Genomic DNA, 65012 nt, shown 5'->3' with positions numbered 1-65012 from the left:
GATACAGTGGCCCCGCCGGGTTTTAAGTGCCATGGGAATGTGCATTTGCCTGCCCCACAGGTGCACTGTGCGTGCATTTCTTCATCTTGTGTGATTGTGTTTTGTCATGACGTGCAGCCTGTGCAGCGTAACTGATACATGCACGCACGCAGGCACGTTTGCGTTGTCTGGGTCACTTTAGTCTACGCTCCACTGCAACTGCCTCGCACTTTCCGAAAAAGAGAACAGAAATGGATGAGGGTGAGGGCTCCTCGAAACATAGCAGCTCGGAAGGTATCGTAAAGAAGAAAAAATACTATTGTTGTTACAATGACAACTGGTGTAAAGACCCAGACTATAAAAACTGGCTTCGCAAAGTCGATGAATTTACAGCAGAATGCATTTTGTGTCGTCAAACATTTTCCATTAAATATGAAGGGAGACGAGCTGTTAACATCCATGCAGAATGTACAAAACACAAGGAAGCTGTGAAAAATCAGAAACGAACTCCTCAGATTGCATCTTTTTTTACAAAAAAGGACGCACCTCAAGTAAATCTAGTGACGGCAGCAGAAATTGGAGAAATTTACCATGGTGTGGTTCATCATTTAAGTTATGCTAGTCAATGTGGTAACAATATGCTTCCACGGTTTCTACCGGATTCAGAAATTGCAAGAAAAATGTCTTGTGGACGGACAAAAGCAACTAGCATTACTGAGAATGTTTTGGCACCAAAATCGCAAGAACTTTTGCTAAATGATCTTGAATTAGCAGGGTTTTTTTCAGTTGGATCAGACGCCTCTAATAAGGGAAGTAGGAAGTTTTTCCCAATAACTGTTCGTTATTTTTCCAAGACAGAAGGGATTAAACATGGCTTGCTTGATTTTTACCACGATAATGATGAGACAAGTGAGGCCATTGCTGCACGCATTTCAAATATTATAGAAGAAAACGGGCTCAGTATAAACTGCGTATCATCTTATGTGGCTGATAATGCATCTGTTAATTTTCAGAAACACAGGTCAGTTTGTCAGAAGCTTAAACAATTGAATGATAGAATTATTGAGGTTGGATGCAAATGCCATGTAATTCATAACTGTATTAAAAATGGCATGAAAGCTTTGAGTTTTGACGTTGAAAGTCTTGTCCTGAAAGTATATAGTGAGTTCTCTTCCTCTGCTAAAAAGGCAGAATCTCTCAGTTCATTTTTTGAATTTGTAGAAATTGAGTACAAGGAACTTCTGCATCATGTACCAACTAGGTGGCTGTCCCTTCTGCCTGCGATAGAACAAGTCCTACAGTGCTGGCCTGCATTAAAGGCATATTTCATATCAGAGGGGGAAGAAGAATGTGTCAAGATTATATGGGAAGCATTCAGTGAGAATGAGCAGGAGTCTCTCCCTCTTTGTTATGTTTACTTTCTGCATAACTTGATGGGAGTATTTTATGAAGCACTCAAAAAGCTAGAATGCAATAATGCCAGCTGTACAGAATTAGATTGTGTCATGGAAAGTCTTCACTCTAAACTAAAGAGAAGGAAAGAGGATAACTTTTATGGAAGATCAGTTCAAGCTATTTTGTGCAATGTCTCTCCATCTAATAAGAGGAAATTTAAGGAGGAAGCAGATAAGGCATTTTCAAGATGCATTACATACCTTGAGAAATGGTATGATTTCAAGACATCTGTTTTCAAACAAATGTCAATCCTCTCACTGGACAGTGAAGTAAAATGGTCTGATCTTGAGAAGTTGGCTGAAGTTCTTCGCATTGAGATTGATTTTGACAAGCTGTTTGATGATTACTGCGTTTTACAGCAAATAAGAAGAGAAATAATTTCAAAGGAGCAAAAAGTAGATCAAAGATGGGTAGAAGTTTTCAAACAAATTCCAGAAAGTGGAAACAGCCAAATGTTTAAACTTGTATCTTTCACACTTTCAATTCCAGTCTCAAATGCATACTGTGAAAGGGTCTTCAGCTTAATGACTCAGCTTTGGAGCAAAGAAAGAAACAGACTGAGTGAAAGTGTTGTGAAAGCAGAGTTACAGGTGCAACTGAATTATAGTATGTCATGTGCGGACTTTTATGAATATGTCAAAAAGTCCCCAGAGTTGCTCAAAGCAGCAAGAAGCCAGCTGAAGTACAGATTTAAGAAGAAAAACTCTGAGCAAAGGCACTCTGCTACAGAAGACCCAACTTCTATAACGTAAATACAGTAATACTTGATTTTAAGTCTAATCAATGAGTTTTTGCTGTACCTGTCATTTTCTAATGGTTTGGTATTTTATTTTCTGTATTTTTAAATAATGGAATTAACTAACGCACATATACACACAAACATTTAAGCATGCGTTAACAAGCAAAGTAACCTAAACCCAATCTTGCTATTTAAAAATAAGATTTACATTACAACTGGAGATTTTGTAATATTGTTTTTTTATACACTATGCTTAAAATGTGAAATTGATTCATATGATGCTCCTTATTTCCACCGAGGGCAAAAGGATGGCTCTGCAGTGAATGAGTTTGAGTACAGAAGGTCAGCCATTACTGCTATTACATCATATGATGAAACCTTCCGGAATAGAGTCAAACAGAGCTGGCAACTCTATATCCACCCCGGGCCACACGTATCCTGAGCTGGGTGTTCCTTCTCACCTCGACTTGCATCTCAGCAACTCAGGCTTTTCACTGATGGAAAACATAAGCCTGAGCCACAATAAATGCATTTTGTGCCCACAAAAATGTTTAGTTATGCCAGCTGCTGGCTATATTTCAGCCTGGCTTGTTACTAATAAACAGCCTGATAACTTCCAACCTTTCCTGTAGAAAATAACCCCATTTAAACACCACTCACTCACTGTGTAAAAAAACTTGAGACAATCTTTTGAAACTCCTCCCTAGGTGAAAGACAAACCTTCCTCTCCAAAGGCTGTCAATTTTATAGCCTTGTTTTCTCTTTCAGTCAGATTTCACACAACTTTCTTAACAATCATTTGGAACAATGCATTGTCTGTGATCCACTTGGAAAAGCTTTGAGTTTGAAGGCCAACAATAGTAAAATTCATATCTCTTTTAGAGGTTTTGTTATGAATAAATGGATTACACCCAAATTACAGGAATTTAAAAATCTCAAATACTAAAGCGTTTTTTGTATATGCAGCTGTAATCAACATTGTACAACATTAAGATTATCAAGTAAAAAGTGCTAACGAAAACTAGGCCTTATATCCCAGTAATTAATCAAATGCAGGCACATGGATGATGAATTAGAGGGGAATTATAAATGCAGATACTGCATTGGGAAGTTTCTGTGAGATTTACAATACATATTTTAATATTTCACATAAGTCAGAGTAGGAGTGGAGCATGGTCAGCAAAATATTCAAGGACAAAGGATTGGGTTAGGATAAGATTTAGGCTGCACTGCTAATCTGGTCGGCTTCAACTGAACTTTATTGAATGTTTATAGGTGCCTTTTTTTAGCTTGCATCTACTACATGGAAGCAACTTCAGCTGACAGCTCACCACACGTCTGTTCCAAGGGTCAGACTGAATATACTAACACATGAAAGTATCAAGGCTTCTTGTATAGTTAATTCAGATTTTTGACGTGTAAGAGCAATTGAGACAGCTGTTAACAGATACAAGCGGTAAAATAAATATGAAATTTTAAAAATTAGTTATTTTACGTTAAGGAATATGTGTTGTAAAGAAACGCCCCAACTAGCAATTAAAAAGAAGGCCTTGAAAATAACAAGTTTTAAGTCCAGATGGAATGGAGATGGGAGGATGGCTGATTCAAAAAAATAAGATAAAGAAAAGTTTCTTAAAAAAAAAAAAAAGGCTTCTAAGCAATAAGGGGTGACTGCAAATGGTTTTAAGTAAGTCAAAAAAATCTGTCTTAAAAGGAGCCAGCATGAATCTTCTCACCCTGCATACCAGTTATCTTAACAATAAACCTATGTGAAGCCATGTGCAACAGAAAAACTGTTGGTCAGCAAGGAGGAGGAAAAGAAAGGTCTTGGGGAGAAAGGAGGTTGTAAATTTTAACTGGATTAAGATGGTCTTAGATTGGTTTTTAGCTGAAGTCAGTAATTAGCAATGACATGTTTGTTAAAGGGTATATTGCTAATACCTGCCTGACCAAGTTAGAGCTGACTAATATGGGTCTAAGCACTCCCAAGATACTTACAAATGGGCTAAACCCAGATCAAATGCTTCTAAATGTTTTCTTACTGTTTGGATGTAGTAAATTTCTTATTAGTTAGGCTTTGGGGGCATGTTTAGAGCAATTGTATAAATACCAGTTGGCCTTTGGATTTAATAAAGGAATTTCTGGTTAAATTAGCATTATAGTAATACACTGCACACAATCATTTCAACACAAGCCTTTGAAATTTAGGTTATGTTACAGGTACAAGGATTGCAGGTTTATTGACAGTGCCACAGTTTAAGGCACCTGCACCTGTATTTTTCCAGTGTTCCAGCAAGGACACCTTTGCTCAGGCTTCCAGCTCCCCAGCTGTTGCCTTTCTGGTTGGAATTCTCTCTGGCATTCACTCCTTTCGGACTGGAATATTCCCAGGCTGCACAGTTCCCAGTCTTCATTGTGTACTTTCCAGCAAAGACAGTCTACCTAGGGTGACCTGCTTGCTTTCTCTTCAGAGACTAATAACAGAGTGATTTCTACTGATACACAATTCTAAGCATGCCTACTTTGTTCTTAAGGTAAAGAGCCTTATAGAGAAAATGTATTAAAAGCAATAAAAGAACTTCCATTCATCATCCCACGTAGGTGTTTTTGTTTGTTTTTTTTGTGGTAACAAGTTCATCAAAGCTTCAGCTCAGAATAAGCAGTCTTGTGGGGCCTCAGTAGGCCAGGTCCTTCCACTCCTCCTCAAAGGATTGGGGCCTTCTGTGGATAAGGGGCCTATCTGTTAGATGGATCAGGAAGGAGTCAGTTTAAACCCCAGGCTTTTATCCAAAAGGCTTTTTTGTCGGTTGGTCTCTGGAGAATCCACTTTAAACTAGCATATGCATAGCTCTGCAGGGAGCGTGGCTTCAAAGGCCAATAATGAAGGAAAATCATTAGCACCACCCCTCCCTATTAGGTATTAGGTATCCCTATTAGGTATCCCTATTAAGTTGACATGTGAGGAACCATCCCAGATGGTGATGTCAGTAGAGGAGGTTGGGGATAAATTAAACAGTAATAAGTCACCAGGACCAGATGGTATTCATCCAGGAGTTCTAAGGAACTCCTATATGAAACTGCAGTATGTAACCTATCACTTAAATCAGCTTTTGTACCAGATGACTGGAGAATAGCTACTGTGATGACAATTTTTTTTAAAAGGCTTCAGAGGCAATCCTGGCAATTACAGGCCAGTAAGCCTAACTTCAGTTCCAGGCAAATTTCAACTACAATAGAACCTCAGAGTTACAAACCGACCAGTCAACCACACACCTCATTTGGAACCAGACGTACACAATCAGGCAGCAGCAGAGACGGGGGGGTGAGGGGAGCAAATATAGTACAGTATTGTGTTAAATGTTAATTACTAAAAAAAAGGAAAAAGCATTTTTCTTCTGCATAAAGTTTCAAAGCTGTATTATGTCAATGTTCAGTTATAAACTTTTGAAAGAACATTCTCTTCTGAGTTACAAACATTTCAGTTACGAACTTCCTTTCCCAAGACGTTCATAACTCTGAGGTTCTACTGTATAGTAAAGAACAAAATTACAGATACATATATGAACATGATTTGTTGGGGAAGAGTCAACATGGCTTCTGTAAAGGGAAATCACGCCTCACTGATCAATTAGTATTCTTTGAGGGGATCAACAAACGTGGACAAGGTGATCCAGTAAGATATATTTCAGAGTAACAGCCGTGTTAGTCTGTATTCGAAAAAAGAAAAGGAGTACTTGTGGCACCTTAGAGACTAACCAATTTATTTGAGCATAAGCTTATAAGTAAGATATAGTGTACTTGGACTTTCAGAAAGCCTTTGACAAGTCTCCCTCACCTAAGGCTCTTAAATAAAGTAAGGAATCATGGAACATGATGGTAGGGGAACTCATGGATCAATAACTGGTTAAAAAAACAGGAAACAAAGGGTAGGAAAAAATGGTCAGTTTTCAGAAGGGAGAGAGGTAAATGTGGTGTGTCCCCCATAGATTTGTTTTGGGACCAGTGCTGTTCAACATATTCATAAATTATCTGGGAAAAGGGGTAAACAGCGAGGTGGCAAAGTTTGCAGATGATACAAAATTACTTAAGATAGTTGAGTCCAAAGCAGACTGTGAAGAATTAAAAAAGGATTTCACAAAACTGGTTGCACTGGACAACAAAATGGCAGAGGAAATTAAATATTGATAAAGGAAAAGTAATGCATTTTGGAAAACAGTCCCAACTATACATACAAGATGATGGCATCTAAATTAGCTCTTACCATTTAAGAAAGATCTTGAAGTCACTGTGGATTGTTCTCTGAAAACATCCACTCAATGTGCAATGGTAGTCAAAAAATAGCTAACAATGTTAGGAATCATTAGGAAAGGGATAGATGCTAGGACAGTAAATATAATACCACTATATAAATCTATAGTATACCCACACCTTGAATATTGCTTGCAGTTCTAGTCATCCCATCTCAATAAAAGATATATTAGAAAAGGAGGACAACAAAAATGACTAAGGGTATGGAACAGCTTCCATATGAGGAAAGATTAAAAAGACTAGGACTGTTCACCCTGGAAAAGAGACAATTAAGGAAGAAATGATAAAGATCTATAAAATCATGAATAAGGCTACATTTTACATTTAGACGAACAGATGGAAGCAGGACTGGGGAATTCTGAGGGGAGACTGGGTGAGGAAAGTGGTCAGTGGAAGCATGTGACTAAAATAACTAGGCAGAGGAAAAGACGGGCTAGTGAAGGAGAAATAGAGCTTAAGAATAGGTTTGCAGAGTTGGAAAATGAAGAAGGGGCTCAGCAGGTAGTCACTGAAGGTGGAGGGGCAAGGAAGAAGAGAAGAGTGGCTAGTCCTACAGGAAAAGGGGAAGAGTTAATGGAGATTACACCAAATATGAGCCCCAGGAGGATACAGGATGGGTTAAAAAGGATTACAAGGGAGAATGGGAATGGAAAGAACTTGCAGTCAGAGGGAACAGGGGATAGACTGGAGAATAGCACCGTCACTAGGAAAAGGCAGGTCTATGTGATTGGGGACTCTTTACTGAGAAGAATAGATAGGCCTGTAACTAGAGCTGATCCGGAAAATAGGAGGGTGTGCTGTCTTCCAGGTGCTAAGATACGGGATGTAGACCTGAGGTTGAAAAGGATTCTAAAGGGAGCGGGAAAAAATCCCCTAATTGTCCTTCATGTGGGAACAAATGATACGGCTAGATTCTCGCTGGAAAGTATTAAGGGAGACTATGCTAGGCTGGGGAAGACGCTTAAGGAAATTGAGGCTCAGGTAATCTTTAGTGGGATTCTGCCTGTTCCTAGAGAAGGGCAACAAAGGTGTGACAAGATTATGACTATCAACAGATGGCTTAGGCAGTGGTGCTATAAGGAGGGCTTTGGGATGTATGGCCACTGGGAGGCGTTCATGGATAGAGGCCAGTTCTCTTGGGATGGACTTCATCTGAGTAGGGAAGGAAATAGACTTCTAGGATGGAGGCTGGCACAACTGATTAAGAGAGCTTTAAACTAGGAATTTGGGGGAGATGGTTGGGAGATGTTCAGGTAATCTCCACGCCAGAATTTAGCATTGAGTGGAAAGAAAATTAAGTAAGAGTGGATACAGCCGTAGGTAGGAGGAAGGGCATTGTAGATACAAGTCTAATAGGTTATACTGGTAGTAAAATAACCGTGCCTACTGGGTACAGAATGTGAGTGAGGCCAAACAGCAAAAATTAAGATGTTTGTATACTAATGCGAGGAGCCTAGGTAACAAAATGGAGGAATTAGAGTTACTGGTGCAGGAAGTGAAACCAGATATTATAGGTATAACAGAAACCTGGTGGAATAGTAGTCATAACTGGGCTACAGGTATTGAAGGGTATGTGCTGTTTAGGAAAGACCGAAATAAAGGTAAAGGTGGTGGAGTAGCACTGTATATCAATGATGAGATAGAATGTAAAGAAATAAGAAGCGATGAAATGGATATGACTGAGTCCGTCTGGGCAAAAATTAAATTGGGGAAGAAAACTATTAGAGCCTCCCCTGGGATAGTGATTGGGGTTTGCTATAGATCACCAGGATCTGATATGGATAGAGCCCTTTTTCATATTTTTAATAAAGTAAATACTAATGGAAACTGTGTGATCATGGGAGACTTTAACTTTCCAGATATAGACTGGAGGACGAGTGCTAGTAATAATAATAGGGCTCAGATTTTCCTAGATGCGATAGCTGATGGATTCCTTCAGCAAGTAGTTGCTGAACTGACTAGAGGGGATGCCATTTTAGATTTGGTCTTGGTGAGTAATGAGGACCTCATAGAAGAAATGGTTGTAGGGGATAATCTTGGCTCAAGTGATCATGAGCTAATTCAGTTCAAACTGAACAGAAGGATTCATAAAAATAAATCTGCAGCTAGGGTTTTTGATTTTAAAAGGGCTGACTTTCAAAAATTAAGGAAATTAGTTAGGGAAGTGGATTGTACTGAAGAATTTATGGATCTAAAGGTAGAGGAGGCCTGGGATTATTTTAAATTAAAGCTGCAGAAGCTATCGGAAACCTGCATCCCAAGAAAGGGGAAAAAATTCATAGGCAGGAGTTGTAGACCAAGCTGGATGAGCAAGCATCTTAGAGAGGTAATTAAGAAAAAGCAGAAAGCATATAGGGAGTGGAAGAAGGGAGGGATTAGCAAGGAAAGCTACCTTATTGAGGTCAGAACATGTAGGGATAAAGTGAGACAGGCTAAAAGTCAAGTAGAGTTGGACCTTGCAAAGAGAATCAAAACCAATAGTAAAAGGTTCTATAGTCATATAAATAGGAAGAAAACAAAGAAAGAGGAAGTGGGACCACTAAAAACTGAGGATGGAGTGGAGGTCAAGGATAATCTAGGCATGGCCCAATATCTAAACAAATACTTTGCCTCAGTCTTTAATAAGACTAAAGAGGATCTTAGGGATAATGGTAGCATGACAAATGGGAATGAGGATATGGAGGTAGGCATTACCATATCTGAGGTAGAAGCGAAACTCGAACAGCTTAATGGGACTAAATCGGGGGGCCTAGATAATCTTCATCCAAGAATATTAAAAGAATTGGCACAAGAAATTGCAAGCCCATTAGCAAGAATTTTTAATGAATCTGTAAACTCAGGGGTTGTACCGTATGATTGGAGAATTGCTAACATAGTTCCTATTTTTAAGAAAGGGAAAAAAAGTGATCCGAGTAATTATAGGCCTGTTAGTTTGACATCTGTAGTATGCAAGGTCTTGGAAAAAATTTTGAAGGAGAAGGTAGTTAAGGACATTGAAGTCAATGGTAAATGGGACAAAATACAACATGGTTTTACAAAAGGCAGATCGTGCCAAACCAACCTGATCTCCTTTTTTGAGAAAGTAACAGATTTTTTAGACAAAGGAAACGCAGTGGATCTAATTTACCTAGATTTTAGTAAGGCATTTGATACCGTGCCACATGGGGAATTATTAGTTAAATTGGATAAGATGGGCATCAATAGGAAAATTGAAAGGTGGATAGGGAATTGGTTAAAGGGGAGACTACAACGGGTCCTACTGAAAGGTGAACTGTCAAGCTGGAGGGAGGTTACCAGTGGAGTTCCTCAAAGATCAGTTTTGGGACCAATCTTATTTAATCTTTTTATTACTGACCTGGGCACAAAAAGTGGGAGTGTGCTGATAAAGTTTGCAGATGATATAAAGCTAGGAGGTATTGTTAATTTAGAGAAGGACAGGCATACCCTACAGGAGGATCTGGATGACCTTGTAAACTGGAGTAATAGTAATAGGACAAAATTTAATAGTGAGAAGTGTAAGGTCATGCATTTAGGGATTAATAACAAGAATTTTAGTTATAAGCTAGGGACGCATCAATTAGAAGTAACGAAGGAGGAAAAGGACCTTGGAGTATTGGTTGATCATAGGATGACTATGAGCCGCCAATGTGATATGGCTGTGAAAAAAGCTAATGTGGTCTTGGGATGCATCAGGAGAGGTATTTCCAGTAGGGATAAGGATGTTTTAGTACCGTTATACAAGGCACTGGTGAGACCTCACCTGGAATACTGTGTGCAGTTCTGGTCTCCCATGTTTAAGAAGGATGAATTCAAACTGGAACAGGTACAGAGAAGAGCTACTAGGATGATCCGAGGAATGGAAAACTTGTCTTATGAAAGGAGACTCAGGGAGCTTGGCTTGTTTAGCCTAACTAAAAGAAGGTTGAGGGGAGATATGATTGCTCTCTATAAATATATCAGAGGTATAAATACCAGAGAGGGAGAGGAATTATTTAAACTCAGTACCAATATGGACACAAGAACAAATGGACATAAACTGGCCACCAGGAAGTTTAGACTTGAAATTAGACGAAGGTTTCTAACCATCAGAGAAGTGAAGTTTTGGAATTGTTGTACCAATAAAATAAAAACCAGCAGGATCTTATTAAAGGGAAAAAGGCAAAATACCACATTTATTGTGAATACAGAAAGAATCATAGTAAGCAGTTAGTTATAGCTATAACATTCCATTCAATCTCATATTTATTCTCACATTCATTCATACAAACACACACACACACACATACACACCCACACACACAGGTTCTGCAAGGTTGTTATCATAGTTACCAGCCTTAGAGTTGCTCATGCCAAGCCACTGGCCAGGTGGCCTGGACATGAGGAGGGAGCAGGGCCTTGTCAGATGCTCATCTGATGCTCCTGGAAGTTGGTTTTCAGAATCAGACCCCAAAGTTCTCACTTTTTAGAGTCTATTTTTATAGGAATTTCTTCCTATGCCAGTCTATGGGAATTGCTTCATCATGCTGTTGCTGAATCAATCAGCAGATAGCACATTCCTGACGGCTCCAAGATGTTATCTTGTTCTTTGGTTCTCCCATTCTTGAGGCTGTTGGGTGGATTCCAGTCTGCCCTCCGGGGTGGGGGGGTCCTCTGGTTATTTCCACTTGACGCCTTCTTCAGCCAATGGACACTGGATTCTTAGGCTGGCACCTCCCTGATCATTCAGTTATTATCCACACCAAGCATCCATCCACATACATCCTCTATCTCTATTTTAATCACAATTGTTAATACAACAAAAGGGCATGAAAGTCTCTGGGTGCTGTTTCTGTTGTTAGAGTATTGTTTTGAGTCTCTCTCTCTGTGAACTGCTTTGAGAACAGACTCTGTCTTAGAATGTACTAACACAGTTAGCAGCTTGCAAGTTTCACACATAGAGGGAGAGAAAGAGTACCAAAAACCAAGAGACCTCTTAATTAGTAATACCCTGGAATTTGAACTATGGGGAATCAAACTCATTTGTGATTTTAATTCAGAACTTCTTTAATATGATCCAACAGAATAGCCTTCCAAGGGAAGCAGTGGGGGCAAAAGATCTATCTGGCTTTAAGATTAAAGTCAATAAGTTTATGGAGGAGATGATATGATGGGATAACATGGTTTTGATAATTAAATATTCATGGTAAATAGGCCCAATGGCCTGTGATGGGTTATTAGATGGGGTAAGATCTGAGTTACCCAGGAAAGAATTTTCTGCGGTTCATCCACCGCGCCCGGCTCAACTGCGTCCCGCTCAACGGAGCCGTCCGCCACGGGAACCGAGACAAGCGTTGCAGGAAGTGCGGCTACTCCAACGAGACCCTGCCCCACGTCCTGTGCAGCTGCAAGCCCCACTCCAGAGCCTGGCAGCTGCGCCACAACGCCATCCAGAACCGCCTGGTGAAAGCCATCTCACCTAGCCTGGGGGAGGTCGCCGTGAACTGCGCCATCTCCGGTACCGACAGCCCGCTACGACCCGACGTGGTCGTCACCAACGAAACCCAGAAAAAGATCATCCTCGTCGACATTACGGTCCCTTTCGAGAACAGGACCCCGGCCTTCCGAGAAGCTCGAGCTCGGAAACTGGAAAAATACGCCCCTCTGGCCGACACCCTGAGAGCGAAGGGCTACGAGGTGCAGCTGGACGCCCTGATTGTCGGAGCCCTGGGCGCTTGGGACCCCTGCAACGAGCGTGTGCTGCGGACCTGCGGGATCGGTAGACGCTACGCACGACTCATGCGGCGCCTCATGGTCTCGGACACCATCCGATGGTCCAGGGACATCTATATCGAGCACATCACCGGCCACCGACAGTACCAGGAGGAGTGAGCCGGTACGACACTGTACACACACTGTGGGAAAGAGACTGAGAGGCCTTCCCCATCGGACCGTATGAGCTGGAACCGTAAACCCGCTGAACATTAAACCCTACCAAATGAGGGTAGACCCATCCCCACCCCCGTATTCACTCACTATACCCGGCATACCGAATGTAGCTGTTGTGTGGATAACTTACCCCATATCCCGATGTCTGTACTCTGACCGGTTAAACTTTTCCCCCAGTCGGGGAATTTGCAGATTATTATGTGATCCTTGCTCCACCAGCTCCTAAATCGCATTTTGCACCCCTCGATAATCTGTACCCTATGCCCTGACGACCAGAAACTCCTATGCTTGAACTCTGTACCGTTCCTTATTTCAACATTATCTCAAATAAAATTATTAAATCTGGCTGATGAATCTTGCCCATATGCTCAGGGTTTAGCTGATCGCTATATTTGGGGTCGGGAAGGAATTTTCCTCCAGGGCAGATTGGAAGGCCCTGGAGGTTTTTCGCTTTCCTCTGTAGCATAGGGCACAGGTCACTTGCTGGAGGATTCTCTGCTCCTTGAAGTCTTTAAACTACGATTTGAGGACTTCAATAGCACAGATATAGGTGTGAGGGGTTTTTTTGTAGGAGTGGTGGGTGAAATTCTGTGGCCTGCGTTGTGCAGGAGGTCAGACTAGATGATCATAATGGTCCCTTCTGACCTAAATATCTATGAATTTTAGTCATGGGTATTTTTAGTAAGTCATGGACACAGTCATGGGTAGTAAACAAAAATTCACGGCCCCTGACCTGTCTATGACTTGTACTGTACCCCTGACTAAATACTGGGAGTACCATGGGTGCTTGGGGGAGGATGGTGTGGCCCAGGGGGTGCTGTGAATGCTGGGGGGAGGGTGGCCCTTCAGGGCGCTGCAGGTGCAGCAACCCAGGGGTGCCACAGGTGCACTACAGGTGTGTGGGAGGTACTGTGGGGCAGCTTTGGGGGTACCACGAGTGCTGGGAGGGCAGCCTGGGGGGTGCCGCAGGTGCATGTGGGAAGGGAGCAGGTGCTGGAGGGCAGTCTGGGGGTGCCATGAGTGCTCAGGGGGGCAGTCTGGGGAGCACAGTGAGTGCAGCCCAGGTCCCCTGCTGGTGCTGGGGGGGAGGAGGTTTGGCAGGGCTGGCAGGTTCCCTACCCAGTTTCTGGGAAGTGGCAACATGTACCTCCCTCAGCTCCTAGCTCCATGTGCTGCCTCTGCCTGCTGGCAGCACGTGGAGCTAGGAGCTGAGGGAGGAACATGTTACTGCTTCCAGACAGCCCCCCACCCAAACTCCTCCTCCTGCTGGGGGTGGGGGAGGAAAGGGGCAGTGGCCTAAGACTGCCCCAGCAGCAGCTGGTGCGACTGGCCTGTGGCCACCTGAGCTACTTGGGCAGCCCCGGAGCCATCCACAGTAGAAGTCAGGGAGGTCACAACAAGAGACAGAATCCGTGACTTCAGCGACCTCTGTGACAAACTTTCAGCCTTAATCATGAAGTGTGAGCAGAAAAAGTGTTATTTACCCTTTCACATAAGAATTAGGAGGTCATCCAATGACCTAAATAAGCAGCCAGTTTAAAACAAACAAAAGGAAGTACTTCTTCACACATTGCACAGTCAACCTGTGGAATTCATTGCCAGGGGATGTTGTGAAGGCCCAGATGCTAAAAGCATAACAGGTTTCAAAAAATAAATTAGACAAGTTCCTGCAGGATAGATCCATCAATGGCTATTGGCCAATATGGTTAGGGATGCAACCCCATCCTCTGGATGTCCTTAAGCCTCTGCCCGATGCTGGGACTAGACAGCTGGGAATGGACCATTTGATAATTGCCCTGTTCGGTTCATTCCTTTTGAAGCATCTGGCATTGGCCACTGTCAGAAGACAGGATATTGAGCTAGATGAATGATTGGTTTGACCCAAAATGGCCATTATGTTATTTTCACATGTACATAATTGCATTTTTAATACAAGTACCCCAAAGATATTAACCCTCATGCAACAAGGTCTAACAATTCAATGAAGTTTAATTCCAATAAGGTTTGTTCATAATAGTCAGCCTGTCATAGGCAGATGAAGGTTGTAGCCTGTTTTTTTTCCCCCGTTCCCTATACCATTCCTGCTACTTCTCATAGTCACTAGGCTTTGCCCAACTCAGCAAGCTAGCAGCACCTTTTGGCAACAGGCATATACCTAGCCTATAGCAGACTGCCCTAGCCCAAATAACCTTTACCCCTCCCATCCTCTAAGATTTAGAAAGTTAATTCCCTTACTTTCCAAGATCATCTGATAATCCAATTATTAGGGTAACTTAAGTCCAAGATTTTAAAGAAAGCAATGTTTATTTAGAAACCAGATAAGTCTCACACTCCTATTAGTCAGTGTCTTGGTAACAGCCTCCCCTGGATAGCATGAATCTTGTAATTACAGCACATCTCTGCTAGAGAGCACTTGTACCTATTCCATTCCACTTTCCTAGAACACATTGCTACAAAGACACCCCTTGAACCTTGTTTAGTAAAGACACACCTTTCTTACATACCACTTGATTCTAACAAAGCCTACCTGTATGCAGCTAGATCCCTATTGTGGGGGACTGGGGGCAAGAGGTCCTGTTCTGATTAGACAACAAATGAAAATTTCATTTGTTGCCTAAAGTTACTACTTACTCTAGGAAGAAAATATTGTATGTTCTCTTTTGAACGAGATCTAGTATACTTCAGAGGAATTAGTATTTAGCAAGAGTGGGAGGAAGATCAAGGCTCTAATAAATTGAACAATTATTGGTGAGGGGTTAGAAATATAATAAAATGAAAGTGAAACTGCTGACGTATAAAGATGGTGTGTTGAGGAGTAATAAGTTGGGCTTTGAATTATTTAGAGGAAAATTAGGGGGTTCCAGGTTAAGAAAGTCATAGAAGACAGGATACATCATACTAGATACAAGTTTAAATAGGATATGGTTACTGAGATATATTCAGACTTTTAACTTTTCAGAAAAAGCAAAGCAATCATTAAAAGTAACTAAATGGTTCTGTTATGCTAGTTTATACAGCATTCATTTGTCAAATGCCATGCAAATCTAAAGACAGGGCCCTTGCGCCAAACAGGTTTTATGATCCAAGACAAGACTTGGGATAGTAAACATTGGGAATATAGTCTGATAAAGCCCTGTGTTAGAATCAAAGCTAAAGCACCCTGGAACATGAGAACTTTATGCTTATAGACCAGTTTTGAGCTAATTTAATAAACTAAGCCTTCAACTTTAAATGTTTATCTTTATTTAATCAATTTTCTTAATTTTTAAAAACTTTGTTTATTCCTTAAACCTAAGAGCTAAAAAATAAAATCAAGTTTGACATCTGACTTATGCATGCACAGAATTTCTGATTGTAACATATGGGAAGAGTATATTTCATATATGCTTAACGCAACTATGTAAACAATTGTTTGGATGTTAAAAAAAAAAAAACAACCCTGAAAAACTGAAGTCTCAATAAAAATTGGAACCAGTACATCAGTTGTGTGAGCTTTCACATATTGCCCCCAAGTATGTCCAAAACCAGGCTGAGAAACTACTCTCACCCTGAAGAGACCAATCATGCAGACTGAACTGTCACAATCCTTGGCTTCTCTGATAAGACCGCCAAAAGTAAAAACACCATGAAATGAACTAAGCCTACTGGCTCATTTCAAAAGTGACACTGAATAAGTCTCAGGTGGGGGTGGATTTTCTCACTGACAGGCGATGAACTGAAACTCGTAACTATAAATTACTTAAGATTCTATATACTATACAAATTTCCTAAGCTATTAACCCAGGTTTTCCATCCTCAAAATACATTCATATCTGTTGCAAATGGTATTTTCAGTACAATGTACATTCCAATTAAAGACAATCCACATGCTTTAGTGAGAATACAGCTATTTTAATAACTCAAATAGAGGTTCAGTGTGTTTCCTGTTTATTATACATGGTTGCACAATCTGAGGCTAGTTAAATACAATCTGTTTTCAAAGTCTCTTGGAATAGTTTCCGGATTACAACATGCAAGTGATCATGAAAATATTTGGCTTTAAAAAAAAAAAAAAAAAAATTCTCAACAGGCACTTACATGAGGGAGTTAAATTTGCACTCAGATATCCACATTTAAGAAAAATACCCCAGTATAGAGTACATAGAATCTTGGTCTGCTTTATCAAAGTTCCATAGTAGTAAAATGTTTTTACAGAAGTGTAATTCAATTATTTTGCTTACTCATAAAGTAAGGTAAACCAATGATGCCTGCACTGAAGTTTAGAAAGAGTGTCTTGTTTATAGTCCAAATGAACTACAAGCGCAAGTAGCCTTCCACACAGCATGGTTCATTTTGTGTCCAATCCATATATATTATGTCTGATAACAGACTACGTGATTAATTGTGAATGGAGGCTAACTTGTTTAAGTAATTTGTTCAAAGACTCTAAACTCACAAGAGATGAGTAAGACAAAAATATTCCGTTTTTCTAGACAAATTTCTCAACACTTTTTGAACTCAACCAGTTTAAAAAATATCTTTCAAAAAAAAAAAATAAAATAAAAACCACCCAACAGTTTGTCTCCCACCCATTTATAGGCCTAGATGGATGAGAATAAGTATGTTCTTCTGAGAGGCTGTCATTTTTCCTCCTCCCCCAGGATGGCAAGGGAACAAGCTGTAAAGAGGGGAGTAGATTTGTGAATCCAAGAGGAGATGAGTAAATATTGTGCATGTAAAAAGTTGATTTGAAGAATGTAACACTAAGTCTCAGTTTAATCATTAAGAGTCAGCTATGTTAAAACATTTCCATCCCCCCTTATCTCAATTAAAGTAAAACAGCAATAGTGGGAGAAGTGAGAGTTCTACAGTTACTAGAAAACATTAGACTTGTCAGTAAACTGTTTCTGGAAGTTCTAAGTAAAAACAAATATGGTTAGAGTGAAGTGTAAGAGCCGCCACACATCTAAAAGGATCATCTTGGGAACAAATTTGTTTGTGAACGTTCTTGTGAAAGATACAAGATTCAAAGCCTCTGAGAACCACGGTATGGTCTTAGAAGACTCCAAACAGGTACAGTAAGTTTGTGGTAAAGAGTTAAACTATGCTCGCATGTCAAGAATATTTAAAAGTCTCATTCTAAAGACAAAAGATCCACCATAAACCCTGATTTTTAGTGTAATTTAGACAAGTATACTTATCTGTTGGTTTCAAAACTAGTTCAGATAAGCAGCATTGGAGGTACGCATGCGATAAATGACATGATGGGGGAGAAATGCTTTAATCTACATATTATAGGTGATTAGCAAAAAATAAATATACAAGCCTACATGCATGGAAATATATAACTAGATTTGTTTAAGCTTTATGCATATCGAGTGCATAACATTATCAAATAAAAGTAAAATGTGCAGTATAAAATAGTAGCTTAAGAAAGTTCCAGTGTTTGAGAAAGCACTTTATTTTAAATGTATATACACACTTGAATGTTTACTTGACGAATGTTTTAGTAATATGGTAAATGCAGCACTGTAAGACGAAGGAAGACCGGTGTAATGTGAGTTTTTGCCTTCTCTTCTCCTACAGGCTGCTGCCACCTTTACTCTGCTGAAGTGTCACAACAGTTTTTTCACCTCCTATCTAGTTCACATTTCAGGTTGCTCAGCAGATGCTTGTGGTTCTGGAGATTCAAACCGCTGGTGAAAATTTGTTCGTGGTTTCCTCAGTTTCTCAGGAGCTTTTCTCCAAAGAATTATTTCCTATATAGGGGAAGCAAATGCTCATTTAGTATAGCGTTATGTCTGGTCAAATATTAACCCCATAACCTCAAAATTAATCATAAGTTTCTATTGATGCAAGGTTTCCAAAATACTTCGCATCACTATTTCCATTCTGTAATGAGCTATATTTCTATAAATCAGGTACAGATGTGTTCTCAAACCAAAGCAATTCGGTTTATAAATATTGCCCTTTATATCCTTTTCACGCCCTTACCTTTGTACTCTCTTATGCCAGGAACCAAATCAAATTCCTTGTGTCTCTTCATCCAGCATTAACCCACTCAAGTGAAACAAAAAAATGTTGCACATCCAGTAATTTAAAAATAATGCTCCAAAATAATTTCCCTTTTGGACACACAGCAATTTCTATCAGTATTGTTTTGTCTGGCTATTTAGATTGTAAGTTCTGTGGGGCATCAATCACTCCTTTCTTGCATTTTGTACCACACTAATACCTCATCTTTGCTAAAATAGTGTTCATCATCCCCTTCTTCTTCCTCACTCGCAAATTAAGTTTTGTGCGCGTACTATTCAGTACAGCAAATGGGAGAAAAGTAATTATTTCACATTTCTATTTGTAACATAGAGTTTACTTGTTCGGTTTCCAAATATGAAAAAAACAAAAAAACAAAACTTCACAACAAAAACCAGCCTGTCACAAGACTCCAGCCTGTACAACACCATACCTGTTGTTTGAAGTACCGTCTGTCTTCTTCATCCACAAGCACTAGATTCAAAAAGTATCTCACTGAAAATTTTTTGTTCACATCCCTCATTGTAGGCGTTGGATCATAGCCTGCTAAGAAAAGTCTTATAGGAATTGATTCACCTTGAAGAGGAAAGAAAAGTTAGAATTAGTTTCATCTGAGAGAACTCTCATTAAAACACATTCCCCAAAATGCGTAAGACTGGGTGAAAAAGTGGTGGTCTTCTACCCAAGCACCCTTCAGATTCTAAGGGCACAGGCCCTCATCTGGGAAACCCAACACAGGTCCTGAAGTTTACAAGAGCCTTTAAGTCAACGGTGTGCCAGAAGATGGTATAAGTGAGAGGTTATTTCACCTAACTGGATTCCAGACCATTCAGAGCTTTAAAAGGACCAACACCTTGAAGGCCAATCTACTATAATTAAATAAGAAGCCAGTGTCAAACATGAACGGTCACCCAGCATTACCCTTTCTGGGACCTCTCATCACTAAATTACTAAAATAATCTAAGTCTCGTTGTCAGAGCTATTATGGAAAATGCCGATACTAGCTCAAAGTCAATAAGAACACTATTTTCACTCAAAACCAGATCAGACAACTATTAATCAGTCAATGTTCTTCAGCCGTGCCTGAATCAGACTGATCTGGATCTGCAGGATCCAAATTCTAGTTGGAGTTTTTGCAACACAACCATCAGATAGCCCTGTCACCAAAAACGGTGATTTAATCTTGCTGTTCAGTCTTGTCTCAGGATCCTACAGTAGCTGCTCAAGGGAGTTCTGTCACCATCAGTGATTGGCAGCTTGCACACCTGTACCCCTCCCCACTACACACCAGAACCCTCCCTACCTACTTTCTTCCCTTTCTCCCACTGATTTTTCTCAAGGAGCTTTAAGCCTTGTGATCCTTCTTTTCCTCTACCTTTATTTACCACATCCCTCCCTAAACTCTTCTCTGGAAGCAAGCTTGAGAGTCATTAGCAGCCAGCCTCTTCCTTCAGGACTCCTAATTGTTCCAGAATCTGCCCCATTCCAAGTCTTGAAGTGCCCTCAAGATATTGGCTGCAATAGCTCAGAGGGGAAAAGGAAACTTTCTAGGGGCTTGACTACACAAGCAAACTTGCACCAGTTTAGTTAAATCCCTATGTGGGCACACTTATAATCAATTTCAAACAGATATATCAGCATAGCTTGCCCATTAGGGGCAACCAGTTTTAAACACATAAACCTGTTCAAGTTTGTTTATCATGACTTATTTTAGTTTGCCCAACAAAGCTGCACCAACTTTTAAACTTATTTTAGTTAAACTACACCATTACCTAAACTGGTGGAACTTCATGTTTAGACCAGGCCTAAGGAATAATATCTTTTCCACCCAGTGAGTTATTTTAATTCAGAGGCACCTAAATATTCATAGCACAGTTGCTGTCCATGAGCCCTTAGAGCAGTGGTTCTCATCCTTTCCAGACTACCATATGTCTGATTTGTCTCGTGTACCCCAAGTTTCACCTCAGCTAAAAGACTATTTACTTACAAAATCAGACATTAAAATACAAAACTGTCACAGCACACTATTACTGTGTACTATTACTTTCTCATTTTTACCATATTATAACAAAATAATGGGAATATAAATATAGTACTTACATTTGAGTGTATAGTATATAGAGCAGTATAAACAAGTCATTGTCTGTATGAAAATTTTAGTTTGTACTGACTTCACTTCTGCTTATTATATAGCCTATTGTAAAACTAGGCAAATATCTAGGTGAGTCGATGTACCCAGTGATGAGCTGCCAAAAGCTGAAGAACCGGTTCCTTCAGTCGCTCCGGGTCTTCGGCGGCACTTCAGCAGCAGGTCCTTCAGTCATTCTGGGTTTTCGGGGGCACTGACGGACCCGCGCCAAAGTGCCGCTGAAGACCTGGAGCAAGTGAAGGACCTGCTGCCGAAGGCCTGAAGCGCTACCGGATAAGTAAAAATTTAAAAGGGATTCTCAGGGAAGCCTCCCCAACCAAGAGCTCAGGCGGGCCGGACAGTACAGTCCCGCGGGCCAGATGTGGCCCACGGGCCAGAGTTTGCCCACCCCTTTAGCAACTGGTTTGAAACCGGCTTCAAAATTTAACAACTGGTTCGCACAAACTAGTGCAAACCGGCTCCAGCTCACCACTGGATATGCCCCCTGGAAGACCTCTTTGTACCCCTGGTTGAGAACCACTGCCTTAGAGCAGCTGCATGTTCCGACAGTAGGCACCAGGCGGCTTGTGCTCAGAGGCTTGCTGAAGAGTGCTTCCAAAGAGGCAAATACGGTGGAGATCAGAGATGGAAGTACTTAAAAATACTACTAAAGGAGGGGAGCACTTGGCAGCAAAATCAGAGAAAAGAGGGACTGTCCTCCCGCTTTTTAGGAAGAATATTCTTCAATTCCTCCTATACAGTGAGCTGTTAATGTAGTAGAGATAGGCTTGAACTGGAATCCCAAATCAGATCACAGGTACTTGTGGGGGTGAGTAGGAGTAGTAAAAAGGATTGAACTTCAAACAAAATTTCATAATTAGAACCCCCATCTCTAGGTTAAGTAATCACTATTGCCACTTGCAGCTTTGGGTGTTCTACCTTACCGTACCTCTTTTACAAAGAAAAATTCTTATCCATATAGAAGCAAACTCATTTTAAAAACCTGGTTATAATTTTTACACTAGAATGCTCTCCAAAGTTCAAGAGCAATTATTTACCTTTGACTGGCGCACCATCCATTATTTCATACTTAGCAATGGTTTCCGTCTCTGTTGTGGTACTGGGCCCTAGTTTAAGGAAAAAAAAAAGTGCAACATGTTAATGAGAGACTTTTTGGAACATTTACTTGATATGCTTTTTCAATCAAACTACAGGACCCCAAACAGTAGTCTTATGGCAACTCCTGCCCAAGAACAGTGGTTTCCCTTTAATGGGCACAAACCCTTGGTTTCCCTTTGTATGTGTTTTAAGAAAGATAGTGTATATTAAGAAAAAGACTCAACTTCCAATAGTGTTTATATTCATAAGTGACAAAAAATATTAGGTAGAGCTACAAATAGTATGGGGAAATGCTTTGGAAACTTTACCTGCAATCATCCACCTCCTCCTGCTTCAAACCTCCTTCGAGTTCAAACTTAAATGGTTTGCTGATTTTGTGAAATGGACATAGTACTATCAAGAGTTATCTACTTGTTTATTTGAGGGATCGAGTAGCTCTGTAACAAGTTCATAAGTCATGAGGGGTTTAACAAAAATGTGTCGCTTAAAGGTGTAAAGATTGACTTGTAAAGGAAAAGAAATTATTTGCACCCTCTCTGATGTATTTAAAGCAGCTTAAGTTTTAAGGAAATACATTTTTCTGTTTCTTTTCCATGTTACAAATTCATGTCTTGTTTACCCTGGAAAACTGTAAGATGACTGAAGAGCTTGTAAAATTCTGGCATCACAAAAACTGTTTTTGGTTTGCTTTTAATAACTAACACCTATTTAATTCCAATGACTAATGGACACTCAAATATAGGAAGTCTGTTAAAGATGCAGCATCACTACCTCTTCAGTTGAAGTATGAGCATTCAGACATCCCAGACCTCCAAATCATCGTTCAGAAAAACAGCAAAGACCAAACCTAACACTGATATTTGTAAAGTTAGGTCTTTATATAAAGACAATACTTTCCAGATATAGCTCCTTTAATAAGGGGGCGGGGGGGAGAATGTAGACGAAGGGCAACATTTTCAAAAATGCCTAATGTAGGCTTGTAAGTCCCATTTCAAGAGTTACTTATGAACCCTAATGAAAGTTAATGGGACTTAAAGATTTCAAAAATGCCCGTCTTCACAATTATCTACTGTTCAAAAGGACACGACCGGCCTCCTCAACTGTTTTTAAAAAAAAAAAAAAAAGTCCACTAATTTCAGATATTAGACTGAAGTGAATAACCAAACAATTCATGCTCATGCATATTTTTAGTTTGAGTATCAAGAGTTCTGTAAGTAGCCTGTAAATTTCAGTGATCTAGGATGAGCTCTCCAACCCAAAAGCAAGCTTTGAATCCTAAAGTATGAAGCAGATGTCTACTACAAGATCTAGCTACTTTTATACTAGATATCAAATTTGATTCTGAACCCCAGATGAACAGAAACCCCATTAAAATGTCTGATAAACCAAATATATATATCTTTGATTAACTTCTTACTATTAGGTTTGCATCAACTTTATGATATACAAATTACTAGTTCATATTGGTATTCTTCCTTTTTTGCTCATCTTACCAATTCCAGTGATCTCCTTTTTGATCAGCTGCAACTCCATGTGCTGAATTTTTATTCTTACTAAGAGGAAATAAATTTTTCCAACAATCACATCCTTTAAGTGATACCTTTAGGAGAACAAACATGGCTTTCAGTTAAAGGCTTACCTAATACACATGATTCTAGCTAGAGTTTAAGAAAAAAAGATACAGGTCATCATTTTTATTGCTGAAACTGAACCGAACAGTGCCCTTCTGCTAAGGTGGGTTTCCCAACCACTCAAGTGAGGCTAGAACATCCCTACCGTTATAGGTTCCAACTGAGAATGCACTACAGTCATCCAAATAGCATGATTTCAGGAGTGAAATCAAAGTCGCTAGCAAGTTTGCAAGAGACTGAATGTTAAGCACTGAAAAAGGCACTTGGCAACTACTCTGAAAATCTAATCTTTGCCTTTATGATCAATCATTTTGTTTCCAAGCCTCCAGAATCTAAAAAAAGCTCATAATGCAAGAATCATTACGGTAAGTCATCTATATTACATCAAAGGTTACTCTCTTCTTGATCAATTTGAGTACTTCTATTTGTGTAGGTTTTGAGTCACACTTACTTCGACTTGTTATATTCAAATTCTATATGCAGGCAGTCTTCAATGCCTACTTCCATTTTAATAGAGTTGTTAACATCTGGGTATGTCGCAAGCTGGTGAACAATAAGATCATATTCTTTTACCAAGTCTGACAGTCGTCTTACTATTGTCACTTTAAGAAAATACCTATGAAGTAAACAGTAAAGTTAACAGAGACTCAGTTATGCAGATTATATTGTTTTTATGGATGAAATTGCCAAGGTGACACTCTAATGAAATAACTAAAAAACAAAGTAAGACTACAAGAGGGTCATTTTATATTCAGTAACTAGACATTTCTCTTTAAACCCAAACATTCTACAGAATTTTATCCATTGTTTAACTTACTAGCTAGTCAAGTCAAAGCCTTGGCAACACATGCCTCCAGTCTCATTTCCTTTAGTCACGTTGATACTAGGGCTGTCAAGCGATTAAAAAAATTCATCGCAATTAATCGCGCTGTTAAGGATAGAATACCATTTATTTAAATATTTTTGGATGTTTTCTACATTTTCAAATATATTGATTTCAATTACAACACAGAATAAAGCGTACAGTGCTCACTTTATAATTTTTATTACGAATATTTGCACTGTAAAAAAGATAGTATATTTCAATTCACTTAAAGTATTGTAGCGCAATCTCTTTATCATGAAAGTTGAACTTACACATGTAGAATTACATACAAGAAAATAACTGCATTCAAAAATAAAACAATGTAAAACTTTACAGCCTACAAGTCCACTGGGTCCTACTTCAGCCAAATCACTCAGACAAACAAGTTTGGTTACATTTGCAGGAGACAATGCTGCCCGCTTCTTGTTTACAGTGTCACCTGAAAGTGAGACCAGATGTTCGCACGGCACTGTTGTAACTGGCGTTGCAAGATATTTATGTGCCAGATGCGCTAAAGATTCATACGTCCTTTCATGCTTCACCCACCATTCCAGAGGACATGCTGATGACAGGTTCTGCTCAATAACAATCCTAAGCAGAGCGGACCAATGCATGTTCATTTTCATCATCTGAGTCAGATGCCACCAACAGAAGCTTGATTTTCTTTTTTTGGTGGTTCGGGTTCTGTAGTTTCCGCATCGAAATGTTGCTCTTTTAAAACTTCTGAAAGCATGCTCCACACCTCATCCCTCTAAAACTCTGAAGTGCCTTCCAAAATCTGAAGCCTTGGGTCGAGTGCCGTAGCTATTTTTAGAAATTTCACATTGGTACCTTCTTTGCATTTTGTCAAATCTGCAGTGACAGTGTTCGTAAATCAAACACCATGTGCTGGGTCATCATCCGAGACTGCTATAACACGAAATATATGGCAGAATGCGGGTAAAACAGAACAGGAGACAGACAATTCTCCTACAAGGAGTTCAGTCCAATTTAAATTAGCACACTATATTTTTTTTTAAACCATCATCATCGGCATGTCCTCCAGAATGGTGGCTGAAGCAGGAAAGGCTTATGAATGTTTAGCATATCTGGCACATAAATACCTTGCAATGATGGCTACGAAAGTGCCACGCGAACTCCTGTTCTCACTTTCAGGTGACATTGTAAATAAGAAACGGGCAGCATATCTCCTGTAAATGTAAACAAACTTGTTTCTCTTAGTGATTGGCTGAACAAGAAGTAGGACTTGAGTGGAATTGTAGGCTCTAAAGTTTTACATTGTTTTGTTTTTGAGTGCAGTTATGTAATCAAAAAAAAATTTCAACTGGTAATCTATTGTTTAACAATACGATTAAGCGCGATTAATTTTTTTAATCGCAGTTAATTTTTTTGAGTTAATTGCATGAGCTAACTGCGATGAATTGACATCTCTGATTCTTGATATGTATCAACTAGAGTGCTATAAACCAAAATCCTCCTTACGTTCTCAAATACAAGATCTCTTCACAGACATCAACTCTACTTTCTATCTTGGTGTCCTTCAAAGTAGTGGGTCAAATGTTATTTTTTCACCTTATCTTCTTTGTTAACAGGAAATAATCAAAACATTGCGCTTGAGAAAAGCATTTTATTCATAAGTTAACTTTCAATTTTAACAACCCCTACAACAGAGAACTGGGTTTATATGACAGAGCTGAAGATATTTTTGAATTCAGAAGAAGCCTTGCTATGAGAGATTTGGGAGACCAGCAGATGTCGAGTGGTCTTTGCTATAACCCTCCATGTGATCCTGATGCTTCCAAAGAGCTACCAGAATTATACCCTTAAGTCCTCTGAAAAATGTCACTTCATGCGTTCTATTGGAATCAAAATCAACACTTGAGAAAGCGTCACCTTAAAGAAGGGCTGGACTTCATGAACAGGTGAAATGATTGAAATACCAACCCATTTTCTAGGTGGAAGTTTCACTGTCCATCTAGAAAAGAGTGCCATTGTGAGTGTGAGCACAGTAAAAGTAAATTCCATGTACAGAGTTTTGGAGAAAGATACAAATTTTAGTTCTGTAATACACAGTGTTAATTTTATGTTTACAACTTAATGGGAAACAGACTTGACAGAATTACCATTTTGTTGAATGCACACTCAGCCTGTTTTACATATAACCTAACAGGATATCTGATTCTAGTATCAAATTTCATAGAATCTGCCTGCTTAAATGCATATTTTCATACCTCAATCTGACATTGGCACCAATGTAGGATTCATATGGCTTCTCAACTTGCATAAACTCAAAGTCATAACTTCTGCTTTGTGTCAGTTCTCCTGGTAAGGCCAGTTCTTTCACTAGGTTTACAAATTCATGAGTGTTGCTCTTGTCATTGAAGAGTTCTGAAATTGAGAAGCAAGAAGTTAGAAAGAGTTTATTAATAAACACAACTGTTGAAGTGAACATCATTTGAAACCTCTTTTTATAGTTCTACTCTGACTGCTGGAAGTAAGGTGTGTTGGGGAGAAGAGACAGCCATTAAATTCACCTCCAGATCAGTGGAATTTAAAACACATCAGCAAAAAGGTCAGCAATCTTCAGCATCCAATTACAACAACTAGACCAGAAAGATAAATGATAAGATAGAAAGAAAAAAAGGCCCTAATTATCAGAGATAGTTAAAAACAAGAATTGTGTGTGTTGAACCAGTAATGACCCAAATTGGCCAAACCCTGTTTTTTAGCTAAATTGGCAACAGGCAATGACATCACTTGTTTGTTAAAGGGTTTAAAAAGACAAGCTATTAGATGGTTCATTCCCAATACCTACCTGAAGTTGGAGCCAACCAATATGGGTCTAAGCACTTCTGAATTTACCGTTTGTAAGTATTTTGATCAAATGTTTATAAATGTTTTGTTACTGTTTGGATGTAGTAGAATACTTATTATTTAGAGCAACTGTATAAAGACCATTAGGCCTCTCAATTAAATAAAGGAATTTCTGGTTAAATTAGTGTCATAGTAACATAAATTCCAATATTCTGTAATAAAGTCTCCGTGTCCACTTAAGTCTCTGGTAGTTACAGCAGAAAGGCTAAAAGAAGGCAATTAGCAACATTTGGAACAGGACTGTCACCACCAATTAATCTACAAGTTACAAAAAACTGTTAGAAGGTATATCATCATTACTACCAACCCAGGTAAGTTCAAACCAGCCACTTAGGTCCAAGTTCTATCATGCTGTAAACAGGCACACACTGACTAATGGAGTTGATTGCATTTACACCAGGACTTCCTGTGACCCTTAGTGTTTAATCTTATTACTAAATCTTTGAGCCACCCAGTCTTCACATAATACATATTTTTATCTTTGCAAAACCTATCAGGAAAACCATTTCTACATATAAATTGTTGTTTAGGATTCAGAATTGTAAAGAAACATGGTCAGTTACATGACAGTAACTATCACGAGGAGTTAAAATATTTGACAAATTTATTCAAATTTAATTAATTCTCCCTAGCAGAGAATTAAAAATAAATTCATTACTCTAAGCAGGTTCACATTTAAATATACCACAACCCAAGTAATAATGCATCACAAAAGCAGCTTGTTAGAAATACAAAAGAACAGTATTTAAGTGACAGACACATTAGTTACTGGTTTTTTGCGTGTTACAAAACAAAGTGATCATAATTAAAAGAATGTTGCGAAGTGTATTTTGTTCACTGGACAACTGTTTAATTTTAAATATACTACTTCATGATTTTCTAGTAAATTTACTGTTGTATTTTCTGAGGCAGGAAGAATACTTTTTGTATAAATCAGAGAGGCTATTGTAAACAGAAGATATAGAATTTTATAATAAATCTAAGCTGTATAGAGAAAGGATATTTCAAGTGTTTTTGGGAGAAACTACTGATAGACCTTTGAACCTAACCAAATGATGCAGATTCTTCACAATTTTAGCTTCTAAATCTGAATGGGAAAAAAAAGAACTTTAGTTTAATGCAGTGTTATCAGGCAATTTTATAGGATCTCTGCACTTTGAGATATTTAAGACACCTTACTTTATGTTCAGTAACAGTACACAACTACACTTTAGAATACTGCAAGGGCCACAGACTTATTTCTAGAAAGAGGTAATTAGACCATTACCACCCTTCTTTTTCCTATACCTCCTTTTCCCTCTAAATCAAGGATTAGAGACTAAAAAAGTAATCCAGGCCTGCACAGCTGGTACATGCTTGGCATTTTAGTTTGATACACTAAAGAAGACATGAGAAATAAGCGAGAGAGATGAATTTTTGGGTGTTATTTTTCATGTGATTGCCACTTGTGGTTTAAAAAAAAAAAGTCTAAATTTTCCTAGGTTTTCATTTTGAGTATGCAGATTAAGACTGTGAACGCAGTTCTGCATTGATCACGTGTGGCAATAAGTTGTGTAAATGGCAAGCACGCTCTCTGGTTGGCCATAAAATGTTTCTCCAGGTTTCCCATAAATCAATCAACTCTTAAACAGACTGGCGAAAGAGGAAGACTGCTGCTTTTTCCAATTTCTGACCAGTACAAGTAGCACATTACTTCTGAGTTAAAATGACTAAGACATTGTCTTACTTCAGCACTTGTTAACCACTATCCTGATGTAGTCATGAGGACTGAGCCAGAGTGCTTACAGTTATGAGTGTAAAAGTTCCATAAATCACATCTACCCTCACCACATTGGCAGCTTCAAAACTCACCAATTTGTCCTACAAATTCAATTCTAATTCCTTGGTGCTCTAACCTCTTTCCAGGTTGTTTAAAGGCTATGTTCACCTGAAAAAAAAAAAAAACAAAAAACAAAAAAAAACAACAATATCAGTTGGAGGCTTTTATACTTTCCACTGTAGCACAGCAGGTGTTCACTTTCACTTCTGGACAAAGATCAGTTATTTGGGTGTGCCCAGAAAGCTCTCTCCTTCCCTCCCCTGTCTTTTTCCACTCCATGATTTTTAAGGGTTTAAGCTTGCGTATAACCCTTAAAGGCAATACACAAGAGGATGCATTAAGGACAGATAAAGACTGTCCAAGGGAATGTAAAATTGCGATCAAATTAGTAATGCTCCACTACAGGATCAGAAACATACTTTATTCCTGGCAGTTCAACTCTCCTATTTAGAGTAGTCATCTGACTAGACAACTTTTCCTTCCTCCTTGTACAACATTCTTGAGGCCTAAAACCTTTCCAGGAGAAAACAGCTACAAGGAAAAGATCTTAACTGACTGACTTCTCAAAATGGAAAGCATTCATAGAAGTGTTTAAACTACTGAAATTTCATTGTTTTAGACAAAAAGCTGTCAGCTCAAACTAGTACGATTTTATCCAGATTACTACAATAGTGTTTTCACACTTCTTGATTAAATGTGAGCTATTCAACTGTATGGTTGGAGACGTGAGCGATGGAGGTTCTGCTTTCATATTGCCAAATTCAGTTACATCATTCACCACCAGCTGGGGTCCTTCAGCCTGACACCCCTTCAGGACTTAATGGGAGATAAAGGCAAGGCAATAGGACTACTACAGATGAAAAGGAGGTTCACTCAGTCTTACAGTCAGTAACAGGTAGGGTGCTAAAGTTTGCCAACCTACCCAGTATTAATATGAAAGACCAGCACCAATCTCCAACGCCCCATCCCACCCCAAATCCCAGTTGTTACCCTAACACAAAAAAAAAAGAGTTCAAGAGGAGCAGGAAAAGTATAAGCTAGACCAGGGATCGGCAACCGTTGGCCTCCGGCCCGCCAGAGAAAGCCCCCCTGGTGGGCTGGGCCGGTTTGTTTACCTGCCGCGTCTGCAGGTTCAGCCAATTGTGGCTCCCACAGGCTGCGGTTCGCCGCTCCAAGCCAATGGGGGCTGCAGGAAGTGGCAGCCAGAAACATCCCTCGGCCCATGCCACTTCCCGCAGCCGCGATCGGCCGAACCTGCGGATGCAGGTAAGCTTGCCGGGGGCTTACCCTGGTGGGCCACGGGCCAAAGGTTGCCGATCCCCAAGCTAGACTTAACGAGATACTGCTTGTCAGCCATGCTGGGGCTCCTTCTGAGCTCTCTATATTTGGTATTGGTCTTAAGTTCAGTTATCAGAGATCTATTTTAAGACTTGACTTCACCCTCCACAATCCTTTCCCCCTCCTCTCCCCCAGGCACAAACATGCAATGAATTTGTTATAAGCATCAGCTATTCCAAGAAAGTTGTGGGAACAATGCTTAACTCATGCTCCCCCTACTGGGCATTTAGCTACTCTGCTTTATGGAGTGCAGTTGATAGAGCCGGACAAAAACATTTGGACTTTTTTGGGGGTGGGATAGAGAGTGTAACTCTTACAGTACCCATTTACTATCTGCAACTCTTTGGAGGTAAAGGAAGCATTTATGCCCAAAGACATTCACTAACCAATAGATCCAATGGCTTGGGATGAGCATCTCTGGCTCTCCTTTCCAAGAAGAGCTAAAGAAAGCTGGAGCATTTCACTTGATCATTGTTTCCCCAAAGTGTGGTGCATGGCCGCTGAGAGCACAAAGGAGTGGGGGGGGGGGGGGAAGGATGCAGTATGCTTCTCAGCTGTCCTCCAGTCTCAGCTTTCATTTTAAAAAGAGCAAATCTTTAGCTGTTAGTGTGAAGAAAACTTCAAAATATAACCCCAGTGTAGCTGATGTAGTGTCTGCCTGAGCTTTTAGAGAACCTTATCCAATGGCTCAGATGTGAACTACCCCAGTTGTCTCCAAGGGCACAAACTCAGATGCAATATGAGGACACTAAGTGTCAACATGTAACTATTTCACTGTTCATTAAAGGAAAGGAAAGATATACCAAAGTGAGCAGTCACTCAAAAGTAGGTGTCACAAGTAGATAGGCTTGGGAGATACAACAGAGAATAAGTAGTGGTAATAACTGAGCCCAAATATTTACCTTAATTGTAAGCTCAAATGTAAAAAGCACCTGAAAGTTCATAAGATGTTTATAGGTTGATGTAACAACAAATGTTGATGGGGGAAAAAGGTACAAAAAAGAGACTGAATTAGTCTAAACAAAAAGGCCTCCTGATGTAATTCAAGGTATTTGTTGAAATCATGCTTGGCAGAAAGAAAAGATGTGGAACCAGAAATTAATGAACCAAAATTGGTATGTCAGATATTAGGACTATTAGTGGACAAAATAAAGAGGGGGATGAACAATGCAACCAACTTCCCCTCTCCCACGACCTTTTTGTGGTTCCTAAAATGAGACTTTGAAAAGAACATCTCATCCCAATGCATCTTAGTTTATCAGGTCTTGTCTCTTCCCAACTCATGGACTCATCCTCCCTGATCCCAGGAGAGAAGGAGCTGACAGAAGGATTTTCTTCCCGAGAGGAAGGCCATCAGGCCTTGAAAATCAACATGACATCCAGTCCTTGGCCAAACAGCACAGAGGCACACAAGAGCTTGTCTCCCATTCCTGTTGTGTTACTTTCTGCCCCACTATTTCCTTCCTCCTATTGAATCATAGAATATCAGGGTTGGAAGGGACCCCAGAAGGTCATCTAGTCCAACCCCCTGCTCAAAGCAGGACCAATTCCCAGTTAAATCATCCCAGCCAGGGCTTTGTCAAGCCTGACCTTAAAAACCTCTAAGGAAGGAGATTCTACCACCTCCCTAGGTAACGCATTCCAGTGTTTCACCACCCTCTTAGTGAAAAAGTTTTTCCTAATATCCAATCTAAACCTCCCCCACTGCAACTTGAGACCATTACTCCTCGTTCTGTCATCTGCTACCATTGAGAACAGTCTAGAGCCATCCTCTTTGGAACCCCCTTTCAGGTAGTTGAAAGCAGCTATCAAATCCCCCCTCATTCTTCTCTTCTGCAGGCTAAACAATCCCAGCTCCCTCAGCCTCTCCTCATAACTCATGTGTTCCAGTCCCCTAATCATTTTTGTTGCCCTTCGCTGGACTCTCTCCAATTTATCCACATCCTTCTTGAAGTGTGGGGCCCAAAACTGGACACAGTACTCCAGATGAGGCCTCACCAATGTCGAATAGGTGACATCCTATCATCTTTCTCTCTCTCAGCTTTTCATCAAATCCTGAAATCAACTGCACTGCATTAGCACAGCAAGATGAGTCAGACACAACCCCGTTCTATCTAAGGAAAAAGGACCCAACCAGATGATGTCCCCTGATCAAAATGCAAACCACGGTTCATGCAACAAGTGCCATGGTGTCCTTGCCTACCAAAGCATCCATTCGTAACTAGCCAGCCATCCAGTGTTCCAAAAAAAAAAAAAAAAAAATCAACAAAAGCCATATTTCCCCCACTTTTTCTAGCTTGTATCTCTTCCACCTTGTGCCTGTTAAGAACAGAATAACTATCACACACCAGCACTAATAAAATTACCTCCTTCCTTCTCATAAAAAAGGTTAACAAAATTGAGACTGATTTAGGCATAGATAAGGGTTTATCATGGCACTTGAAGTTAGCCAACTAGATGTCAGTTCCACAGCCAAAAGACTCTTTACTTTGACCATCATTGTGTGGAATTATTACCCAGGGAGGTGGCAGAGATTCCTTCCTTTATGTCATCTGGCACAGTCATTGAGATTCCCCTTAAATGCTTAACTTTAGAAACATTCCACTCACAAGCCAGAGAAGCCTGGCTACTGCTCAGTTTAAGATGTGAATCCTGTTAGGTTAACTGTTTCCACACAACTGAATCTAGATGCATCTCCTGTGGATGTTAGCCCCTAAAGCACACTGTACTGAGATTTATTTTGTCCAAGTCTAGTAAACATAGGTCCCTCCTAGTGGGGAAAGGAGCTTGCAGTGCTGGATGCCAATTTAAGAGAATCCTGGACAAAATCACGGAAAGCCCAATCTGTCAATTTTAAATTATTTATTTAAAGACACCTTACTGTTCTTAATGAGTAAATAGTAAGCCATCTCATCTCCCTGGGACGAGAAGATCCTCTCTATGGAAACATGAAGTGCACAGTACTTCCTAACTCAGAGCTGTGAGCTCACAAATTCTTGTACCTTGCAGTCCACTAGTGCAGTCCATAAATCACTAGTGATCTGTTAATGTCTGGGGCAGAGGATGCAAGAGATTATGCAAGCAGTTATCTTGGGGTGGAAGAGTTAAAAAAAGGGGAAGCTGCCTGAGGAGCCAATAGTCTTCCGATCCAGTTGCAACTGCGTTAGTCAAAGCTCCTCAGAAGCCCTCCCAGACTGTCATCCTTTTTTAAAAAAGTATATGAAAATGAATATATGAAAGCTAGTAGCTTCCTCTTTTTAAATAGACATGCTGACTCTTGAGTTACAGACATCCCATGAGAAAGTTTCAGTACTCTAGAAAGACATTCCAGGGATTCATGCTCTATTTCGGAGGAGTCCACAGACGTGTGTGTGTGTGTGTGTGTGTGTGTAAAGAAGGTGGTCTGAAGAGTGGGAGCATTCCCTGATGGTGAATAGGTCCCTTGAGAAACAGGCAAAGGGTGCCATCTAGCTCAGTTTCTTTGAGGGAAGGAACAGATTTGGGCTTCCTAATCCTTTCCCAATTTGTTGTCAAAACACTCTCCCCTACTGAACTGGTGGCCAGCTGAGCTGAAGATCCTCTGATGTACCACCAGAAACCACTTCAGGGCATGGGGCATAACTTCAGGATGTACAGAACAAGCAGGTAATTGATGTCCAAAGACTACTGCTATAAATGGTGCCTTCTTGGCCTTCCCCTCTCTCGGGTTCCAAAGATTACTGCTTCCAACAAGAAAAATTATTCCAAAGTGACAGGGATGCCTTTGGCTACACTGGCTTCTTCAGAGATAGGAAGAAAACAAGAGATGAAAAGAAGAAGCAATAGGCTAATGAACATATAAAACAGAGGTTCTCATTAATTGCCACAGTAACTAATATGAACACAAGAATGGCCTTACTAGGTCAGACCAAAGGTCCATCTAGCCTAGTATCTGGTTTTCTGACAGTGGCCAGTGCCATGTGCCCCAGAGGACATGAACAGAACAGGTAATCATCAAGTGATCCATCCCCTGTCACTCATTCCCAGCTTCTGGCAAACAGAGGCTACCATTCCTGCCCATCCTGGCTAATAACCATTTGAAGAACTAAAGTTTACATTAGTCACAAGTAGGTATAGAACAGATAATTTTCTGACCTTTAAGAACAAAGGCAGACCAGAGAATTAAGCTGGTGTTCAAACCAGTTTACCTAACGAAGAAAAATCTATATCTCATGTTTTATATCTAGTTTGCATTTATGTGCTGCAAAAAGTAAACAAGAATTATAAGAAACACAAACAAAAGTCTTACCTTTCCTGAAACAGATTCACCATCATAGAAGAGGAAGTGTTTTTCTATTTTGCCATCTTCAGTTTTAATTTCTGCTGTTTTTCGTGTTTCTGCATCATTAAGAATAATGTCAATCTCACAAATCGGACCAAAAAAGCCTCCAAGAAAACTCTGGAATAAAAAAATTATTTTTCAGATTATCACAGGGATAAAGATAACTATCTTTTATGAAATACATTTTTTTAATCTTTTGTTTGTGGCAGTGATACTAATTAAGCCTGGGGGATGAAAGTATGTTCCCAATTACACAAGTTCCCTGTGTACTGAAGGACAGATCTCAGTTTGCAGATGTAAAGCTCAAATTTTTAGAATATGCAAATCATTTCATTGGGATGTTTAAAAAGTTATACACAAGTAGTTTCATAATAACCACATGGGACAGTACTCAGCAAATAATTAAAAGATAAGATCAGTAGCAAGCTGAAGAATGAGCAGTGCAAGCAAAATTGACTAGTCACAACAGGAATAAGTAGATAGTTCTAGTACCCAATTATGATCACAAAAAAATTTCAGCCCCTATTTATTAGTACCGCAACTTTCCACTGAAATTTGATAGTTTTAAATCATACTTGAGACACCCAGACTCAAAAACAAACTTTTGGATTCCTTACAATTAAGAAACTGGGACACACTATGTATAACATTGTAAAAAACTGTTTATTGGAGTAAGAGGAAATAGGCCACAAACTGAAAGACCAGGGAGAGGATCTACAGGAAACACTGGAAGCAGAACTGGAAAAAGATGGTTTTTTGGTCCAAGACTATGCACCGAACTCTGGGTTGAGGAAGGAAGGAAAGGCGGTGCCTTCCAACCCTGATATTCTATGGGCTAGAACCCACTTTATCAGATGTATGGAGTGGAAAATACAGGAGTAGGTATAAATACATGAAAAGATGTGAATTGCCTTACCAAGTGTGAGGTTAGTCTAACAAGACAATTCAATTGACAGCAGGATACCAAGGGAGGAAAAGTAACTTTTGAAGTTATGAGAATGGACATTTCAAAATTATCTGCGACTGCCCCTGGATCATTACAAAACCTAAACCTAATTTCCCCAATACTAGTTTCCCCCCTACTATTACTCACACTTCTCGTTAACTGTCTGAAATGGGCCACTCATTACCACTTCAAAAGTTATTTTTCCTCCCTTGCTATCCTGCTGTCAATTGATTTGTCTCGTTAGACTAACCTCACACTTGGTAAGGCAACTCCCATCCTTTCATGTATTTATACCTGCTCCTGTATTTTCCACTCCACGCATCTGACGAAGTGGGTTCTAGCCCACGAAAGCGTATACACAAATAAATTTGTTAGTCTCTAAGGTGCCACAAGGACTCCTCGTTGTCTCTGCCCCTGAACAGAACGTTCTGGATGCAAATCACACACACAAAACTAGATGTAGTCCCTCACTGTCTTCTACTGGGTACATTTGGTATTCTTTAAAGAATATACGTTCTCATTCTATGTAGGATCTTTAATTGTAGTCTGGGGAGACAAAATTTGAAGAGTTTGGACAAAGTCAATAGAAGAGGAGAGGTATTTAGCTAAAAATCTTAAACGCATAGAACTAATGATGCAAGAAAGCTGTTCCAAACAACAGGCACTGCTGAGAAGAAAACTCTCATATCAGCAAGAGTGACACTGTTTGGGGAAACAGAAGACACAGGACTGCAAGACAGGCTGAAGAAAGAACATAAGCAATTTTTATCTTATGATAGGTTAAGATACACAAGGCTAAATAAAAGAAGTCCCTGTACTTTGTTTCTACTTAGAGCTTGTTACTCTGGCAAACTGCCCCAAAACTCTTCACAAAGAGTGGTGCAATATTCTGTAAAAGAAAGCTAGATTAGCTACAGTTAACCTGAGACTTCCACTCAGTACTGGCTATGTACACACTATAGCTTACATCGGTACAAGCTGTGTCGCTCAGGGGTGTGACTAAGCCACCCCCCTGAACTACATAAGTTACACTGACCTAAACGCCAGTGGGAGAGCCTCTCCCATTGTCATCATTACCCCAGCCTCAGTGAGTGGTGGTAGGTAAGTTGATGGGAGACCCCTCCACCCCATTGGCTTAGAACATCTGAAAGCTCTGTAGCCTAGACTCCAACAGCTCAAAAAGCAGCCTAAGGAGGGGCTCACATCTAACAGGGAAGTCTTCCAAGTCTCTGCTGAGTACAGATTTACATTCACAGGTGGAACATCAAAGAAGCTTGCTTTGTGACTACATCTGTTTTCTGATATTCAATTTCCAGTTAAATTAGTTACTTAGGAAGAATTCCCAAATCATTAGTATACAAGAAATATGTTTAAGTTATAACACTTTATTGCCCTTTCCAGGAACATGCTCACATTAATCCTGAAACATGCAGTACTACTTTCAAAGTGTAGTCAGCAATTACACGTATCAAATTGAAAGAGTGCCTATTGAGTTTTATGCACATTTACCTCCAAACCAAAAACAGATTACATTCACAGCACACATCATCTAAAAGGATCCCATAGTACAGGGGTTCTCAAACTTCATTGCACCGTGACCCCCTTCTAGCTATAAAAATTACTATACGACCCTAGGAGGGGGGACCGAAGCCTGAGCCCACCCGCTCCCTGCCACCCCGGGGGGGGGGGGGGGGGGAGAGGGTGGAAGGGAGGTGAAGCCAAGGGCTTAAGCCCCAGGCAGGGGATCTGTAATCTCAGCTCCACTGCCCAAAACTGAAGCCCTCAGGCGTTGGCTTCGGCCCCATGAAGTCTAAGCCAGCCCTGACGACCCCACTTGGGGTCCCGACCCACAGTTTGAGAACTGCTGTGGTATAGCATTTCACAAATTATAGACAGAGCCACTAAAATGCAGTCACAATAGAAACAGAGGTTGACAGTAGAGTACTCTTAAGATACTGCACATCAATACTTATTTTAAGATGTTCCCCATATGGGCTGGCCTATGCTTCAATTTGAAGGAGAATAAAGCCTTTAAATAAAAGCCCCATCACCTCCCTCAATTTGTGTCAAAATAGTTTATATGTAAACATATCAACAAATAGACTGCTATATCTTGCATATGAAGTGAAGACCGCTAACCTTACAAATACTGCAAGACAGTTACAAGACTCACAAGTTACTTCTGAATTAGCCATTCTCCTTCCCAAAAGCACTAGTTCTCATCTAGCATGGATAAACAAAACAAATTTGGAGTTTCAAGGCTAAACCATTTTTAAAAAACAAGCCATTCCAAAAAAATAGGTTTTCCAAAAATGAAAACCTCAATTTTTCAAAAACTGTGATCTTCTAGTTATGTTGTCCAACTGATCTCTAACTTTCCCCAAAAAAGAGATTCCCTCCTAAGGCAGTGGACTACTTTAAAAAAAAAAAAAAAAGCATCTGATCTCCTTGCTAAATACCTTGTAAGGGAAAGACAGTCACAATGTTAACTTAGTGTGGGCATACCCTTACAATATGAAATGGTCCTAAACCTTTCTGTACTATTACTGTGCACTTTCAACTACAGAGGCAAGTATATTTCAGTAACCCCTACATAGAATTTGTAAGGCATTTTGGGAGGATGCCATATAAATATGCAGCATAAGTGTGCTTGGCAAATACATAAGTAATCTTAAACCAAAAAGTTCATGCTTTCAGGATAATATAGTCTTCTGGATGACACAACATGTACTTAGCATACGATAGGTGTCAGAACTGTTTATAGCCTGCAATAAAATAGTCTAAACTCCTCAAGTAAGGACCAAGCTGTCAAGTTTTGATAGGCAAGAACACTGGCAGGACTCAAATACAGTAGGAATAATAAAAAATATTGTTACCATTGGAGAAAGAGAGATATTATTAAGGGCACAAGAGCAAACTACCCCACTGAGTAGAAAAAGATAGAAAATTGAGCAAGAGAACACCATGGCTTAAGTAGATCTTCAATGATTTAAAACCTCGAAGAGTCCTACAAAAAGTAGAAACTAGGTCAAACTACAAAGGATGAACATAAACATAACACACAGGTATGGAACACAAAATTAGAAGGCCAAGTCACAAAACAAGAGAGATTCAACTAGCTAGAGACAAAGAGTAACACGAAAACATTCTACAAATACATCAGAAGCAAAGAAAAACCAAGGACAGGGTAGGTAGGCCCTTTACTCAATGAGGGGAGGGAAACAGTAACAGAAAATGTGAAAATGGCAGAAGCGCTAAATGACTATTTTTTGTTTTAGTGAAAACTGAAAAGTTTAATAGCGATTGGACATCTAACATTGTGAATGCCAGTGAAAATGAGGTAGGATCAGAGGCTAAAATAGGGAAAGAGCAAGTTAAAAATTACTTAGACAAGTTAGATGTCTTAAAGTTACCATGGCCTGATGAAATGCATCCAAGAATACTCAAGGAGTTGACTGAGGAGATATCTGAGCCATTAATGGTCATCTTTGAAAATTCATAAAAGATGGGAGAGATTCCACATGACTGGAAGAGGGCATATATAGTGCCAATCTATTAAAAAAAGGAAATAAGGGCAACCCAAGGAATTACAGACATCTTAATTTCACTACCCAGAAAGATAATAGAGCAAAAAATTAAACGATCAGTTTGCAAACACCTAGAAGATAATAAGGTGATAAGTAATAGTCAGCACTGATTTGTCAAGAACAAATTGTGTCAAACCAACCTAACATCTTTCTTTGACAGGGTAACAAGCCTTGTGTATAGGGGGAAGTGGTAGACAAGATATATTTTGACTTTCATAAGGCTTTTGATGCCGTCTCACATGACCTTCTCACAAACAAACTAGGGAAATACAACCATGATGGAGCTACTACAAGGTGAGTCCATAACTGTTTGGAAAACCATTCCCAGAGAGCAATCATCAGTGAGTGGTTCATGGCCGAGCTGAAAGGGTGCATCAAGCAGGATCCCACAAGGATCAGTTCTGGGTTCAGTTCTGTTCAGTATCTTCATCAAGGATTTAGATAATCACATAGAGAGAACACTTATAAAGTTTGTGGATGTTACCAAGCTGGGAGGGGTTGCAAGTGCACTGGAGGATAGGATTAAAATTCAAAATGATCTGGACAAACTGGAGAAATGGTCTGAAATAAATAGAATGACATTCAATACGGACAAATGCAAAGCATTCCATTTAGGAAGGAACAATCAGTTACACACATACAAAATGGGAAAGGACTGCCGACGAAGGAGTACTGTGGAAAGGAATATGGGGGTCAAAGTGGACCACAAGCTAAATATGAGTTAGAGACAGGCCAGTCCTTGCCTACAGACAGCCCCGCAACCTGAAGCAAATACTCACCAACAACCACATACCACACAACAGAACCACTAACCCAGGAACTTATCCTTGCAACAAAGCCCGTTGCCAACTGTGCCCACATATCTATTCAGGGGACACCATCACAGGGCCTAATAACATCAGCCACACTATCAGAGGCTCGTTCACCTGCACATCCACCAATGTGATATATGCCATCATGTGCCAGCAATGCCCCTCTGCCATGTACATTGGTCAAACTGGACAGTCTCTACGTAAAAGAATAAATGGACACAAATCAGATGTCAAGAATTGTAACATTCATAAACCAGTCGGAGAACACTTCAATCTCTCTGGTCACGCGATCACAGACATGAAGGTCGCTATCTTAAAACAAAAAAACTTCAAATCCAGACTCCAGCGAGAAACTGCTGAATTGGAATTCATTTGCAAATTGGATACTATTAATTTAGGCTTAAATAGAGACTTGGAGTGGCTAAGTCATTATGCAAGGTAGCCTGTTTCCTCTTGTTTTTTCCTACCCCCCCCCCCCCAGATGTTCTGGTTTAACTTGGATTTTAACTTGAAGAGTGGTCAGTTTGGATGAGCTATTACCAGCAGGAGAGTGAGTTTCTGTGTGTATGGGGGTGGGGGGATGTGAGAACCTGGATTTATGCAGGAAATAGCCCAGCTTGATTGTCATGCACATTGTGTAAAGAGTTGTCACTTTGGATGGGCTATCACCAGCAGGAGAGTGAATTTGTGTGGGGGGGTGGAGGGTGAGAAAACCTGGATTTGTGCTGGAAATCACTTTAGATAAGCTATTACCAGCAGGACAGTGGGGTGGGAATAGGTATTGTTTCATATTCTCTGTGTATATATAAAGCCTGCTGCAGTTTCCACAATATGCATCTGAGGAAGTGAGCTGTAGCTCACGAAAGCTTATGCTCTAATAAATTGGTTAGTCTCTAAGGTGCCACAAGTCCTCCTTTTCTTTTTGCGAATACAGACTAACACGGCTGCTACTCTGAAAACTGTTACCAAAAAATCACAACAACAACAACAACAAAAAAAAAACCAAGAAAAAGAGAGCAAGCATCATTCTGGGATATATTAACAGGAGTGTTGTAAGCAAGACATGAGAAGTAATTCTGCTCTACTTTGCACTGATTAGGCCTCAACTGGAGTAGTGTGTCTAGTTCTGGGCACCATATTTCAGGAAAGATGTGGACAAATTGGAGAAAATCCAGAGAAGAGCAACAAATATAATTAAAAGTCTAGAAAACATGACCTATGAGGGAAGATTGAAAAAAAAAAAATGGGTTTAGTCTGGAGATGAGAAGACTGAGGGGGGCATAACAGTTTTCAAATACATAAAAGGTTGTTACTAGGTCTGTCAAGCAATTAAAAAATTGAATCGCTATTTTTGTTTAACAGTGCAATTAATCGAGTACCATTTGTTTAAATATCTGTGGATGTTTTCTACGTTTTCAAATATACTGATTTCAATTACAAAGTGTATAGTGCTCACTTAATATTTATTTTTGATTACAAGTATTTGCACTGTAAAAAAACAAGAGAAATAGTATTTTTCAATTCACCTAACACGAGTACTGTAGTACAATCTCTTTATCATGAAAGTTGAACTTACAAATGTAGAATTATGTACAAAAAAACTTGTGTTCAAAAATAAAAAATGTAAAATTTTAGAGCCTGCAAGTCCACTCACAGTCCTACTTCTTGTTCAGCCAATGGCTCAAACAAACAAGTATGTTTACATTTACAGGAGATAATGCTGCCCGCTTCTTGTTTACAATATCACCTGAAAGCAAGAACAGGTGTTCTCATGGCACTGTTGGAGCCAGCGTCGCAAGATATTTACGTGCCAGATGTGCTAAAGATTCACATGTCCCTTCATGCTTCAACCACTATTCCAGAAGACCTGCGTCCATGCTGATGGCAGGTTCTGCTCGATAACAATCCAAAGCACTGCAGATTGACACGTTTATTTTCATTTTCAGATGCCACCAGAAGGTTGATTTTCTTTTTTGGTGGTTTGGGTTCTGTAATTTCCTCATCAGAGAATGTTGCTCTTTTAAGACTTCTGAAAGCAAGCTCCACACCTCATCCCTCTCAGATTTTGGAAGGCACTTCAGATTCTTAAACCTTGGGTCAAGTGCTGTGGCTATCTTTAGAATTCTTACATTGGTACCTTCTTTGCATTTTGTGAAATCTGCAGTGAAAGTGTTCTTAAAATGAACATGTGCTGGGTCATCATCAGAGACTTCTATAACAGGAAATATGGGGCAGAATGCAGGTAAAACAGAACAGGAGACATACAATTCTCCCCCAAGGTGTTCAGTCAGAAATTTAATTGACACTTATTTTTTTTAAATGAGCGTCATCAGCATGAAAGCATGTCCTCTGCAATGGTGGCCGAAGCATGAAGGGGCATACGAATGTTTAGCATATCTGGCACATAAATACCTTGCAATGATGGCTACAAAAGTGCCATGTAAATGCCCGTTCTCACTTTCTGGTGACATTGTAAATAAGAAGAGGGCAGCATTATCTCCCGTAAATGTAAACAAACTTGTTTGTCTTAGAGATTGGCTGAACAAGAAGTAGGACTGAGTGGACTTATAGGCTCTAAAGTTTTACTTTTTTTTTAATTAAACAAACAACAACAACAACCACCTATGTTTGTAAGTTGTGCTTTCAGGACAAAGATTGCACTACAGTACTTGTACAAGGTGAACTGAAAAATACTATATCTTTTGTTAATCATTTTTACAGTGCAAATATTTGTAAGCAAAAATAATATACACTTTGATTTAAATTAAAGCACACAATACAATATATATGAAAATGTAGAAAAACATCCAAAATATTTAATACATTTCCATTGGTATTCTCTTATTAAAGAGTGCAATTAATGGCAATTAATGTTTTTAATCACAATTAATTTTTTTTGAGTTAATCACATGAGTTAACTGCAATTAATCGACAGCCCTAGTTGTTACAAAAAATTGTTCTCCTTGACCTCTGAAGATAGGACAAAAAGCAATAGGCTTAAATTGCAACACGGATAGGTTAGGTTGGACATTAGGAAAAACTTCCTGTCAGAGTGTTTAAGCACTAAAATAAATTGCCTAGAGAGGTTGTGGAATCATTATCCTTGGAGAATTTTAAGATCAGAGATGGTCTAGATCAGCGGTTCGCAAACTGAGTCGGGACCGCAAAGTGGGTCACAACCCCATTTTAATGGGGTTGCCAGGGCTGGCTCAGACTTGTTAGTGGGGCTGAGATTACAGACCCCCTGCCTGGGGGCTGAAGCCCTTGGGCTTTAGCTTCCCCTCCCCCCAGAAATGGCAGGTATTGGGCACACTCAGGCTTCGGTCCCCCACCTGGGGTCATATAGTAATTTTTGTTGTCAGAAGAGGATTGTGGTGCAATGAAGTTTGACAACCCCCGACCTAGATCATACTTAGTTCCGCCCTGAGTGCAAGGGAACTGGAACAGATGATCTCTTGAGGTCCCTTCCAGTCCTATGATGTGTTTACTCTGAGAAATGACCCCACCCACGTGGCATTGGATCCTGCAGCCCCGCCGCCGACAGTCACTTGGCAGGAGGTGTGGTGGGGGAGGGGTTATCGGCCCCGCGGGACAGCCGTGCAGAGGTGCTCCAGCCCAGCCTCTGCCAGCTCTGCGGGGCCCACCGGGGCGAGGAGCGACCATAACGTGCCGCAGGCCGAACGCCACGAGCCAACGCAGCGCCTGGGCGCGGGCCGGCCGGGAGGAGAAGCCGGTGCAGTCCCTTGCAGGGTCAGAGGTCGAATGTCGCCGACTGAGGGGAGCCGGCTGAGCGCGCGGGGCCCAGCACCCTGCGGAGCAACCGAGGGCGGGCCCTCTCAGCGACACGCGGGCCAGGGAGGGCGCCCGCGAGCCAGCCCCCGCCGGCCACAGGTGGGAATCCGCGTCCCGAGGCGCGTCCCCGGCGGGAGCGAGCTGCCGCCACGGGCCCTGCTCGCCCCTCACGGCCCCCAGCGCACCAAAACCCTTCCGCAGCCCCCGGGCCTGCGCCGCACGCGGGCAGGGGAACGGAGCAGGCCGCGCCGACGTCTCGGAACGGGAGAGGCGCCACCCGCTCACCCCAGGGGCCCCCGAGGTGCCAGCTCCCGCTCACTCACCATGGTCACTTCGCCTCCAACCGACCCCGACCCGCAACAGCTCCGGCCCGCGCCCCTGTCATGTGACCCTTCAGGCGGTCACGCCCCGCCCCTCCGCCACGTGACCGCCCCTCCCTAGTCCCTACGGAGAAGGGAAAGGGGAGGACGTGGGGGCGGAGCGCGCGCTGTCTGCAGGGAGCCCCTCAGGGGCGGTAGAGGGCGCAGTTCCCTAGCAACCAGAGCGATCTGCGAGGCATGGGTCGCCAGTCTAGGACATCTTCCTACCTCCCAGTGCAGGCCCAGGCCTGGTGCCAGCCCCCGCCCTCTCTCCTCTTGCCCCCCAGGCACCTAGGCCCAATCAGCCACTGCTTGTGTCGCCCTAGGGCCTGTGGCCGCCAGTTGCTTCTCCATCTGCTGCATCACCTCATGGGCCTGAGCCCCGAGAACTCTTGCCTACTTACAACAAAACTGGCAGCCTGGGGACCCCACAGTCGTACCCACAGCCCCCACCCAGCCATTGCGCCCCCCCACCTCAGCCCTGCTTACCCTGCTCACTCACTTCCCTGTCTCTATTAAGAGCAACTTTGGGTTTGGTTCAGGATCTTCTTGGAGCAAGGCCCTTTGGGTTTGGTTTTTACTTTAACATTTCCCAGGAATGTATTGGTATTTATTATAAAAAACTGAAAGAAGGGTGAAAATTGGTGCAAAAATCAGCTTCACAGTTTTCTGGGTTAATATTGGGGGTGGGAGGACAGGGAAAAAAGCAACAGAGAAAAGTAAGAGTATTGAAAGTAAAAGCATTTTAATGCTGTGGTTTAGTTCATTAACTGTATATTGACAGTATGTACATATATGCATGCTTTCTATGTTCCAATACATTGCCTTATTTTAACAGGCAGCCTCACGTTTACCCTAATTTATTATTAACACATCTATCTAATGTAATGTGTTGGATTTTCTTAACATAATCAGTATTTTCATGTCCCTGAGTGGTCTAGAATTCAGATGAAAATAAATAAAAAACTAATAATAGCTTTTGTAAAACCTGGGGAAATTTGGGTAAAAATCAATAAAAACTGAAAATGAAAGGCCTTACACTTAAGTCACCATAATTTGAAGGGAAGGGAGGGGGGGTGTCCAGAATGTACACTGTAGTGGGCACTCCCAAACTTTCTAATTGTACGGATCATGTCTGAATACAGAGATTGACCTCCAGAAACTTCCTTGCCCATTCATGGTTGCCTGCCTAACATCCCTCTTGCAACTATAGCAGCTGATTACATAGGAAATTAATGATAGGAAAGTTTTCAATTTATTCATAAATTGTCTTTTAATGTGATTTAACAAGTGGACATGAGGCAGAGCCAGCACCATGTGACCAGCCAGCTCTTCACAGACCACAGTTTGAGAACCTCTATTATAATAGTTTACATTTTTTGTGACTGAAGGTTCTATTCCATATGAGGTTAAATCATGAGCTTCCAAAGGCTACTCCCTGCTAGAGAAATTTGCTGTGTGTGTCAGTGCTGCAATAAAATTGGCATGATATAATTCTAGTATCACTGTGTTGTGCTGCTGGATTCAAGCAACACAAAAAAATACAACAGGTATGTATAGTGCCTTTCATCCTTAAGGATCGTCAAACCACTACACAAACATTACACACGAGAGATTGCTTCCTCCACCACTGAAATGCAACACCTCTAAGGTAATATATGGTAGTTGTTTGAAAGGGCACAGCAACAATACACAACAGTTGAGGGTAGAGATATTTTAGTAAATAAAATGGAATTACCCAGGTTGTAATTTTCCTGGGACATGGGTTAACACTTTTTGTAGAATTGAGATGATATGCTAGATAAAAGCTTAACCCCTTTTAGTGCCACAGTATACCTCCTCAAAAGCCACACTTTTTCATATGGTATCTGTTACACCACATTAAATTTTCGCAAACCATAAGTATAGTGACAGATTTCAGAGTAGCAGCTGTGTTAGTCTGTATCCACAAAAGGAAAAGGAGTACTTGTGGCACCTTAGAGACGAACAAATTTATTTGAGCATAAGCTTTCGTGAGCTACAGCAATGAAGTGAGCTGTAGCTCACGAAAGCTTATGCTCAAATAAATTTGTTTGTCTCTAAGGTGCCAAAAGTACTCCTTTTCTTTTTTCATAAGTATAGTGGACATTCAGTGTCTTTGCAGGGGGGTACCATTTTTCAGTACAGGCAGAACAGACTTGTTATGAGGGTGTGAAATGTTAATATATAAGGGACAACTGCAATAGCAAGGACTCTGGTAAAAAGGATAGGCCTTACCTTGCTTAACCAAGCATGGCTTAAAATTCAGTAGAATGACATGAGATCAAGTCATTGATTGAAATTCCATTAAACACTAGTGCAGGACTAGATGCTGTTATTTTAGTGTTAGTTTGCAATTAAATAGAGATTGTGAAAAATATTAATGTAAGATTGACCACTGAGAATTGCTGTCAGCCTAAATGATGAAAGCTACAGCCTCTTCCACATGCAATGCATCAGAACAGATGCTAAACTAGAAAACCTGGTAGAGGAATCACTAGGTGCACCAGTGTCCATTGTTTTAAATTGTTGGACAAGTAAAAATCTGTGGAGATTTTAAAGTAACTATAAATCCTTCTCTGCATATCAACCTGTACCTTGGGTTAAGGACTTTCTTGCAACTGGCAGAAAGCATTTTAGTAAAATATACATTTGCACATTTATATTTGAAGATCCTTATGCAAAATGAATCAAAACAATTTATTCAAAGGGGCTCTTCAGTTGTAATTGTTTATCTTTTGGCATTGCATCTCCTTCTGCTATGTATCAGTGCAATGAAACAAATTCTTCAACATCTGTCAGGAAAAGAGTGCTATCTGGATGAATTCCTGGTCATTGAACATATGGCCCACAACATTTAAGGAAATTGGATGAGCTTCTTTAGCAACTGGAAGACTAAGATCTCCACATGCAGAAAAATAAATGTGAATTCTTCCAGCTCTTTATAATTTATGTCACTGGATTTAGCCAGTTGTGCTGTAGTCTGATGCAAAGGTAGATAATGTTGTTAATGCACCAAATCCCACAAAAATGTGGTTCAGCTGCGTTCATTTATTGGACAACTGAAATGCTATGGAAGGTTTTTTCCGAGCCTAGTGACTATAGTCTGTCTTTTAAAATCATTAGCCACATGCCAGTTGAAGGAAGTTTGGAAAGCAAAGCATGGTCATGTTTCTTAGCAAGTGCTATTGCAATACAAATAAAAAATAAACAACCCTCCAATATTGTCTTTAACAACAATTTGTATGCAAATGTGTGTGTATACGGTACTGGGGCAGTGAACTCCAATGTGTTAGCATCTGGGGATGAAAGACCCATTGTGTTTGCTTATGAAGCATCTAAAATATGTGAATAGGATTATGTTAAGATTGATCAAGAACTAATCTGAGAGTTTCTCTGAGCAAAGAAATGTCATCACACCATTACCATTTATACTGAAGTAGTGTCTAGAGATTCCCTATAAGGATCACGCCTGATTTTGTACACATATATAATAAAAAGAGCATAACATCTAAGTCAAGTTCAGGGTCTCATTCCTTATTTTCAAGGTGCTCAATGGCCTGGGCCCAGGATATCTAAAAGACCACATAGCTTTCTGGGATGAGGACTGTGATCAACAAATCCGATCCTCAGGCACAATGGAAGTTTCTACCACGAGGGTAAGGCTTTTGTGTGTAGGAGACAGAGCTTTCTCAGGGGTCAATCTTTTGTGTGTAGGAGACAGAGCTTTCTCAGGGGTCAATCGTACCTTGTGGAATGAGCTTCCACAGGAACAAAGGACCATCACAAACCTCACTCCTCTCATCCAAGTGCTAGGCATATTTCTATGTTATTCCCTTCAAAAGTAAACACAGAGCAGCAAAATACATAAACATATATATTAAACAACAAATCCCTATCAAAACAATATACTGCACATGCAATTCTTCCCCTGGGAAGAGGATGAGAGAAAGAATGAACTATACATGACATATCGCTTAATGTGCTACAGAAAGATGTTCAAATACCATGGTGATGAGGGTGGTATAGCACTATGAGACTAGAGACAACAGGTGGATACAACGGAAAGGGAGAGCACCAGTATTAGTGAAATGACATAATACCTGAAGGTTATAAATTTAACATAAATTATAAACCTCTCACCATGCGTCTAGGACTTAAAGAAGGCATTCAGTTTACAGAAACAACCAGTCTGCATCAGTGGGCACTGTTCTGTGTATATCTATTGATTCTCAAAACTAAGCAAAAAACAATGCTGATATTTTTTCTTGACTGCCACTTCAACTTCAAATCACTAAAATGTATTTGATGTGTTTCACTAGTTATAAATGAAAGAAGTTTACTATGGTTTACAAATGAAATCCTACACTATTCATACTGGAACGAGAAAGTAAGCTTCCTTGTCCCAACTATTGGAGTTGTAAACAATACACACACACACACGTATGGGTGCCAAAGAATGGGGTATTTAGGGTGTGTTCAGACAGACACAGGGACCCAGATAACTTCATGACCACTAGCTAAAAGCAATGAAATGAAATTATTGACCTGCAGCTATGTTTGGTGTGCAAAAACTGATTGCTGGAAAGAATCAACTGCAAAAAATCCAGCAATTGTCTAGAATGCTTCAAGTGATTATCTATAGATTGTGATGGATCATTTTTAAATCAGAGATTTTCTCTTGAAATGGAAATAGCTTCAAAAGACCAACAAAGATCATTTTGAAATCTACACCTTCTGCCTAATGATTGAAAATACGTATTTGTTGGATATGAAATTCTAAAAAAAAATAGTGTGTAATAATCGGAATTAATTGTGGCCAAATTTTATCAGCTCAGTTGAGGTGAAGTTCATGTGCACTGCCCCATATCATCCACCCATTCGTGACCTTGTTAAAAGTTGTATACAGACTTCTAAGCAAGTACTTCTTCAGGATTTAAAACAGGAATGTTACATGCAGCAACACCCTTTGCTAAGGTTTGAGGGGCGGAGGGAGGTGATAATTGTTTTGCTCCAACACTGTACACGTAAAGAAAGCTGCCACTGCATTACTGATGAGTCAAAAGTTTACACTCACATCTGGACCTCATAAAACCAGGGATGGGCCAACAGATCTGGAACAAACAAGCAGTTTTTGTGAGAAAACAGCTGTCAAAAAACATTTTTAAACAGTAATTTTGTACATCAGCGGTGCGTTGAACCTCGAGAAGTGATTACCAGATAAAGCATCAAAAGCAGGTCCACAGTCCTACATTGTTTAATTTGAATCAGGGACAATGGCACCAACTTGAGAGTCAGTTTGATTGAGAAGAGCTAGCAAGTCCTAAGTCCTAATAAAATGCTTTGCTTGCAGTCAGTCTATCACTAGATAGTCTCAGGACATTCAGATCTCAGTCAATGCTTCCATCAAAAGCCTATAGAAGAATGATAGAGATTACAACAACAGCACCAGAGAAAAATCTAACACTACTACTGAAACTTCAGAAGCATATGGAGAAACCTAATGTATGCTACTAACTGCGAAGGTCATATTTAATTGTTGAGAATCATTACATTTATATAAAAAGTACATCTGGAATTGTGAACACTTTGTTATACAAAGAAGTTAATGTGCCATTTATTTAGATATAGTACTCATCTATTTTCTATTCCATGTTTTAGATGAGGAATATGTTGGGTATTTGAAAGTTTAGCTTGTTAAAATGTAGGCTTGTCCTTTCAGCACTACATGGCAATGTTACTTGGTATACACCAAATGGAGGACTTGCGGCACCTTAGAGACTAATGAATTTATCTGAGCATAAGCTTTCTTGAGCTACAGCTCACTTCCTCAGATGCATGCAGTGGAAAATACAGTGGGGAGATTTTATATACATAGAGAACATGAAACAATGGGTGTTACCATACAGACTGTAACAAGAGTTTCAGAGTAGCAGCCGTGTTAGTCTGTATCCGCAAAAAGAAAAGGAGTACTTGTAGCACCTTAGAGACTAACAAATTTATTTGAGCATAAGCTTTCGTGAGCTACAGCTCACTTCATCGGATGCATGCATGTAATGAGAGTGATCAGGTAAGGTGAGCTATTACCAGCAGGAGTGAAAAAAAAAAAAAACTTTTTGTAGTGATAATCAAGGTGGGCCATTTCCAGCAGTTGACAAGAATGTGTGAGGAATTGGAGGGGGGGGGAAATAAACATGGGGAAATAGTTTTACTTTGTGTAATGACACACCCATTCCCAGTCTTTATTCAAGCCTAATGTAATGGTGTCCAGTTTGCAAATTAATTCCAATTCAGCTGTCTCTCGTTGGAGTCTGTTTTTGAAGTTTTTTGTTGAAAAATTGCAGCTTTTCGGTCTGTAATCAAGTGACCAGAAAGATTGAAGTGTTCACCAACTGGTTTTTGAATGTTATAATTTGTGACAAAGCTCTGTCTTTGCCTCCGTGGGTCCCGCATTTCCTGGCGGATTTCGCTAGCCTCAGAGGCTCACCGTGATTCTGCATGTAAGCCTTCTCTCTCTAGAGACAAGGGACACAGTCTACTGAGCCATTTTCATCATAAGCCAGCGAGGGAGGTGAGGAAAAGTTATCCTTCCTTGCACAGTCTCTGTTGTCTCCCAGTCTCAGTGAATAATCAGGGGGCAAAGGTTGGGGGGGGGGAGCCCAGGCCCACCCTCTACTTCGAGCTCCAGCCCAGGGACCCTAATAGTATCAGCTACGGTAGCTGACCTTTTAGAAACATGACATGTACAATTCCCTGGGCTATTTCCCCCACAGCAGCCCTCACTTCCTCAAGCTCCACTTCACCCTTACCTCAGGGCCTCCTTTTTTGAGCCTGATATGGTGTGTACTACTCAGCCTCTCCAACAGCACAACTTCCTCCCACAGCTCCTGACGTGCACACCCACCTGAGTAACTGGGAGGCTTTTAACTAGTTTCAGCCAGCCCCTGATTGGCTTCAGGTGTCCCAATCAACCTAGCCTTCTCCCTGCCTTCTGGAAAGTTCTTAACTGACATAGAGCAGCTGCCATTTCACTTATCCTGGTACCAGGGATTTGTTTCGCCTGGAGCTAATATATCTATCTCCCACTACTTTTCTATAGCCACCTGGCCTTGCCCCATCACAAATTCTTGACGTCTGATTTGTGTCCACTTACTCTTTTATGTAGCGACTGTCCGGTTTGGCCACTGTACATGGCAGAGGGACATTGCTGGCACATGATGGCATATATCACATTGGTAGATGTGCAAGTGAATGAGCCTCTGATAGTGTGACTGATGTGATTAAGCCCTATGATGGTGTCCCCTGAATAGGTATGTGGACACAGTTGGCAACGGGCTTTGTTGCAAGGATAGGTTCTTGGGTTAGGCTTTTGTTGTGTGGTGTGTGGTTGCTGATGAGTATTTGCTTCAGGTTGGGGGGCTGTCTGTAAGCAAGGACTGGCCTGTCTCCCAAGATTTGTGAGAGTGATGGGTTGTCCTTCAGGATAGGTTGTAGATCCTTGATGATGCGCTGGAGAGGTTTTAGTTGGGGGCTGAAAGTAATGGCTAGTGGGGTTCTGTTATTTTCTTTGTTGGGCCTGTCCTGTAGTAGGTAACTTCTGGCTACTCTTCTGGCTCTGTCAATCTGTTTCTTCATTTCAGCAGGTGAGTACTGTAGTTGTAAGAACGCTTGATAGAGATCTTGCAGGTGTTTGTCTCTGTCTGAGGGGTTGGAGCAACTGTGGTTGTATCATAGAGCTTGGCTGTAGACAATGGATCGTGCGGTGTGGTCTGGATGAAAGCTGGAGGCATGTAGGTAAGTATAGTGGTCAGTAGGTTTCCGGTATGGGTGGTGTTTATGTGACCATTGCTTATAAGCACCATAGTGTCCAGGAAGTGGATCTCTTGTGTGGATTGGTCCAGGCTGAGGTTGATGGTGGGATGGAAATTGTTGAAATCATAGTGGAATTCCTCAGGGCTTCTTTTCCATGGGTCCAGATGATAAAGATGTCATGAATGTAGCTCAAGTAGAGTAGGGGCATTAGGGGACAAGAGCTGAGGAAGCGTTGTTCTAAGTCAGCCATAAAAATGTTGGCATACTGTGGGGCCATGTGGGTATCCATAGCAGTGCCACTGATCTGAAGGTATACATTGTCCCCAAATGTGAAATAGTTATGGGTGAGGACAAAGTCACAAAGTTCCACTGCATGCATCTGATGAAGTGAACTGTAGCTCATGAAAGCTTATGCTCAAATAAATTTGTTAGTCTCTAAGGTGCCACAAGTATTCCTTTTCTTTTTGCAGATACAGACTAACACGGCTGCTACCCTGAAACTTGGTATACACCGTTATCTTCTACATGTTTTGCTGTCTTTGGGCTCAATCCTGCAAGGTGCTGAGCACTCAGGCCACAATCCAGCAAAGCACTTAAACACATCCTGACTTCCAAGCATATGAGTAGGTCTACTGACTTGGGCTCTTCACCCAGTTAAGTGGTTTGTTGGATTGGGTCCTTTGAATGAAGCAGTTACCCCAGTAAACACAGCAGATATTACCTTTATATTACTGCCTATAGAACTATACTGGCTTTGTATTTAAAAATGGAATATCATGTATCTCTAATGTTATTTCTGGGGTAGAGAGGTTGTTTTAGTTTTTTACATTTTATTTAAAAGGCGGGTGTCGTCATGGGAGACACTTAAAAAGACTGGTAACACTTGTTCTATAAACTTTCATCCAACCTGTTAAAATAGTATTAATAATTTAAACAGTTGTCAGTGCTACCAAGTATGTTGTTCTTCCTTGTAGACTACAAGATTTTATCTCCTTCTGGATAACTTTAGGACTCTACTGATTTTTCTGAGGATGGGCTGAAAACTTAGCAAGTGAAAGGGCTGGGGAAGGTGAGTGTGACGGGGAGGAGGGTTATTTCATATAAAATACAAAAAAAAGATTCTCTTTCTATCAGGGTAGCAAAATCAAACATAAAAGCATTGGCCTGGCTTCAGGGCAAACAGTTCCAGGTCTTTCCTGGTCAGCAGAGAGAATGTCTCTAGCACTTTCTAAAACTAATACTGCTCCTTGTGAAGTCAGTGGCAAAATTCACACAACTGGAGGAGCTAAAAATTATTGTATTTTAAAAGATAATTTAAAATCTGGTAAAACCTGTGGAAAGATCTTAAATCCTCAAAATTGGTGTATTTTCTGCAGCCATGGATTTATTGTGCCTCAGATTATAACCTTTTCACAGATAGTGTATTTTAGATACTTTTTTAATGAAGGCTACTAGAATACAAAATTGTTTATTGTTCATTTCCACCCATATTTTTGAGCACTCACTCCAGCATTTAAGAAAAAAAATCAGTATTTGGTTACATTAAAATTTTAATAGTATTACAACTGAGTAGATGCAAATATAAGGAAAAATATTCAGCCAGAAATTTAAAATATAACAAGTGCAGTTGTTCTTTAACCACTTTTAATAATAGTCACACAGAAGGAATGTAGAAGGGGCCATGATTCTTGGACCTACATGACCACCATTTATACTAACAGGTACAGCCAAAATTATATTAATATTGTATTGAGGCCCACTGGGTGTTATAAAAAGTCCAATTATTAAAGTAACATTATATTAGTTATTGTGTAATATGGAATACATTTTATAATAGCAAACAATTAATTTCACAAATAAGCTTATTGGTACTTTATACGGAAATTTATCTAGGGGGAACAAAGAAAAAGTTTGGGGACGTTTACTTTTAGTTACATTACTTTGTATGTCTGTGACTCCTGAATTGCTGCTTGAATACACATACCTCATATTTTCCAGTCATTTTCTTCTCTATACTAATATTTGTCTTCAGCAAGACTATCATGGATCTTTTAGATTCCATCTTCCCATGATTTCAGAAATATCCCAAGATTAGATATAAAATACACATATAAATTTAGGTAAGGTCACATTTAAGAAAGATTTTTTTAGCAAAGAAAAGTAATAAAGATTATAAGCACTTTTTTTGGATTATAATTTTTATAAAACTGTTTGTCCTATGACTAATCACTTAATTATACAACATAGAAGAAGTGCTGTAAATAATCGTCATGAAAGAGATAAAGTCTTCTTTCTTACAGCATTAAATCTTCGTTTGTTAATTCCTGCTTCAACTCCTCTTTTTGCACCAAGCCAGACGATGACAAGTTAGGATACTCAACATTGTAATCAATTCCTGACCCAGATTCAGATTCTGATTCTATTTCAGGTATGTCGTCAGCCCCAGATCCAGATTCCTCATCATAAAGTGAGAAAATACCAGGTTGCTCCTGAAATTTCTTCATCCTGAAATATAGGAGAAAAATCACAATACAATTTACTCATAAGGACAAACATGATTGTCCCATTCTGCTTAACACCCATCAGCTGACACTGAACTGCGCCTTTTCTCAATGAGAGACCAGGTGTGTGAAGTAACATCTTTTATTGGACCAACTTCTGTTGGGGAGAGAGATAAGCTTTTGAGCTACAGAGTGGTCTTCTTCAGGTCTTGGAAATGTACTCAGAGTGTCACAGCTAAATACAAGGTCAAACAGATAGAATATGTGCGAACTATGTATGCTAAACTAAGGGCTTGGCTACACTTGCAGATGTAGAGTGCCGGGAGTTAAACCAGCCTTCAGAGGTTGCAGCAAGGAAAATGCTGCTGTGTGTTTACATTGTCAGCTGCCAGCGCACTGGCATGGCCATATTAGCAGCTCTTACAATGCTCCAAAGAGCAGTGGATTGTAGTAGCTATTCCAGTGTGCAAGTGGCTGCAATATGCTTTTCAAATGGGGGGATGGAGTGTGACAGGGAGTGTGTTATGCGTATGTGGGGGGAGAGACAGTGTGTTTTGGGAGGCTGAGAGTGTGTCAGCATGCTGTCTTGTAAGTTCACACAGCAGCAGACCCCTCTTTCCACTCCCCCCGCCACACACACACAACAGCAGCATTCCACACTAATGGTTTGCTTTGTCTCAGAGCAGATAAGCATGCCGGCTGTCAGAAACGGAGCTTTGAAAGGGGATATCCACATGCCTGCAGCCGATTTCAAAACAATGAGAAGAGTGGCCACTTGACTTCAGGGGATTATGGGACGTTTCTGGAAGCCAATCACAGCGCAGTAATGCAATACCTCGTCCACACTGATGCCTGGGCATTTCGGCCGAGGCGCAGAAGGCTTTTGCTTCTTGTGGAGGTGGATTACCAGGAACACTCCAGCTGCAGAGTCCAGGCGCTCTATGTGCCTTGCCAATGTGGACACCTCAGGAGTTAGGGTGTTCGGGGCTGCTTTAATGCACTCTAACTTGCAAGTGTAGCTAAGCCCTAAGAGACCATTCAAGGTGAAGTGGCTCATTAAGATCCCTAGTCATAGGACAAAAAGAGGGGTTAGTGGGTAACAGACTGTTGTAATAAGCCATGAATCCAGTGTCTTTATTAAGATTATGATTTTTAGTGTCTAGCAAAGTTATGATTTTAAGTTCCAAAGCTTGTCTTTTGAAAGTATTATGCAGGTTTTCTCAATATGAGGCAGTAGTAGGATCAGCAGCACCCAAGAGGGGTAGCGAGGCTTAAAAGCAGCCCTGGAGAAAAAAGGAGTGGTTCCCAGCTGGGAATAGGCAGGAGAAGCTTTGACCATGTCTACACTTACCGGGGATCGATGCGGCAGGGGTCGATTTAGCGGGTCTAGTGAAAATGTGCATAAGTGACCACAGAGCGTTCTCCGGTTGACTCAGGTACTCCATCGGAACGAGAGGAGTAAAGTAAGTCGACGGGAGAGCATCTCATGTCGACACAGCATGATGTAAACACCACAGTAAGTCGACCAAAGCTACGTCAACTCCAGCTACATTATTCACGTAGCTGGAGTAGCATAATTTATGTCGACTTACCTGGTAGTGTAGACAAGACCTTTGTCTTGGAAGGCCAACACAGCCATTCCTCCCTGGGATCACAGACCTTTCTTTCCTGGTAAAGTGCCCTTTTCAGCCAAAAATCCTTATATCCATTGCTTAAAGAGTTTACATTCCTCAGGATTAGCCAGAGTCCTAACCCTTAATGGCAGGTGAATTTAGATCAATAGAAGGAAATACTTTATACAGCATGCAGTCAAATTGAGAATTGACTCCTAAGGAGGTCAAATACCATCAATGGATTTCTTTAAAGGGAAATTTTATGACCAACAATATTTATAATGGCATTCAAGCCTCAGATTTAAGAACATATGCTGACCATCAAAGACATCAGGAAACAGTATTTCCATTCTGGATCGCCATATATAATATTGCACAAGTGGCTAGGTGTACTGAAAACAGGGGTTGGATTGTGCCCTCATTAGAAATACCGAGGATTTGTCACTGCATGAGATGGGATACCAAATTTAATGGGCATTGATCTGACTGGCTATGACAAATCCTACGCAATATACCAGTTGTCTCCTTAGACTTTAGTGAAATATGATCATCATCCACACCAGCGTATTGTAAATGTCAAAATCTTAGCCATGTTTGTACTATCACTTAAAAATTAATACTCTTTCAACATGCAAAGGAAAATCAAATGCACAACAGTCTAAAGATAGATAGATAGATAGCCAAAATTATAACAGGGTTCAAAAAAGAATTAGATAAATTCATGAAAGATAGGTCCATCAATGGCTATTAGCCAGGATGGTAAGAGATGAAACCCCATGTTCTGAGTGTCTCTAGGCTCTGTTTGCCAGAAGCTGGAAGTGGATGAGATGGGGATGGATCACTCAATGATTCCCTGTTCTGTTCATTCCCTCTGAAGCACCTGGCATTGGCCACTGTTGGAAGACAGACGCTGGGCTCGATGGACCATGGGTCTGAGCAGTATGATGGTTCTTATGTACATTAAAAGTCAAAGATGTAAGCACCTTAGCTAAGAATACTGAAAGCTTATTGATGCCAACCATAAATACTGAAGGGACAATTCATTTACTTACAGAAATGGATCAGCCTTGGGAGGGAGGATTCTGTTAGCTCCACTTTCAGACATTTCAAACAACGGTCCTTTTTCTTCAATGCAGTTAGCAGACAAGATGTCAGGTCTGCATCTTACTCTCTGGAATCTTGCTTTCTGCACTGGAACACCTGATCAAATTATTCATACATTATTAGTATGAATTACTGTAGTCAATATTATGGACTATTTTACTTTATGAACTCCTGATCAGGAAACTGGTAGTTATAGTTATATGTATATATTTAGTGATTACCCAACCATAAACAATTCTGACAAGACATTTTTAAATTAATCAGTACTATCCATAAGTAATATTCCTGTATTCCATATTATATCCATATGGGCACATCTTCCAAACACTGAAGAAATTCCATATGAAACAGCTAGATGAACTTCCATGTCTCTTATGACAACACAAAGGAGTAGATTTCAGAATTAAATGGACATGTATGAAAAGGACACATACAGCATGGAAAGGCACATAACAATGTGAAAAGCATGGGTCCTGTCTTGTGAGGTGCCGAGCACACTCTAGCTGCCAGGTGCTAGAGCTGGTGTGGAGGCACAGAGCCTTCCTGTGGATTGCCCTAGCCTCCAGCAGATCCCCCAGAATCTGCCAAAGGTAACCTACCTCCCCAACAGAACAATACTGAGGCAATCTCCATGAAAGAATCCTCACAGAGATTTCCTCCCCAACCCTCCCTGTGGGATCTGCCCATTAATAATAAGCCCCTGTAGCATAGATTGCAGAGCGTATTTACTGACTTCTTGGAAAGTAGCTGCTGCAGATGTTCACTAAACACTTTTCAGATGCTCTTTCACTTCCTCTCCTCCCACAATGTCTACCCTACATTCACATCTAAGGCTCGGCTGCAAAAGCTTTCTTAAAAAAAATTTAGAGGAGCAAAACAAAAAATAAACCAACAAACAAAACACTTGAAACCATCAAAAATACATTTAGGATTAAACTTTTCATCCTTCTTTTGGTATCATTAACTAATTGCATCTGAAGCCTCATGTTATATTCTCCTTCTTTTGGTATTTTAGTCTAATTTCATTTTGTTCTTTGGGAATGTCTCTTCTCCATAATTACAGGTCCTTTTAACATTGTCTGTTACCATACTGTACTGAGTCACTCTTCCAATCTTCTGATGCACACATTTCGTCTACAGGAGAAAGAATGTGTTTGGAGAGATACGTATAGCCATTATTCCACGTCTCTCTCATAGTACCTTTTCCTTTTCATCGTCATTTCTTCTGTTTGTATATTATTAGTAAACTATTATTGTATATTAAAAGTAAAGTCTGTTTTTAATAAATGTAAGAAGTAATATGTACCACACCCTGAGTAATTTGTGTGCAAAAAATTCAGATAATAGTCATCCAAAGAAAACAATATTTAGGAAGGAAACACCAGTAGATATCTAATTAATGAATATCGCTGTGATAATATCTCTACAGGAAATATACGTATGTGGCTTGAAAACTAGATGTCTCTTGTAAGAAATACATCCAGAATGTGTGTGTCATTGTGAAGCAATAATTTCCTTTTAGCTGTTATAGTGCACGGTGTTGTAATTTTTGCTGTATTGAATCAAACCCTTAACTTCCCCATACTTACACAAATTTCCTATTTCCTCATGAAACAAGTGAAGATATAATATCAGAAATATGCATCTTCTCAAATATTTGCTTACCTGTTAAGACCTTACATTCAACAATCAGACAGAAGTCCAAACAAACCCACTAAAGTCAATGGGTTGCCAGGGTATAAAAGAGGGCAAAATTAGGCACCATAGTTGCTTTTACAAAGTAAAATCTGTAATTTTACATATTATATGCAGGTGATTTATTAGCCTCACTGTTGATTGAAACAACTCCAATAAAGGTCTGCTTGAAGTCCTTACTTCCTGAAATTTAGATCCATTTTAGATTGCTGTATTTCAAACTCAGTTGATTGAAAAATCTGTAGATTACTGTGATCATAGCATGATGTTGATATATTCCAGCCACTACAAAAACAGTTGGCTAAGACATTTATATAGAACTTCTGCAACTTGCCATGTCCATCATTTAAATAATGTTTTTTATATAATAAATACTAATACTAACTACACATATCATCTATATAAAGAGGACAGAAAAGATCCACTTGCCAAAAACAATTTTATCATCATTGGCATTATACAAAAACTTATCTTGATGGAAAGTTTAACAAAAAAAAGATTTAATTTTATAAAAAATAGGTTTTATTATTCCTACTTCAAGGTCAATTACAAGTATTCTTTAAAATCAATAGTATACTTACTTGGCCTACGCTACACAGTTTAGAAAGAGGATTATAGAAATAACAACCATTCACAATTTTACCTTGTGCTGTGTATCCCATAAAGAGGATTATACAAACAGCCAGGAAAATCCTCCCATTACATCTGACACGAGTCTGCATTTTGGCTTGCATTCTTCCACACTCCACCACTCTTCACCACGGCTTCACACTTAGGAAATAAAACGAGGCAATGAGATCGACTTTTAGAAAAGGATTCCAAAACCTCAAACCCAACCCATAACCTGCGTCACAACTTCCTGACTGAATTCAGTGAGACATCTACAATAAAAGCCGAGTCTAATTACGTGGTTTTTACTCAGACAAAAATCACCACTGACTTCAAGAGAAGTTTTGCCAGAGCAAAGAAAGTGGGTTTGGGTTCCCAGGAAGCACCATAATAAAAATGTTATTTCAGCTATTAGAAATGAGGGTCCAGAAGTATGTGACACAATCCTGCCTACCCACAGGCTTTCCCCTAAACATACAGTACCTGCAGATATGTCAGCTGTCAGAGGTCAAGTGTACATTTGCCACTCCTAGTAAAAAAAAAAAGTAGCAGTTTGTTGATATCCCAAACTTTCAGGCAACTGTAGTGTTGCATTGGCAACACAAGTATATTTCCCCTTTCTAAAGCAAGCTTTGATAAGCTTATTGTTTGTAGCAGGATCAGTGTGAAATGTGAAGCTTACATGGTCTGCGAAACTCTCACTTTGGAAAAACTCTTAAATTCAGGATTTGTATTCCAACAGCTTTTTTATTTCTTGGAAGGTGGAAGCCTGGACCTACATAATAGCAGTGAGGAGAATTTTTTCAGTACATTTATAAAGTAAATCTTAGTAGAAATTCCCCTTGAAAATTTCCAGCTGGTTCCCCAGATGCCAGCTAGGTTTTAGAACAACATGTCACAATTCCCAAAGTAACTGCACCTCTGACCCATGCATGACCTCTTTGATGGCACCCTGTTTAGGTCTCAGGCCTCTTGCCATCACCTTTCAGGGAAGGGATCCCACAATGCACTTTCTCCAGACGGGGGAATTGGGCTGCAGATTCCTGCAATTCACTGTGTTTCTCTTAGCCTGTCTCACTGTAGTTAAGCACCTGCAGTCCTGTTCTCTCAATAGCAATAACAGAGTTAACCAGTGACCATCCAGTTCTCATAAATCAAAGTACTATTTATTCAGAACAAAAGCATTACAGAGAAAACATATAATAAAAACAATAAACAGTTTATCTGCAGATCTAATTTACCAGGCAGTCAGCCATCTTCCACATAGGGACCCTGATCAAATTAAAGTACTTCAGGCACTTCTCACATGGCCTGCCACTATTGATCACAGTTTCATGTCAGTTCCCAGATCAGGACAGTCTCCTTATATAGTTTACAGTTCTTTGTTTGCCATGCCTTTTGAACCAGGACAAATTGGTATATGCGCTATCTCGCCTGGGTATGAAACTTCTACAGACTTGTTACCTGTACTAAAAATTTGCATTAATTACCCCACAGTGATCTGAGTTGGTGAATTTAGTTTAGAACCATTTAGTTCATCTATTGACCCAGAAATACAATCACTAGCCCATAAAGATACATATAACATATAAAGGTGATGCAATAGTCTTTGAATATTCCATGTGTCAATAGCACCTGTCACATCTCAATATAATAATCTTTGAATAGTCTGTGTTTCCAGTGTATTGCATCTGTCACACAGAATTTGGTCTAGTAGTTCCTGCCTCCTGATCTCCCAGCAGACTACAAAACCAATTGAGACCATGTAAAGGATTCTAACTACTAGACTTTCTATTAGGAAGCCCCATTTGAACTCTGTAAGTTAAAGAAAAATAATTTCTTTTTGTGGCATTAGCACTCCAACAGGTGGGTAAGAAATGTGTGTGTTGATCAAACCTGGCCAAGATCTGCACTGATTGCACCCATAAAGGAAAAGCAAGAAAAGCAGTTAGGGAGAAAGAAAACAAATGGAAGTGGGACTTGAAATGGGGAGAGAGAGAGAGGATAGGGCCCAGCCCTGGAAGTACTTATAGCAGGTGAGGTCTTTGATCAAACAGCATTATAAGGGCGTCCTGTCTACTCAAGCAACTGAGCTGTTTCTGACATCCAGATTTAAACACGGCTCTTCCTGAGGCCTCTCCTCCCTGAACTAGGGTGAGGACTGGTGTGGACAGGGCCAAATAGGGTGACCAGATAGCAAGTGTGAAAAATCAGGACAGGAGGTGGGGAGTAATAGTTGCCTATATAAGAAAAAGCCCCAAAAATCGGGACTGTCCCTATAAAATCAGGACATCTGGTCACTTAGGGCCAAACAGTGTTTAACTCTGGATTCAGACAGCATGATTAACTCATATTAGAACTAGGTGTTGATCAGGCTCTCTGTACCTGGTGTTGAATACATTTTGGTCCTGTTCACACCACCACCCCAGCAGTGTTCCACAGCGGTTGTGGGGATCTAAGAGGTACTGGAAAGGGATAGAATTCAAGGGAAGTCGCTCAAGCTGGCATAATCAAAAGTGTTGGACACATTATTTCATTACAGTTATACCAATATACAGGGGCATGCACAAGGGGAGGCAAGCAGGGGCCTGGGCCCCCGCAATAATTGGTGGGGGCAGAGAACTCCTCTGGCCCCAGTGCCATGGTTTGGAAAGCGAGCTCCTCCATCCTAGGGGCAGCAACAGCAAGCTCATGTGGCCCTAGGGCCCTGGCAAGGAGAGGGAGCATCTCCAGCCCCGGGGCCATGGCAGGAGCTGACAGCTCCTCCGGCCCTGGGGCCACGATGGGGGCACAGAACATGTCCCTCCAAAACGAGTGATATTTAAATTCCTGTGCATGTCCCTGCCAGTATAGGTTTCAGAGTAGCAGCTGTGTTAGTCTGTACTCACAAAAAGAAAAAGAGGACTTGTGGCACCTTAGAGACTAACAAATTTATTTGAGCATAAGCTTTCATGAGCTACAGCTCACTTCATTGGATGCATTCCGGAAAATCTATACTGAAAAGTCTTCCCATGTGGATAAGGCCTTAGTGCTTTCCAAAGGAAGGAGTCTCTTTCCCTTATGTGAATGAGATTTAGGGCATGGCTACACTACAGAGTTTACAGCGGCACAGCTGCACCAATGCAACTGCGCTGCTATAAGCTCTCTAATGCAGCCGCTCTAAGCCAACAGACGAGAACTCTCCCGTCGGCTTAACTACTCCAGCCCCCGTGAGCGCCGGCGCTTATGATGGTATAACTTATGTCATTCATGGGGGTGATTTATTCAAGTTATACCAACATAAAATTTATTCAAGTTATACCAACATCAACTCTAGTGTAGACATAGCCTTAGTCTTCCTATGGTATTTCCTGCTGAAGACATGCCTCAGAATCCTGCTATAAGGACAATTCATTGGAGCTAGATACTTGACAGTATCTTTTCAAAAAGAGGGCAAACCTTGAAAGGGTTTCAGTATAGTTTAGCTCTCAGCCTATTATACTACAGCACTACCATAGATGCTGTTGAAGCATTCAGAACCTGGGTGAATCTCAGGGTGTCAGATATGTTCAGTTTATGCACACAAAACTGTCTGCCCCAATGTCAGTCCTTATTTTATCAATTGCTTTAGACTTTTTAGGATTAAAGTTATATTCCCAAAGATCTTTCAGACCATAGTGTTTATTTTGACAGATTGCTGCTTTCAAAAGGGAACAGCCATGAAAGCACAAAAGAATTCTATGGAAGAGAAGGGCAAAAGTCCTATTAATAATCATAATTTCATTTCTTGTATGAAGGTCAATGTGATCTTCACCTGAATGCCACAAGCCTATTTCTTAAGTCCTACAGTAACAATAAACAATCTGCATGCCCTTGCATTTCCTGGAAGACAACAGATTTCAGGTGCCCCCTTACTCTTTGGAGATTTAGAATAAAGTTCAGAAGTCACAAGCCATACAAGATGGTAGCTACCTAAAAAGAGAAAAACAATGAGTAAGAGAAGATGCCTCAGTGATCATTAAAAACAAACAACTTAGAAGGAAAAACTTGAAGAACTCTGATTTAGCATGAAGGGTCATCAACAACAACAACAACATGGAAGGGACTGTAAAGAAAAACTCACAACTATAACAGTGCATGTTTGCAGGAGTGGAAGCTATATTCACAAGTTGAGGAGCCTTGCTAGAGTTCTGTTGCAATTCTCCCTATCCATACTCTCTAAATATCAACTAAGTGGTTTGTCTGGATAAATACAGGCTGTACCCTCTTCAACTTGATCCCTGATAATAGATGCTAAAAGAGTTCATTGTACTTGAAAAAATATATTATTAATTCACTACATAAATAAATTATAGTTTTTCTAGAACATGGGAATCACTAAAAGGTGCTGATTGCTGACTCTGAAAGCAATGATTAGGACAGAAGCACTAAAATGCTTAAGCACTTATATACAGTACCCACTTCCATTTTCACGCCACTAAAACCACCATAACATTAGTAGCTTCTGATGAAGACAGAGTTGTTTCTTGCTACGAACCTATGTAACCGATTCTGACATAACATATTTTGACCTAGAATTATTTCCTGAAATTGAATTACTTGATGAACTTTCTAATGAGGTAGTAAATTTAGGACACAATTCTACATTGTTAAAGCTTGTCTACACATGAAGTTGCACTAGTTTAATTAAACGGCTGAAACCCCTTGTGTGGATATGCTTATGGAAGTTTAAAACTGGTTGATCCATTTAGCTTGCCCTGTACAGAAAAACAGACAAACATTTAAAATATTTTAAATCTATTTATGAGCATCCACACATGAAGTTGCACCACTTTAGCTACCATGCTGAAGAATTAAGCCCAAGCTTTCTGTTCCTTTTCATTGTACCAGTTTATTTGCAAAGATATTTGTCAGTTGCCACATTATTTTAATGACTCCATGAGTAAAAGAGAGCTTAAGTAACTTTCCTCCTCACCCCCCCCCCCCCCCGCTCCAGTAAGCCTCTGCATATAGGCAAAAACTTTGTGTGCATCGGGTTTCAGATTCATGATTTATCACTGAATTACAAACTTCAGAACATGTTTTTCTGTAGTGGAAAAAAACAGACCCAAAGTTATTGCAGTACTACAGTATAATAACCCTCTTGCAAAGGTAAGGCCGTGACAGTATCCCATTTAATATGGAATTCCTGTTGCATTCAAACCTCTTTCAATCATAAGGGAAATTTATTCTCAGCGTTAAACTCATTTTATTTATTTCTTACTCCAAATTCTTTCCTACATATCATACAAAGATGTCAACCACAAGTGCCTAGGGAAATAGTGTCACTACAGTTCCATTTGTTTTAGTTTGCATCCTACTCCTCTGTCAGTGAACCTTTGAAAATATATAAAGGCTGTTGATGTGAATCACACCTCAAGAAGCTGACCACATTTGGCCGTTATTCTTACTGCCGTATGTGCTACTTCCTATTTTTAGCATGAACTTTTTTTTTTTTAAGTTGTGATCATCATCGGTAGGAAACAAAGAAAATATACACTGAAATTTTATCAGCTTTTAACCTCTTTTAGGTCATAGAAATTGTTCCTACAATAACATCAACTTTCCACTAATCATGGGCAAATATTGTATTGAAGCTCTAAAGGAAGCTTGTACATTGTTATGTATTGAAT

General features: G+C 40.2%; 2 protein-coding genes across 2 annotated transcripts; both read right to left on the bottom strand.

Moving 5' to 3' along the window:
- Window positions 1–16276: 16276 nt before the first annotated feature.
- On the bottom strand, window positions 16277–44098 carry VPS26A (VPS26 retromer complex component A). Its single transcript, XM_084635021.1, has 9 exons — window positions 43974–44098; window positions 34481–34630; window positions 28887–28962; window positions 26393–26549; window positions 23748–23912; window positions 23159–23265; window positions 21605–21673; window positions 18852–18994; window positions 16277–18144 (listed from the first exon to the last, which is right to left on the bottom strand). Exons 1-9 carry the CDS (start codon window positions 43974–43976, stop codon window positions 18031–18033), a joined length of 984 nt encoding a protein of 327 aa, XP_084491147.1. The 5' UTR covers window positions 43977–44098; the 3' UTR covers window positions 16277–18030.
- Window positions 44099–53382: 9284 nt separating this feature from the next.
- SRGN (serglycin) lies at window positions 53383–59862 on the bottom strand. Its single transcript, XM_084635022.1, has 4 exons — window positions 59845–59862; window positions 59396–59523; window positions 57006–57153; window positions 53383–54344 (listed from the first exon to the last, which is right to left on the bottom strand). The coding sequence occupies exons 2-4, from the start codon at window positions 59484–59486 to the stop codon at window positions 54134–54136; spliced, it is 450 nt and encodes a 149-aa protein (XP_084491148.1). The 5' UTR covers window positions 59487–59523; window positions 59845–59862; the 3' UTR covers window positions 53383–54133.
- Between the last annotated feature and the right edge of the window lie 5150 nt (window positions 59863–65012).

The sequence above is a fragment of the Lepidochelys olivacea genome, assembly GCF_965140295.1.
Source record: "Lepidochelys olivacea isolate rLepOli2 genome assembly, chromosome: 7".
Classification (NCBI taxonomy): domain Eukaryota; kingdom Metazoa; phylum Chordata; order Testudines; family Cheloniidae; genus Lepidochelys; species Lepidochelys olivacea.
This window is presented reverse-complemented; position numbering and strand designations above follow the sequence as displayed.

Excerpts from the sequence above, each read along its gene's own strand:
- VPS26A (XM_084635021.1), bottom strand. Across the intron at positions 28,963-34,480 it reads GTGAATCTGTTTCAGGAAAG|GTGAACATAGCCTTTAAACA; the intron begins GTAAGACTTTTG and ends TTTTTTTTTCAG. Across the intron at positions 26,550-28,886 it reads TGAATTTGTAGGACAAATTG|AACTCTTCAATGACAAGAGC; the intron begins GTGAGTTTTGAA and ends TCTCAATTTCAG.
- SRGN (XM_084635022.1), bottom strand. The coding sequence starts at position 59,486 with ATGCAAGCCAAAATGCAGACTCGTGTCAGATGTAATGGGAGGATTTTC. Across the intron at positions 57,154-59,395 it reads TATGGGATACACAGCACAAG|GTGTTCCAGTGCAGAAAGCA; the intron begins GTAAAATTGTGA and ends TAATTTGATCAG. Across the intron at positions 54,345-57,005 it reads CCCAAGGCTGATCCATTTCT|GATGAAGAAATTTCAGGAGC; the intron begins GTAAGTAAATGA and ends CCTATATTTCAG.